Source organism: Equus asinus, chromosome 12 (genome assembly GCF_041296235.1).
Source record: "Equus asinus isolate D_3611 breed Donkey chromosome 12, EquAss-T2T_v2, whole genome shotgun sequence".
NCBI classification, from domain to species: Eukaryota; Metazoa; Chordata; class Mammalia; order Perissodactyla; family Equidae; genus Equus; species Equus asinus.
Genome location: NC_091801.1, coordinates 84,157,164 through 84,218,111, shown reverse-complemented (window position 1 = coordinate 84,218,111; position 60,948 = coordinate 84,157,164). Strand labels below are relative to the sequence as shown.

Here is a 60,948-nt window from a genome sequence, read left to right as displayed (position 1 = left end):
CTTTTTTTTTTTAGGAAGATTAGCCCTGAGCTAACTGCTGCCAATTCTCCTCTTTTTTGCTGAGGAAGACTGGCCCTGAGCTAACATCCGTGCCCATCTTCCTCCACTTTATACATGGGACGCCCACCACAGCATGGCATGCCAAGCAGTGCCATGTCCACACCAAAGATCCGTACCGGCAAACCGCCGGCCACTGAAGTGGAACGTGTACCACCGGGCCAGCCCCTCTCCCTCAATTTTGAAAGGCAGTTTTGCCAGATATAGGATCCTCAGCTGACAATTTTTTTGTCTTTTAGCACTTTGCATATATTGGCCCACCGTGTTCTGGCCTCCAAAGTTTCTGATGAGAAATCTCAGTATCTTCTTGTGAATCCCTTGTATGGAGTGATTCAGTACTCCCTTGCTGCATTTAAGGTTCTCTCTATCTTTGGCTTTTGAAAGTTTCATCTTAAAGTGTCTCAGTGGGGTTTCTTTGAGTTAATCTTCCTCGGAGTTCATTGAGCTCCTTGGGTGTGTATATTCATGTCTCTCATCAAATTTAGGAAGTTCTCAGCCATTATTTCTTTAAATTTCTCTGTGCCTGTCTTCTCTCTCTTTTCCCGGACTCCAATGATGGGTGTGTTGGCCCACTGGGTGGTGTCCCACAGGTCCCTAAGCTCTGTTCACCTTTATTCCATCTTTTTCTTTCTGTTCCTCAGCCTCAATAATTTCCATTGACCCATCTTCAAGTTCACTGATTCTTTTTTCTGCCTCCTCATATTTGTATTTGAATCCCCTTAGTGAATTTTTCATTTCAGTTGTTGTACTTTTCAGCTCCAGAATTTCTATTTGGCTTTTTATTATGCTTATATCTCTTTATTGACATTTCCATTTTCTTCACATCTTCTTGACTTTCACTACATCTTCCTTTAGTTCTTTGAGCATCTTAACACCCTTGATTTAAAGTGTTTGTCTAGTAGATCTGCCAGTAGGTTTTTTTCAGGGGCAGTTTGTCTTGATTTATTTCTTTCCTTTGAATGAGCCATACTTTCCAATGGCTTTGCAGGTCTCATGATTTTTTGGGGTTTTTTGTTTTGTTTTGTTTTTATTGAGTTAATGATAGGTTACAATCTTGTGAGATTTCAGTTGCACATTAATGTTTGTCATTCGTGTTGTAGGTGCACCATTTCACCCTTTGTGCCCACCCCCACCCCCCCTTTCCCCTGGTAGCCATTAATCTGTTCTCTTTGTCCACATTTTTAAATTCCTCATATCAGTGGAGTCATACAGAGATTGCCCTTCTCTATCTGGCTTATTTCACTTAACATAATTTCCTCAAGGTCCATCCATGTTGTTGCAAATGGGATGATTTTGTTCTGTTTTGCAGCTGAGTAGTATTCCATTGTATATATGTACCACATCTTCTTTATCCATTCATCTGTTGATGGGCACTTAGGTTGCTTTCATGTCTTGGCTATTGTAAATAATGCTGCAATGAACATTGGGGTGCGAAGGACTTTTGGAACTGCTGACTTCAAGCTCTTTGCATAGATACCCAGTAGTGGAATGGCTGGATCGTATGGTATTTCTATTTTTAATTTTTTGAGGAATCTCCATACTGTTTTCCATAGTGGCTGCACTAGTTTGCATTCCCACCAGCAGTATATGAGGGTTCCATTCTCTCCACAACGTCTCCAACATTTGTTACTATTAGATTTAGATATTTTTGTCATTCTAATGGGTGTAAGGTGATATCTTAGTGTAGTTTTGATTTGCATTTCCCTGATGATCAGTGATGATGAGCATCTTTTCATGTGCCTATTGGCCATCCGTATATCTTCTTTGGAGAAATGTCTGTTCATGTCTCCTGCCCATTTTTTGATCGGGTTGTTTGATTTTTTGTTGTTGAGTTGTGAGAGTTCTTTACATATTATGGATATTAAGCCTTTGTCAGATATATGACTTGCAAATATTTTTTTCCCAGTTAGTGGGTTGTTTTTTTGTTTCAATCCTGTTTTCATTTGCCTTGAAGAAGCTCTTTAGTCTGATGAAGTCCCATTTGTTTATTCTTTCTATTGTTTCCCTTCTCTGAGAAGACATGGTGTCCGAAAAGGTCCTTTTAATACTGATGTCAAAGAGTGTACTGCCTACGTTTTCTTGCAGAAGGCTTATGGTTTCAGGTCTCACCTTTAGATATTTGATCCATTTTGAGTTTATTTTGGTGAATGGTGAAAAAGAATAGTCAATTTTCATTCTTTTACATGTGGCTTTCCAGTTTTCCCAGCACCATTTGTTGAAAAGACTTTCTTTTCTCCATTGTATGCCCTCAGCTCCTTTGTCAAAGATAAGCTGTCCATAGATGTGTGGTTTTATTTCTGGGCTTTCAATTCTGTTCCATTGATCTGTGCACCTGTTTTTGTACCAGTACCATGCTGTTTTGATTACTGTAGCTTTGTAGTATGTTTTGAAGTCAGGGATTGTGATGCCTCCAGCTGTGTTCTTTTCTCTCAGGATTGCTTTAGCAATTCGGGGTCTTTTGTTGCCCCATGTAAATTTTAGGATTCTTTGTTCTAATACTGTGAAGAATGTCATTGGGATTCTGATTGGGATAGCGTTGAATCTGTAGATCGCTTTAGGTAGAACGGACATTTTAACTATGTTTATTCTTCCAATCCATGTACACGGAATGTCTTTCCATCTCTTTATGTCGTCATCCAATTCTCTCAGAAAGGCCTTGTAATTTTCATTATATAGGTCCTTCACTTCCTTAGTTAAATTTACCCTGAGGTATTTTATTCTTTTTGTTGCGATTGTGAATGGTATTGTGTTCTTGAGTTCTTTTTCTGTTAGTTCATTATTAGAATATAGAAATGCTACTGATTTATGTAAATTGATTTTATACCCTGCAACTTTGCTGTAGTTGTTGATTACTTCTAAGAGTTTTCCAATGGATTCTTTGGGGTTTTCTATATATAAGATCATGTCGTCTGCAAACAGCGAGAGTTTCACTTCTTCCCTCCCTATTTGGATTCCTGTTATTCCTTTTTCTTGCCTGATTGCTCTGGTCAGGACCTCCAGTACTATGTCAAATAAGAGTGGTGATAGAGGGCATCCTTGTTTCATTCCTGTTTTCAGGGGGATGGCACTCAGTTTTTGCCCATTGAGCATGATGTTGGCTGTGGGTTTGTCATATATGGCCTTTATTATGTTGAGGTAGTTCCCTTCTATGCCCATTTTGTTCAGAGTTTTTATCATAAATGGCTGTTGGATCTTGTCGAATGCTTTCTCTGCATTTATTGAGATGATCATGTGGTTTTTATTCCTCAGTTTGTTGATGTGGTGTATCACGTTGATTGATTTGTGGATGTTGAACCATCCCTGTGTCCCTGGTATGAATCCCACTTGATCATGATGTATGATCCTTTTGATGAATTGCTGAATTCTGGTGGCCAAAATTTTGTTTAGAATTTTTGCATCTATGTTCATCAGCGATAATGGCCTGTAGTTCTCTTTTTTCGCGGTGTCCTTGTCAGGCTTTGGTATCAGCATGATGTTGGCCTCATAGAATGTGTTAGGAAGTGTTCCATCCTCCCTAATTTTTTGGAATAGCTTGAAAATGATAGGTATTAAATCCTCTCTGAAAGTTTGGTAGAATTCCCCAGGGAAACCATCTGGTCCTGGGGTTTTATTCTTTGGGATGCTTTTGATTGCTGTTTCAATCTCTTCCCTTGTAATTGGTCTGTTCAAATTGTCTGCTTCTTCTTGAGTGAGCTTTGGGAGATTGTAGGATTCCAAGAATTTATCCATTTCCTCTAGGTTATCCATTCTGTTAGCATAGAGTTTTTCGTAGTATTCTCTTATAATCCGTTGTATTTCTGCAGAGTCTGTGGTTATTTCTCCTCTTTCATTTCTGATTTTGTTTATTTGAGCTTTCTCCCTTTTTTTCTTTGTAAGTCTGGCTAGGGGTTTGTCAACTTTATTTATCTTCTCAAAGAACCAGCTCTTTGTTTCATTGATCCTTTCTACCACCTTTTTCGTTTCAATAGTATTTATTTCTGCTCTGGTTTTTATTATTTCTCTCCTTCTGCTGACTTTGGGCTTTATTTGTTCTTCTTTCTCTATTTCAGTTAGGTATAGTTTAAGATTGCTTATTTGGGATTTTTCTTGTTTGTTAGGATGTGCCTGTATTGCGATGAATTTTCCTCTTAATACAGCTTTTGCTGTATCCCATATGAGTTGGTATGGCATGTTATCATTTTCATTAGTTTCCAGGTATTTTTTTATTTCTTCAGTGATCCATTGCTTGTTCAGTACTGTGTTGTTTAGTCTCCACATCTTTGTGCCTTTCTCAGCTTTTTTCTTGTAATTAATTTCTAGCCTTATAGCATTATGATTGGAGAAGATGCTTGTTATTATTTCAATTTTTTTTAAATTTGTAGAGGCTTGCCTTGTTTCCCAACATGTGGTCTATCCTTCAGAATGTTCCATGTGCACTTGAGAAGAATGTGTATTCAGCTGTTTTAGGATGAAGTGATCTATATGTGTCTATTAAGTCCAATTGTTTTAGTTTTTCATTTAGCTCCACTATTTCCTTGTTGATTTTCTGTCTGGATGATCTGTCCATTGATGTGAGTGGGGTGTTGAGGTCCCCAACTATTATTGTGTTGTTTTTAACATCTTCCTTTAGGTCTGTTAATAGTTGCTTTATGAACCGTGGTGCTCCTATGTTGGGTGCATAGATACTTATAAGCGTTATTTCTTCTTGATGAAGTGTCCCTTTGATCATTATATATTGTCCCTGTGTGTCTCTCTTTACCTGTCTTATTTTGAAATCCATTTTGTCTGATATAAGAATTGCAACACCTGCTTTTTTTTCCTTACTATTAGCTTGAAGTATTGTCCTCCACCCCTTCACTCTGAGCCTGTGTTTGTCCTTGGGGCTGAGGTGTGTTTCCTGGAGGCAACAAATTGTTGGATCTTGTTCTTTAATCCATTTTGCCACTCTGTGTCTTTTTATTGGAGAGGTCAATCCGTTTACACTGAGAGTGATTATTGATGCATGTGGACTTAAAGCTGTCAATCTGTTGCTCATTATCTGGATTTCCTGCTTTTCTCCTCCTGTGTGCTTTATCCTATCCATTTGATACTGCAATTTCTTATGCTGTGTTTCTTAGATTTTTGCTTATTTATGTTTTGTGTCTCTGTTCTGTTTTTTAGTTTAGTGTCTACCCTGAAGTTTGTATTTAGAATCTCGTGTATAATACAGTCTGTTCTCTGGTGGTCTCTTACTTACTTGGCCTAGACTAATTTAGTCCCTTTGCTCTTCCCCTCCTAAATTATTATTTTCACTTCTTGTTCCAACTTGTGCTATGAGTTTGTAGTTAGAGTGATATGATCGTCTTTGCTTTGGTAGTTTCCTTACCTCTATCCTAATGCTATAGTTGAATATTTGCTATGCTATTCTGGTTCTATCTATCTGTCTCCCTACTCTGTGGTTTGTGACCCCTTTCTCTCTTTTTTCTTTTTTCAGGTATGAGAGCCTTCTTGAGGATTTCTTGTAGTGGAGGACTTTTGGTTACAAATTCCCTTAACTTTTGTTTGTCTGGAAAAGATTTAATTTCTCCCTCATATCTGAAGGATATTCTTGCTGGATAGAGTATTCTTGGCTGAAGATTTTTATCTTTTAAAGCTTTGAATATGTCACTCCATTCTCTCCTAGCTTGTAAGGTTTCTGCCGAGAAATCTGCTGAAAGTCTGATAGGAGCTCCTTTGTAGGTTATTCTCTTTTGTCTTGTAGCCCTGAGTATTCTTTCTTTGTCATTCATTTTTGCCATTTGTACTGCTATGTGCCTTGCAGTAGGTCTTTTTACATTGACAAATCTAGGAGATCTGAAAGCTTCCTCTACACGCATTTCTCCCTCAATCCCTAGATTTGGGAAGTTCTCTTCTATAATTTCATTAAGCACACTTTCTGCTCCATTTTCCTTTTCCACGTTCTCGGGAATTCCTATGATCCTTAAATTCTTTCTCCTCGTTGACTCTGCTATCTCTCTAATACTTTCCTCATTCCATTTGATCCTTAGTTCTCTTTCTTCCTCTGTCTGGAGCCATTCAGACTGTCTATCTTCGACTATGCTAATTTGCTCCTCTATGGAGTCTACCCGGGCAGTCAGGGAATCCGTATTCTGTTTTATCTGGTCCATTGTGTTTTTCATCTCTGGTAATTCTGTTTGATTCTTCTTTATAATTTCAATCTCTTTTGCGAAGTAACTCCAGAACTCGGCTTGTTTCTCTATCTTTCTCTGTACCTCATTGAGTTTTTTTATTATAGCTGCTCTGAACTCATTTTCATTTAGTTTACCTAATTCCAAGTCCTCAGGACTTAATTCTATGTTTTTATTGTTTTCCTTCTGGTCTGGAGCTTTTATAAGTGGCTGGATGGTAGAGGAGCGGTTTTTTCGCACGATGGTAGAATTCGGTTGCAGTTACAGCCTGTCGCCACTAGATGGGGGTCGAGAGCCACGTGTTCTGAGCTCTCTGCCTTCGGGCAAGATGGCGGCGCCCAGTGTGCTTTGCCGGGGGTGGGGGGCTGGGGGGGGGGTTTCTCTCGCACACCGATCTGGATTCGATCAGTTCTATTCTCTGCTCTCCCGGGGCCCTGCGTTTATGGGGTCCCCACGCACGGAAGCTTTCCCCTTCAGCCGGTTTCCACTGTACTGGTGGCAGGAGTCCTAGACGATCCCCTGGTCGTGCGCTGCCTCCCCCGCTCCTTCCCAGACCCGCAGGGCGATCCCGGTTTCTAGGGGATGGAGCGATGTTCTCTCTTACCCCATTCCAGCTCCTCCAAGGCAGGCAGCAGGGCTCCTTCCTCTGTCTTTTGATACTGTAGGTCTCTTAGTTCTGGAATTAGGTTCATTAGCTGAAATTCAGGGTTTTTTTCAGTCCTTTGTTGTACTTCGGAGGGGAGAGAGTCCCAGGTCAGCTCACCCAGCCATTTTGCTCCACCCTCAAATCTTCTTCTGGTTCTTCTATCATGATTTTTTGTTGAACCTAATAATGTGGTAACTCTGGAAATGGGATTCTCCTCCCTCTTCAGGGTTTGCTGCCTTTTGTTATTGTTTCTGATTTTTTTTTTTTTATTGTAGGTTGTCTCTGTGCAGAGGATCAGCCTGAAGCATAGCATTAATGTCTTCTCAGGTGGACTTTTTGAACTTTCTCTGAGCATGCATGATCACTTTCTGGTTTTCCCTATATATGCAATTGTTTTTGAATGTCCTAGTCTTTAATGTCTGTCTCCTGAAAGGATGAAAAGCAACAAAAAAAAATGAAGGAGTGGGTAGGACACCAACCATTTAAATCCCCTGGAAGTCACTTCAGCTCCATGGGGAGGGACTTCTAACAATGGGGAAGGTGCAAAAACAGCTGCCTGTTCTTTTTTGTCTGCATTTGTGTGATCCAAAGCAGCAAGCAGCAATCAGAGCACAGACCCCTAGAATTTGGAGGACAGAGTCCTTTTCTCTACCCCAGCTCCTGCAAGCTTTGTGTAAGCTTCTCTCCAGGGACATGTGCACAGCTGCCTGCCATGTGGCTGGGGTAGGGAATGGGTAGCTGCTACTGAGCTAAGAGCTCAAATTGACCTAAATTTACTGCAGCTTGCTATCCAAGTCTTTGCCTGGAAGTGGCCAACATTAAACAGATTCCAGATTTCCAAAAGAGTTGCATCAAACAGATTCCACCAGTGTAATTGTTGTCCAGGTAGGGAGACAGATTCCTGGTCCTTCCTACATCACCATCTTCCCCAAACTCTCTTCCAGCTATCCATTTTTAAATTCAATTTTCTTCTCTCCCACTTCAGAAGATATATACTCCATTTCTATCATTTTAGTCATTATCTTAAACATTTTTAAATGAATTTTGTAACTTAAGGTATAAAATTATTCAACCTTTTATCCACATACACAAAAATACAGAAACTTTAGAGGTCTTTTTCATTACAGTTATTTTGTTTCTCTAACACCATACAGTAGATGTGGTTAATGTTTGTTTCCATTTACTCACGTCTACTATTTTCTGTGCTCACCATTCTTTTCTATATTAAAAACTCTCACAGGAGATAAATTCTATCCTTCCTGGAGATCATTCTTTAAAGTTTCTATGGATGAGGCTCTGTTGGTAGAGATTGCTTTCAGAATTGTTGGTCTGAAAATGTGTTGATTTGGACTTTTATCTTCAGGGATCACTGTGCGGAATGTTTGTCTCCAGTTAGGCACTGCTTTTCTTTTGGCCTCTTGAAGATGTTAGGTGCGGCAGATGGTGTTAGCAGTCCACCAATCACATGTCCTCTGCTTCCTAGATACATATATAGGCTACCCTGCCCAGCATCCCTTGCAGTTTGTATAGTCGTGTGTTTGAGGTGTCTTTTTTTTTTTTAAGATTGGCACCTGAGCTAACATCTGTTGCCAATCTTTTTTTCTTCTTCTTCTCCTTCTCCTCCCCAAAGCCCCCAGTACATAGTTGCATGTTCTAGTTATGAGTGCTTCTGGTTGTGCTATGTGGGACGCTGCCTCAGCATGGCTTGATGAACAGTGCCATGTCCACAGCCAAGATCCTAACCAGCAAACCCTGGGCCGCTGAAGCAGAGTGCACCAACGTAACCACTCGGCCACGGGGCTGGCCCCGTGTGTTTGAGTTTGAGCCAATGGAATCAGGGCAAACATCATCTGTGTGTCTTCTGGTCCTAGTCCATGGAAAGGTCCCATGTATGGCCCTCCATGTTATTTCCCTTTCCACCAGCTGTCCCTGGAGAACTTGGGCACCATACATTGAATTTACTGGTGGGAGAACTATTAGCTTATTAGAAATTGTGATTTTAGACTTTATGTCAGAAATAGTTTCTTTCACGTTGGAGCCACACACATCTTTGGATGTTGCGTCGTATCAGTAAGCATGAACTACCACATGACTCCACTGTCACCTGGCTTGCGTTGTTGATGCTGAAAGGTTGTCTATGAGGCGAATTGCCATCCCCTACATGTGATCCCAATTTAATCTCTGGGTGCTTTTAGGAACTCTTGGTTTTCCATGTTCTTTAGCGTTATTATATGAAGACTACGTATGAGTCCCTTTTTATTTGCACTGCTGATAATTATGTCTCTCCTCCCCCTTCTCTTTCCCTCTCTCATCCCACCCCCGTCCAGTCCTCTCTCACTACGTGTGTTTAGATCCCTGTTGGTTCTGTTTCTCTGGAGAGCCCTGCCTCAGAGACCCAGCATAGACAAGTCCACAGAGACCGCAAGCAGAGCGGCGGCGGCCAAGGCCTGTGAGAGGATGAATGGGAGCAGCTGCCTCTGTGACCTGGGGTTGCTCTTTGGGCACAAAATGTTCTGGAATCAGACAGTGGTGATGGTTGCACACATTGCGAATATGCTAAAAACCACTGATTGATACCCTGTTAAAAGGGTGAATCTTTATGTCAGTGAACTTTGTGTCAGTCATTGAAACTCAGGTATTGGTTTAAAGGAGGAGGAGGGGGAGGAAGAGAGCAGAGAGGGTCTTGATTTTCTGTTCCCTCCACACCATTTTCCAATACCGACCCCGGGCGCCATGAGAGTGATGGCAGCAGCCGGGAGCTCCCCCTGCCATTTCAAGGCAGTCACCAGCCGGCTTGAGGCCCCCTCACCCTTCTCAGATGTCAGCATCTGGGGCAACGTCCCAGCGCGTGTGTGAAGCCAGGAGCCATTTGGAGAGAGGACTCCAGGTCCTGCAGAACTCGTGTGACTGACCCACACAAGGCGCCGGACAGTCTCGAATGTCAGGCCCTACTGACCACGGCTGCCTCGTCACCAAGCACCCTCCCCGCTTCTGTCGTCCCGACCCGAGAACTGGAAGGATGGAGTCTCCGGTGGCCTCAGGCACCGGTGGTCTGAGCATAGTGGGACCTCTCTTTCAGCTGACAAGTAGACCGTGCCCTGTAACCGCTTTGCTTCTGACTGAAATACTCAGCCTCTGTATGCTAAAGTGGCAGGATGTTCTTGCTCGACTCCTGAGGTGATGTCTAAAGAGGGAAAAACAGATCAAATACTGAAACCACAAAGAAATCTCTGAGTACACAGTCCCCAACCAATAACGTTCTTTACTTCTCTCTTGAAATAAGCTGAAATGGGTAACTGGCCAACGGGGGACCTGTGGATCAGTGTCTCTGGTTCACAAGAGAGCAAAGGAGGGCGAACTTGCTCTGAGAAATGGAGGGAGATGATGAAACCCTCCAAGGAGGGCTTCTCACGTCAGTGAATTGCTGATTAGGATGGAAGCAAAGCTCAGGAAAAACGTGGACTCCCCCAAGCGCACCGTTCCTTCTAACACCTCCTCAATTGGCTCCGGGGGTACAATGTCCCTCTCAACATTAGTAGGTCCTGCGTGATTGCAAGTGTTATGATTACAACACTGAACATAATAGAAACTATTCGTTTTAAATTTTCTTGGGGCTTCAGGAGGCATTTGGGGTTTATATATAAACGTGCAGTTGTTTGTACAGTTCTTGTAAATGAGTAGTTCGCGCAAGTTCAAACCTAAAAGAGAAGTAGAGATGAAAATCACTGATTTCACATTTTCTGCTTGCCAATATCACAGCACATTCCCTGTCCCTGCTTCATGCCCACATTCGACAGCCCGCGTGTTACTACGTTGCCAGAATTCTGGACTGAGAAAGAACATCCGGGTCTGCTAGAGGGTCTGCTTACTCCACGAACAACTTCTCCTGGCCATGGTTTTCTATCTGCACTGCCCCCTCACCTCTGCCTCTGCCCTCCCTAAATAGCATTATGGTACCTCATCATGTCGCTCTACAAGTGAAATGTCCTACTCACTCTTTGTCATAGGAATTCCAGGGCTCTAGAAAGAAAATGGAGACCAGGAAACACGTATTGCTCGTGTCCCAAAGATCACACGGACCCTCAAGCGGAGTGGCCCTGTTAGTGTGGCCTCCAGCTGATCTTCTGCAGTTGGCATGGCCCCTTTAGTTGGCATGGCTCCTGCCTGGGCCGCACAGCCTGGCATTCCCAGCTCCTGGCCCAACATATAAACACTGATACGCCCTTGATGCCAACCTGCGCCCCAGCGCTGACTCGATGCACCATCCGAAGGAGGGTCCCACAGCTCCTGGGATCACCGTCGCTGGTGGGCTCGCCCAATGGCCTGGGCCAACCAGTGCTACCTGACCAAGGCTCCATCTGAGGCCTCCTTCAAGAATGCCTGGCTTAAATTCCTCAGCCCTCATTCGCCGGTTCTGTTCCCCTTGTAGCCTCACAGTGTTTACACAAATACTTGCTCCTGGAACTTGCCACGATCCGTTTATCCCTTCATGCCTCTGGGGTGGCCTCCTCACTAACACCAGGAGGCACAAATGGCTAAACTCCAGTCACCTGGTTTTATTTTCTATGTAAAGAGTTTATGGAACTCCAACATGCTGCAGAAAACTGCATGATCTTAAGTCGACAGCTTAACGGATTTTCACAGAGTACACACGACTATGGAACCAGCGTCCGGCTCAAGCAACAGAGCTGGATGAGAGCCCCGGAAGTCCTCACTCTGCTCCTCTGTTCAGGCATATGAGCAGCCACGGCCAAAGCTACAAAGTGTGGGGATTTCTAAGCCTATCCTTTGGTTTTGCCTGTTTTTGAAATTTACGAAAAGGGAATCCTACCCTGCCTGTTGTTGTGTCTGGCTTCTTTTGCCCACGTTGTGTTGGTGGCCTTCGTCCCTGCTGGGCGCCTCGTCACAGAACGTTCACTCTCTTAGCTGTGTGCTGTTCCATTGACGACTAGGCCGCAGTGTCTTGCGATGGACGCTGAGGTGCTTTCCGAGTGTTATCTGCCCCGAGTGGCGCTGCAGGGCCTAATCTCGACCTCGTCTGGAGGGGAGCCCGTGGAGGCTTTGTTAGGTGTGCACCTGGGGGTGGGAATGCTGAGGCTTTGAGATGCATACGCACGACTGTAGCAGACACCAAGAGTTTGCCAGAGTGCTTGGACCTATTTATACTCCAAAGGATCGTGTGCTCCTCACAGTCTTGCCAACACATAGCAGGTGGTGTTTGAATGCTCAGTCATTCCTTTTGGGTTTATTGTATGGTGGTTTCCGCTGTATTTCCACCAAGAAGAATGATGTTGAGCAACTTTTCTTAGATTAACTACCCCTTGAGATATCACTTTCTGGTACATTGCTTTCAAGCTTTCTGCTCAAATTTCTATTGGAGGAACTGCATTTTCAATTATTCATTAGTAGGAAGTAGCTCATTCTATCTTCTGAATATGAGTCCTTTAGCACATGTGTCTTGAAGGCTTTCCCGACCTCAGTGGCTTGTATTTTTACTGTCTTATCACTGTCTTCTGAGGGGCAGTCGTCTGATAGTCAAGACACGGCGAATTTTTGTGTAATCCCATTTAACACCTTTTTCTTATGTGAGTACCACAATTGTGCTCTGTTTTTCAAAATTCTTAATTATCCACAGGACATAAAGGTATTCCTCTAGATTTCCCTTTAAAAGCAACTTTATTCTTTTGGTATTTACATTGAGATCTACAAACCACCTGAAACTGTTTCTTTCGGACACTGTAAATATTGTCTGTAACATCTCATCTGTCCACCCCTCGTGACTGCAGCACAGCATCCTTTCCCACCAGGCTGCGGGTCAGCTTTGTCAGGAGGACGCACCTGGATAGATGTGGCTTCTGCGTTCTCTTCTCTCCTCTTTTGGTCTATGTTTCAATCCTGACACCAATACCACGCTGTTTAATTAATGAAATGATGTATATAATCTTGACGGTGAAGAGTGCAAGTCCTCCAGCTTCTTTCTTCCACACGATGGCCTTCGCTGGGGGCCAGCCCCGTGGCCCAGTGCTTAAGTTCGCGTGCTCTGCTTTGGTGGCCTGGGGTTTCGCGGGTTCGGATCCTGGGCATGGACAAGGCACCGCTCATCAGGCCACGCTGAGGCAGTGTCCCACATGGCACAACCAGAGGCGCCCACAACGAGAATACACAGCCAAGTACTGGGGCGCGGGGGGGAGGGGTGGTTAGGGGAGAAGAAAAAAAAACATCAAAAAACAAGACTGGCAACAGTTTTTAGCTCTGATGCCGATCCTTAAAAGAAAAGGTTTCCTTGGCTGTTCCTGGCCCTTTTTAGCTCCAGAAACATTTGAACATTTGGCACCTACTGGTCCCAGAGACACACACACACACACACGCACACACGCACGCAGAAGAACCTGCTGGGACTCCGACTGGAATTTCACAGAGTTTGTGGATGCATTGTGGAGAGCAGCCATCTTGGCTCTATTGGGTCTCACGACCCATAATCTCGGGGCATCCTTCTAGCGGCTTCGGTCTTTAACTTCAACAGTGGTGATGCAGTTTCAGGGTGGCGATCTTGCACAAATCGAATTGGGTTTCTTCCTAGGCATCGATACTGTGGTGCTTTTTAAAGTGGCATGGTTTTTCGTATACCTCATGTTCAATTTGTTGTTGGTGTATAAAAAGACAATTGATCTTTTAAGTTGAGCTGTGAGTCCGGACCTCGTATGCAGGGCCCTTGCTAAGATCACTCGTTGTTTCGAAAGTTCGTTGTCTTGGTGAACAGCGGCCATTCACTTCCCGTCTCTCCACCCCCATGTATTCTGTCTCCGCCTGTGGCCTAGCTGAGCCAACCGAGGACTCTGATGCACGGGGAGCGGGAGGGGCGAGAGCGGCCCTCCTGCCCCACTTTCTCCTCAAGGGAAAGTCTCCCTAACGTTCTCATCGAATTCTCACAGTTTCCTGGAGATAAAATTTCCTTTCTGCTTCCATTTCTTCAGTTTTCTTCTTAACTGGGAAAGAGTGCTGGATTTTTTATCAAAAAGTTTTCAGCATCTACGATCGTGATTATGTGACGCTTCCCACTTTCTTTGTTAAGACGGTGAATTGAACTAGGGAGCCTCAAGCTGTACCCACAGCGCAATTCTGTGACTAACCCCATGAGGTAGGGGTTATGATGTGTGTGAGTGAGCGAACTTCTTCGTTTAAAATAGTCTCAGGTTTGCAGAAACGTTGCAAAGATAGTACAAAGAGCTCCTACGTACCTCACGCCCAGTCCCCTCGTCTCTCACTCCTTACACCACTATGGCGCATTCGTCCCAAATAACGAAGGAATATGGATACAATCTTCTTCACTCAGCTCCACACTTTATTCAGATTCCATTCATTTTCCTTAATGTTCTTTCCTGTCCCAGGATCCCATCCAGGAGACCGCGTTGCCTTGGGTGTGGGCTGGCTTACATGTACGAGGACTTGCTCGGTTAAGATTTGGTTGGCATTTTTGCATCTCTAGCCATAAGGGAGGCTCGTCGGTGATTTCCCATTCTTCCAGTGTCTGTGCTGGGCTTTGGTGTTAGGGTTAAGCTGTCGTCGTGGAGGGGCTGGGCAGCGACTCCTTCTTGTTTATTATCTGGAAGAGTTTGCATAGGGTTGGGGTGATTTCTCCCCTAAAACTAGTGAGCCGTTGGCCGGGGGCAGCCTCTGGGTGGGTAGGTTTTTCAGAAAGGATTCGGGACACTTCAGCTTTACAATCTCATTGTGGGTCAGATAGGGTTAAGTTGTGTTTTCAAGCTTTTGTTCACTTCCTCGGGAATGTCAGGTTTCTCATGGGAACGCTGTTCATAACAGCCTCGTCTTTTCTTTATAGGGTCTGACTGATGCCTCTCTTTTCGCTTCTGATATCAGAAACGTGACTTTTATTTCTCTGTCTTTCATTTCTCTTACTGTTTTCCCAATACTACGAATCCTTCCAAAGAACCGCCTATTGGCTTTGTGGATTTTACCTGTGTGGGGTTTTTTCCCATTGTGAATGTTTCTACTCTCCTCCTCATAGTCCCTTCCTCGTGTCTTTGCGTGGATTCTGTGTGTGTTTTCTATCTTCTTGAACAGAAGCTTAGCTCTTTTTCACCCTTTCTTCTCTCCTACTAGATGCCAGTAATGCTATAGATTTTGCTCTAAGCACTCCTTTAGCTGCTTCCCACTCAGTTTTGACATGTCACATCTCCATAATCATTCAGACCTTAATAGTTCCTAATTTCTGTTGTGGCGTCTCTTTTGTGTAATTGGTTATTGACAGATGCATAATTACTAAGCTGTTGGGGGTTCTCTAGTTCACTGCTGAGTAACAGTTTCTAGCTTCACTGCACTGCATTAGAGAAGGAACTCTAAATAAATTGCATCATCTGACATTTGTTGATGCTTGCGTTACACCATGGCATGAACTCAATTTCATAAGTATCATACGCCACCTTGTAAACAGAGTGTGCATTTAATCCTCTCTGGCTGTGCTGTCATATGTGGTGATCACTCCTTGTTTATAACGGCGGTGTTCACATCTCCTATAGCAGAGGTTGGCAAACAAGAGCCCACGGGACAAATCCAGTCCACCAACCGTACTTACAAGTACAGCTTTGTTGGAACATAGCAACGATCACGTGTTACTTCTCCTCGATGACGGCTTCACCCCCACAAAGGCAGTGTCGAGTCGTTGTGACAGTAACTAGATGACCCGCCAAACTGAAAACCTTCACCATCCGGTCCTTTACAGAAGAAGTTCCTCGACCCCTGGTCTACGGCTGTAATAAGTCTCGCCTCCCTGCTCTAGCCTCCAGAAGCTACGGAGAGATGTGTTAATGACAACTACACTCTTGTGCATTTGCCTGCAGTTCCTCAGTTCTATCAAAGTTTTTCTGCATGTATTTTCTTTTTCTTTTTTTTTTTTTTTGAGGATGATTAGCCCTGAGCTAACATCTGCTGCCAATCCTCCTTTTTGCTGAGGAAGCCCGGCCCTGAGCTCACAGCCATGCCCGTCTTCCTCTACTTTATGTGTGGGACGCCGACCACAGCATGGTGTGCCAAGCGGTGACATGTCCGCACCCAAGATCCAAACAGGCGAGCCCCGGGCCGCCGAGAAGCGGAATGTGTGCACGTAACCGCTGCGCCACCGGGCCGGCCCCTCTGTGTGTTCCTTCATCCCGTGTTATTGGGCGCGTCCGAATTTAGACCTCGCTCACTTCCTGGTAGACTTATCCCGTCATCGCCATAAAACGTGGCTCTTCACACAGTCATGCTCTTGTCTTAATGTTTACTCTGCCTCAGTGTGTGTAAGAGCCTCCTTGAGGCAGTAGTTAAATTGTGTAGCATTTTCTCTATTTATATTCAAACTTCTTGTGTTCTTCTTTTAAAGCATGTCTCTAACAAACAGAACATACGACTCTTCGCTCACTCTGAACGTCTTAGGCTCCTAACTATAACCATTTTGTAGGCACGTAATTGATGGCATGCTACTTTTTAAATTTCTTCTCCGTCAAACATTTCACTTTCAGATGACTGTATATTCAAATGCAGTTGCAGGAAGTGCAGAAAGGTCCCGTGTGTCCCTTACTCAGTTGCTTCCAGAGGTAACATCCTGCCCAGCTGCAGCCCAATGTCACAATTAGCTAGGGTACTGGCATTCAAAAGAACGAGGGCAGAGAACGGTTTCATCGCCCCCATTGTCCCTTCCACGGGACCCACTAACCTCTTGTCCGCACAAAGCCCCAAACCTTGACCCCCACAAAACTAACTTGCTGTCCATCCTTCTGAGTTTGTCATTCCTAGAACGCCACAGAAATGGGGCTACATGCCATGGAACCTATGCAGATTGTCTTTTCGGCTCAGCATAATTCCCTGGCTCGTCATTCAAGCTGGTTCGCCTATCCACACCTGGCTCTCTCTCCCTGCTGAGTAACGTCGCACGCTGAGGAGGGCCCGTGGTTTGTTTACCCTTTACTAAGTGAGGGACATCCTGGCTGCTTGCAGGTTCGGAGTATCACAAACGAAGCTTCTGTCAACACCCACGTGAGTGTTTCTGTGTGGACGTAAGTTGGCACTTCTCTGGGGAAGGCACCCAGAAGTGCAATTTGGGGAACGTGCGGTCGTTGTAGGCTTACCTTTGAAGGAAACTGCCACTCTCTTCTTCACGGTGCCTGCACCATTCTCACCGTCACTGTCAAAGCAGGAACAACCTGGCTGCTTTACATCCTGGCCAGCATTTGGTTCGGGCACCATTGATTATTTTGGCCACTCTGATGAGTGATCTCTAACCGTGTTTTTAACTTGCCTTTTCCCTAGTGGGTAAAGATGTTGAAGTCTATTCGTGTGCTTAATTACTCTGTGTGAAGCCACTCGGTGGTAGGTCTCTTCATGTCTTTGTCCATTTTATGATGAGATGGGCTGCGTTTTTACTGTTGGGTTTTGAAAGTTCTGTGTGCGCTCAAGATACGACTCCCTTGTGGGACATGTGGTCTGCACGAACTGTCTCCCACGCTGCAGCTCATCTCTTCATCCTCTGAACAGGGGCTTTCACACAGAAACGTATTCTAACTGCTGGAGGTCCAGCGTGACCAACTTACTTTTCATTGGTCGTGCTTTGGCATCAAGGCCGACAACTCTTTGCTTGCCTTAAATGCCAAAGACTTTCTCCCATGCGTTCTCCTTTTGTAAAAGCTTGAGTTTTACCTTTTACATTTAAGCCCATGATCCATTTCAGCTGACCTGTGTCGAAGGCTTGAGGTTTCGGTCAAGGTTCACTTTTGCCTGTGGATGTTGAAGAGGCTACCCCCTCTCATTGATTGCTTTGGCATCTCTGTCAAAACTCATTTGGCCATATTTGTGTGGGGTTATTTCTCGGTTCTGTATTCTGTCCCACAGACTATGTGTCTGTCCGTCCGCCAATACGTCAATGATTCCTGGTGTCACTGGAAGCTGTCCCCGACATTCCAAATGTCTCCATGGAGGTTTTCTGTTTACCACCCTGCACAGCCCCAGAAAGCAGCAAATACCCTGAAGGGGAAATTATCTGATCACGCCAGCACTCCCAAATCTCTGCCAAGTGCTCTCCTAAATGCTCTGTCCCAGAATCCATCAGGGTCATTCAGGAAAACCGAACCTCTGAGCTCTATGGGGGTAAGTTATTCAATGCAGGTGTTCTGACTTCCCTGCGTGTGGGAGGGGCTGAGAAAGGGAAGTGTATGGTGTGGGGGCTGACGGTCACAGACAGCCCAGCCAGGGCCACCTGAAGCCAAGGCAGGGCAGAAGAACGCCGCAGAAAGATATCGAAAGCCGTGCGCCTCTGTCCTCTGTTCTGGCCTCCGCGGGAAGCCTTACACAGATGTTTGCAGTGCTGCGGCAGAGCAGCTGTCGCTTATGCAGGCAGCGCCAAAGCACCCGCGGGAGCCTTAGGAACTGCCTTCGGACGAAAGGCCCAGCAGTGGGGATGATGGGATGGACATGAAGCAGGGTAAGAGCGAGGACAGGCTGGGGTCCCCTGGCGTCCACCACTGGGTACCTTCCAGAGTACCCATCTCTGCTTCACCTCTGCCTTGTAAATCTCACACAAGTTCTCCCTGGGCCTCGTATAACCCAAGCCATACAGGGCTGAAGCTTTTGGGAACAGCTCCCAGGACCCCTCCGGAGCCGTAATCCCAGCATGATGACACACGACTCACCCTCGGGTCTCAGACATGCTGCTGTGCAGCCCTGACAGCTGGCTTTTCTGTTTGAATGCAAGTGCCTGGCTTTGTGTCAGCTTTGCAAGTGTCAGCTTTGATTGTGGAGGTCCCCACTTCAAAGGGGCATCCACGGCAGAGGCAGCTATCCCCAAGAAGAAGGTGAAAGCCACAGGACTCCGTAAGAGCCAGCCCCCACCCCAGGCTCCTCTGTATCACACATCCTGGTTGGTTTCTAGAACTGACTTTCGGGGCCTCTTCTGTTTTCTCTTCCTGAGCTTTAAATGCCCACTCCTATGTTTTAGATTCACCAACAAAGAGAGGACCTGCAAAACCCTTGGCCCCACCCTCAACCCCAACAAAAGCAGCACCCCAGACCCTCGCTTGCTCACTCTCTCTCCCCACGACGTCGCTGTGTGGCCCCAGGCGGGCTGTGTACTTTCCAGGTGCTGTAGGTAATAAACCTTTATTTCCTCAAAGTTTCCCAGTGGCTACTGCTGAAGGGCATCTCGCAGTCATGAGAAGAACCACAGGGGCTGGGCCAGCCAACACACTGGATACTGGTGGGCGGAGAGCCCCACCAGACAGGTGCCCACTGCAGGAGCAAAGCACAGATTCTCAGCTCCCGCCTGTGTCCTAAGTCGGCAGATGCCCGCAGGGTGACGGCAGCTGTTCCGATGAAGAGGTGGAATCAGGGGGCTGGTTTGTGGGGTGCTTTGGACACAAAATTGAGTGTGAAGACGCAACGAGAGTCACCGTCCCTGGGAGAACAGGAGGCAGTGGGCCTGCGCAGGGCCCCAGACAAGCCTCCAGAGCCCTGCCAGGCCATGCCCAGGCTGCGGCCTCCCAGCTTAATCAAACGGGTCCCGGCCTGGCCGTACGGGTTCCAGAGGCCAGGACCCTCGGGAGAGGGACGACCTTCTCAGAGAACGAGAGCATCTTGGAAGACCAGGCTCTGCCCTGACCCCACACTTGGCCTTGGCATCAGTGTGGAGTAGGCATTGCTCCAAGGAGTGCAGGGTGCCTCCACTTGTTGGGCCTGCTTAGCTGGAAGCCCTCCCCAGAGGGCCAGAATCAAACGTGCAACGAGGAATAGCCCAGGCAGCACTGGGCATCTACACACGTGACCAGGGACCACGAGGGCTGGAGGCCTGGGGGCGGCAATCCTCCCAGCCCCTGGAGGCCTCGCAGGAGATGTGGCTCTCCCGGACGGGGCACGCAGCCCTTTCCTGGGGCCGAGCCTAGCACCTGGGAACATGTCTCAGGATGGGAAAAAGAGCGGGCCAGGGGCCAAGGGCTGGTGCCGAGAAAAAACAGATTGGCCCTGCCCCCTGAAACTGCTCAGGTGGGGTCACTAATTCACCAGGTGTGAGACAGAGAAACAGGTACTTACGAATAGAGACCGTCAGACAGCGCCTGACGTGATAGGGACATATTCTCACGTTTGCACAAACGAAGGTGTTGATGGCCCAACAGTCATGGCATCTCAGACTATAGGTCCCTGCGTGCAAGGAGAGCAGCATCAACATCCTGCTGCAACTTGCCTTTTCCTTCCTGTTCGGGGCCCACCGCCCCCTCCACCAGCAGCTGGCCCTTCCTGCGGCTTCACAGCACTTCCAGAGGCCTGCACAGCCCAGCCGCCTCGGTGGGCTCTGAGTCTGGGCAGGACTGGCTCCCTGGGTGGAAGCCGGGTACACCCAGGACCTTTACCTGTCCCCAGAGACACACCGTAGGGAACGCCCCCGGACGGCCAGATGAGGGGAGCCCACGCTCTGTACAGCGGGTCCACGAGCCTTAGGAAGGCCTGACCATCGTGAGAGGCCAGCGCCGTCCCAGATTTCCCTGGACTCGGCCACATCTGCCTGTCCCAGATGCGCAAGGGACGCAGCTAGAGACCCCTCCTCAGGTCTGCGGGTCACTGCTGTTTGGGGAAAGCCCTGATCCCTCTGACCTGCTCACGGACCTGACCTCGCTCATGGACGCTCTCCAAATCCACCCTGGGCCTACCAACCCCACTGACAAAGGAGACCTCAGCTGGACCAGGTGATGAAATTTCCACTCACGCACTTCCAGCGACCCAGATGACCCCGGGAATTCTCAGCCCCTCCAGGCCGTCAGAGGGCCTCATACTTACAACCGCTTCCAGTTGCATTCATATCAACCACTGGCAACACCACGGCCAGGAGCAAGGCATAGGCGAGCATCATTTCCTGCAGGAGCTGACCCTGCAGGTGAGGAGACCCAGGGTGCACATCAGCAAGGGCATGGCTCCCAGCATCCACCAGCAGTGACTCTGGCTCCAGGAACTGGGGGGCTAGGCCTTTCCCGCACACGAAGCTTTTGCCATGCTCGCGCCTTCATCGTAGACAGAGCCATCCTCCCTGCTCTCCAGAAGGCAGAGCGCAGCCGAATCAGCCACGTCCTGGGCCCACCTCCACGTGGAGCACACGAGGTCCCCGCGCCCCCAAGTGCTTCTCCTTATCGACTGGGTGACTCCTGACCTCAGGGACAACTTGTGAAAAGTGCTTGAACACACTGTCCGTTGAGGTATTTCCTGCTCGAACAAGCACCTTGACAAGTGTGTGGGGGGGTGTGACTCAAATAGGGGAGCTAATGCAGAAGATGCCAGAAGCCTGACTTGCAAGCGGTCCCCAGTGTGACTAGGAAAGTATGCCCCCGTGGAATGCTGTCTTCCCCAGCCTGGGTATCATGCAGCCCTGAATTAATGGCAGGGGAGAGTGTGTGGCACGTCAACCCTGAGTCCAGGTGTCAGCAGCACTGTGCGCAAGGGAATACCCCCTCCCCCCCTCTCCCCAGCACGAGGCAGTCTCTGCACCGGACACATCTTCTTGCAGGGACCCATCTGCACCCTCACTGCTGCAGAAGCCTGTGGTCCTTCCGGAAACTGCCTGCCCTGGCCCCAAGCTGCCCGGTTCCCTGGGCACCCCATCTCCCTGTTTGGGAGTAGGATCACCCCTCAGTGCCAAGCCTCTCTGAGGGGAGGGGCCTCCCCTGCTGGCTGCCCGTCACCCCGAGGAGACCCACCCAGGTGGTGGCAGCCCCTGACTCTCACCCTCAGCGGATGGGCTGAGGGGCTCAACTATGCGGGCACCTGAAGCCACGGGACCTGCGCAGAAGGGCGCGGTGGGGGGGTGGGGTCCTGTGTGGGGGCGGGAGGGCCTGGGACGGTGAAGGGGCGCCGCCCGGGGCCGGGAGGGCGCGGGACGGGCAGGGGACTATGTCGTCCGCCTGTACCCACGTCAGGACGTCGGGGCGGCACCACTCGACCGCACCCTCCCCAGGCACCCGGGATGGTCGCCGCCATGACCCGCCGCCACCGACCTGGACTGAGCTTCGACCCTCAGCGCGGCCCACGCCCGCCCGTGAGGCGCCCCGACCTTGTGGAACCTTCCGTGCCGCCCGCGCGTCTGACGGAAGCGCCCAGAACCCTCTGGAACCTTCTGAGTGCCTGACACACACCCCGCCCCGCTTCGGGAAGTGTCCAGAACCGTCTGGAACCTTCTGTACCACCCAGCGCCCTTAGAGAAGCACCCACAACCTTCCCGAACCTTCTCGCCCAGGCCTCTGACGGAAGCGCCTTTGGGGAGACGCAGCCCATCCGCAGGCCAAACGAACCTTCTAGAAGCAGCGCGAAGGCCCACGGGAGACCGCTGAGGACCCGCTCCTGCTGCGGGAACTGCGCTCAGGCCCTGAGCGTCCTCCTGGCGCTCACCCCCGCCTGAGCCCCACCCGCCCGCCCATGCGCGCCCGCGACGTTCAGCGCCGAAGGTTCTAGAAGGTTGGGGGGGGGGGGGCGATCACGGGCAGGCTCCGGAAGGTCTGGGCGCGGGGATGGCGGGCGGGCGCGGGCAGCTTGGACTTTGGTCCAGGTCAGCGTCCGCGGGTCCGGGGGGCGGCCCTCACACGGGTGCCGGGCAGGGTCAGCCCAGCCGCCCTCGAGCAGGGGTCCTGGGTCCCGTTGGTGCCAGCCAGCCATCCAGACGTCCGTGCGGCCGCGCCGCACTCCGCACTCCGCGCCCTCCCGCGCCCGCGCTGCCCGCCCCCGGGCTCCCAGCACCCCCTCCCGCTCCCGCCTCTGCCGTCTGCCAGGCCTCCGGGCGGGCCCTTCGTTGGCCTGGAATCCGCTCTCGGGTCGTGACGGTGGCGGTGCGCGCGGTCTCGGCCCTCCTGCGTCCCGCGTCCACTTGCAGAGCCTGCTTTTCCTGCCGCGTCGCTCGAGGCTCCTTCCGTCCCGGCTTGATCCTTACACTGCCCCAGATGTGTCGTTTTTCCCCTGGGAATGAGGAGGGGCATCTGTGATTTGGAAGGGTGCTCTTACTCTGCAAACGCCGAGATTTTCTGGGTTTCGCTCCGGGCCCATTTCTTGCCAGACGCCGCCGTGGCGGGAGGAGGCCCGCGGAGGGCGTCTGCGAAGGCGCTCGCGGCCCCGGCTCGCCCTCGCGCGGCGTCTCCGCGCGGCTCTGGCCCGGCCGTCCGCGCCCTCCCGCGGGCCCAGCTGCTCGCCCCGGGCCGTCTCGGCTCCTCGGCTTCGGCTCCGCTTGTCCTCACCTTGATTTCCAGGGCTGTGACAGGGCCGGAGCTCCCGCGTGGGGGCGGCCAGCCCCGAGCCGGCCCCCGGGGTCGCGGCAGACCCTCTTCGCTGGCCCTTGGCCGGGGACGTGTGTGCCCTTCGGCGGCGTCGGAGTCTGGGGGACGGTGTCGTGCTCGCGGCTGTTGTGTCGCCCAGTGTGTGTGCAGAGTGCAGCCGTCTCGGGATCGCTGCGGCCCGAAGGACCCGCCGTTCTTCCCTCTGCCGCTGGGCGGATGCTCGCGCGTTCACACCGGCTGCACGGTGGCGCCTCGCGAGCGTCTCCCTGGGCGCCTTCTGCTTCGGACCCGCTGCGCTGAACTGTGCGGGGTGAGCGCTGCTCCCCGCGGCGGCGGGGCAAGTCCGCCGTCTGCTGGGATCTCTGCAAGGACTGCGCTGTCCGTTGCCGGGTCCTCTCCTTCTGGGGCTCCAGGGACACAGCTGCTCCATAGTCCGCTCTGCTCCTCAGTCCCCTCTCTGTTCTGTTCGTTCTCCTCGTTCTCTTCCTCTGACTGCCGGTTTGGATGTTTTCTACAGACCCGTCTTCACGTTTCCTGTCGTTCCTTTTTGCTGAGCCTAGTTGGTGGTGAATTTCATCCAACGAGGGGTGTTTTTGGTTTTCTTTTTAGTGAGGAAAATTCCCCTGATTTAACATCCATTCCCAGTCCTTCTCTGTTTTGTTTTGTTTTGTTTCTTGCTTGAGGAAGATTAGCCCTGAGTTAACATCCGTGCCAGTCTTCCCCCACTTCGCGTGTGGGACGCCTCCACAGCATGGCTGCTCAGTGGAGTCGGTCTGCACCCGGGATCCGAACCCAAGAGCCCAGGCTGCCGAAGCAGGGCAAGCAGAACTTTAACCACGGGTTCTCGGGCCTGGCCCCCCAATGAGTTTTTTACTTCCGGAGATCTTGTTTTTCTGTTCTTGAATGCCTCTTCGATGCTCTTGCTGGATGTTGTTTTCCTGTTGAACGTTTTCATCTTCTGAAAAACCAATTATATCATCTCGTTCTCTTCAGTGTTCTGTTTAGAAGGATGCACGGCACTTGCGTGCTGACGTCAACCTTTGGTGACTGGGGGTGGACTTCCCTTGTTTTATCAGCGTGCAGTCCCCTTGTCCTGCCTCAGAAGGGGCGGCCCCGAGGGTGTGTGGGGGGCGAGGCTGGCGGGCCACAGGAGCACAGAGCTGGGCTCAGCATCTCAGAGGGGCAGTGGCACTGAGGTGGGTCTGATGCCGGCCTCAGGCGGGCCAGGCGCTGCAGGGACACCCATGTCGTCCTGTGCACAGGGGTCAGAAAGCACCAGGAGGGATGACCTGGCCAACAGAGGGAGAGGGAGGGGAAGGTGAAGGGGGAAAGGGTGGACGGGGGCTCCTGAGAGAGCAGGAGGCCCAGCAGTGGTTGGGGGACCGCTGGCGCAGCCTCAGGGAGAGGCAGCAGCAAAGGCTGCTGGAGAAGGTGTGCTGGGGAGGGGGAGTGAGTGAATGCACAGAGCTCTAGGGGATGGTGAGGTCCCTGGGGGCCGGGGGCCAGGGGGGCGTGATAGTGGTGACAGGCCACCCACACCAACAGGCCACACCTGGCTCCGGCCCACGGGTGAGGAGCAGAGCAGATGGGCCGCCCCCCCGCATCCGGTGGGAAAGGGCTCTGAATGCTGGTGGGTGCACAGGCGCCGGGTGTAACCCTGCAGCCACACAGCTGAACGAGTGGCTCTGCTCCTCGTGTCCAGGGCCAGGCACCACTGGAAATGACCCTCCTCCTTGCTTTGCTCCTGGCCATGGGCCTGCCACAGGTGGAGACAAACGTCACCGGGTCTGGAAAACAAGGTAAGTCTGGGCCCCTCAGCCTCCGGGGCTGGGGGAAGGAGGCAGGCTGGAATGGCTGTGCGGACACGGGGCAGTGACCCAAGTCGGGACCTGGCAGTGAGCCCAGGTGGGTGTGGGCACAGGAATCAGGGAGCAGGAGTGCATCAGGAGGGCGACCCGCTGACCTGGACACCTAGTGGGGGAGCTTCGTGATGTGGGGCTCGCGCACCCTGGGTGGCAGGGGTGGCCAGAACCCTGGTTTATTCTCTAGCACCCTGCTCTCGCCTCAGTGGCCCTGCCTCCTTGGGAGACGTCAGGCTGGAAGGCAAGCCTGGCCTGGCCCTGGTTGGGGCTTCCAGGGCTGTCTCTGAGCAGGGGAAAAGCTGCTAGAGGGTGAGCAGTTCCTCCCCCGGAGTGAGTCCTGCCCCAGCACAGACCCAACAGTGGGCTACCACGCAGGGGTCAGGACACAGGGCCTGGGGGGCAGAGGAGGGTGGAGCCGGTGCTGGAGGAGGCTCGGTGGGCCAGGAAGGTGGGTGGGAAAGCGAGTGTGCGCACATCTGTGTGGGGGTGTCATATGTGGGTGTGTCTGTGTGAAGGTGTGGGCGTGCACGTCAGGGTGAGAGTGTCTGGCTGTAGTGGTGGGTGCCTGTGCGTGTCCGTGTCCATGTCCATGTCCACGCCGCAATGCGTGTCTGGGCGTGGGAGCGTGACTGAGACACACGTGTCTTCCGTGGTGCAAATCAGTTTCCGTTTACTAAGTTATCAAGTCCCTGTGAGGCTAGAGAGGCGTAAGCCTCAACACAGCGCCCCACGCGTTTCCTGGAACGTGGAAGGCCCCGGAATGGTCCTGAACTGAAGCAGAACTCTCGGAACTCTCGAGGGCTGACAACGGCCCTGGGGTAAGGCTGGGCCTTCCACCCACTGTGGGACGGAGCTCATCGTGGGGCCGGAAGTTCTCGGGTGAATTACGGGTGGCAGAGCGCGGTCTCCACCACCCTTCTAAAGGACGCACACTCCTTTCAGAGCACATTGAAGCCCACACCCCGAAGTGTGGACAGCTCTTGGAAAAGCTATTCTCGGTGGGACGTTTGAAGTCACTGAAGCTTGGTTTTTCATTTAAAAATGAAGCTAAGTCTCGACTCATCTCTTCCACCCCCAGTATTTCGTCTTGACCAACTGCGATGCCTGCTGCCCTGGACCTGCACCATTCCTGCCTGAGCTGGTCACCTCTGTCGCCTGCTTGCACTCCTGGCTTCTCAGGACTTTGCTCTTCAAAGTTAAACAACAGATCACTTTGATATTACTTATCCTCTATTGAGGAAAACAGACCCTAATTCCTGAAAATAGCGTAGTGGTCTGCCTGTGGGACCCCGGAACGCTCCGAGATACTTACTCACAACAGCAAAAGAACAATACGTCTCTCTGTCGCTACAGTTCGTAGGACCAGCGCAGTTGAAATTATTCTCTCTCTCGCAAACGTGACATCTCAGTACGTCTGAAATGAGGAATGAAAAAGAAAGCGGGATGTTTGTGAAGTTCTCCAGTTCTAGCAGACACCCTCTCGCGCCTCCTCGGGAGCGCAAACCAGTGGGTGCCATCTTCCCCACGCACACGCCCACTGCGTCCCCTGAGTTCTTTCTCTTCTCTCCTGGGCCTCCCTCACCCACGCACAGGGTATGTCTCAGTCACGCTCCCACGCCCAGACACGCATTGCGGCGTGGACATGGACATGGACCCGGACACGCACAGGCACCCACCACTACAGCCAGACACTCTCACCCTGACGTGCACGCCCACACCTTCACACAGACACACCCACATATGACACCCCCACACAGATGTGCGCACACTCGCTTTCCCACCCACCTTCCTGGCCCACCGAGCCTCCTCCAGCACCGGCTCCACCCTCCTCTGCCCCCCAGGCCCTGTGTCCTGACCCCTGCGTGGTAGCCCACTGTTGGGTCTGTGCTGGGGCAGGACTCACTCCGGGGGAGGAACTGCTCACCCTCTAGCAGCTTTTCCCCTGCTCAGAGACAGCCCTGGAAGCCCCAACCAGGGCCAGGCCAGGCTTGCCTTCCAGCCTGACGTCTCCCAAGGAGGCAGGGCCACTGAGGCGAGAGCAGGGTGCTAGAGAATAAACCAGGGTTCTGGCCACCCCTGCCACCCAGGGTGCGCGAGCCCCACATCACGAAGCTCCCCCACTAGGTGTCCAGGTCAGCGGGTCGCCCTCCTGATGCACTCCTGCTCCCTGATTCCTGTGCCCACACCCACCTGGGCTCACTGCCAGGTCCCGACTTGGGTCACTGCCCCGTGTCCGCACAGCCATTCCAGCCTGCCTCCTTCCCCCAGCCCCGGAGGCTGAGGGGCCCAGACTTACCTTGTTTTCCAGACCCGGTGACGTTTGTCTCCACCTGTGGCAGGCCCATGGCCAGGAGCAAAGCAAGGAGGAGGGTCATTTCCAGTGGTGCCTGGCCCTGGACACGAGGAGCAGAGCCACTCGTTCAGCTGTGTGGCTGCAGGGTTACACCCGGCGCCTGTGCACCCACCAGCATTCAGAGCCCTTTCCCACCGGATGCGGGGGGGCGGCCCATCTGCTCTGCTCCTCACCCGTGGGCCGGAGCCAGGTGTGGCCTGTTGGTGTGGGTGGCCTGTCACCACTACCACGCCCCCCTGGCCCCCGGCCCCCAGGGACCTCACCATCCCCTAGAGCTCTGTGCATTCACTCACTCCCCCTCCCCAGCACACCTTCTCCAGCAGCCTTTGCTGCTGCCTCTCCCTGAGGCTGCGCCAGCGGTCCCCCAACCACTGCTGGGCCTCCTGCTCTCTCAGGAGCCCCCGTCCACCCTTTCCCCCTTCACCTTCCCCTCCCTCTCCCTCTGTTGGCCAGGTCATCCCTCCTGGTGCTTTCTGACCCCTGTGCACAGGACGACATGGGTGTCCCTGCAGCGCCTGGCCCGCCTGAGGCCGGCATCAGACCCACCTCAGTGCCACTGCCCCTCTGAGATGCTGAGCCCAGCTCTGTGCTCCTGTGGCCCGCCAGCCTCGCCCCCCACACACCCTCGGCGCCGCCCCTTCTGAGGCAGGACAAGGGGACTGCACGCTGATAAAACAAGGGAAGTCCACCCCCAGTCACCAAAGGTTGACGTCAGCACGCAAGTGCCGTGCATCCTTCTAAACAGAACACTAAAGAGAACGAGATGATATAATTGGTTTTTCAGAAGATGAAAACGTTCAACAGGAAAACAACATCCAGCAAGAGCATCGAAGAGGCATTCAAGAACAGAAAAACAAGATCTCCGGAAGTAAAAAACTCATTGGGGGGCCAGGCCCGAGAACCCGTGGTTAAAGTTCTGCTTGCCCTGCTTCGGCAGCCTGGGCTCTTGGGTTCGGATCCCGGGTGCAGACCGACTCCACTGAGCAGCCATGCTGTGGAGGCGTCCCACACGCGAAGTGGGGGAAGACTGGCACGGATGTTAACTCAGGGCTAATCTTCCTCAAGCAAGAAACAAAACAAAACAAAACAGAGAAGGACTGGGAATGGATGTTAAATCAGGGGAATTTTCCTCACTAAAAAGAAAACCAAAAACACCCCTCGTTGGATGAAATTCACCACCAACTAGGCTCAGCAAAAAGGAACGACAGGAAACGTGAAGACGGGTCTGTAGAAAACATCCAAACCGGCAGTCAGAGGAAGAGAACGAGGAGAACGAACAGAACAGAGAGGGGACTGAGGAGCAGAGCGGACTATGGAGCAGCTGTGTCCCTGGAGCCCCAGAAGGAGAGGACCCGGCAACGGACAGCGCAGTCCTTGCAGAGATCCCAGCAGACGGCGGACTTGCCCCGCCGCCGCGGGGAGCAGCGCTCACCCCGCACAGTTCAGCGCAGCGGGTCCGAAGCAGAAGGCGCCCAGGGAGACGCTCGCGAGGCGCCACCGTGCAGCCGGTGTGAACGCGCGAGCATCCGCCCAGCGGCAGAGGGAAGAACGGCGGGTCCTTCGGGCCGCAGCGATCCCGAGACGGCTGCACTCTGCACACACACTGGGCGACACAACAGCCGCGAGCACGACACCGTCCCCCAGACTCCGACGCCGCCGAAGGGCACACACGTCCCCGGCCAAGGGCCAGCGAAGAGGGTCTGCCGCGACCCCGGGGGCCGGCTCGGGGCTGGCCGCCCCCACGCGGGAGCTCCGGCCCTGTCACAGCCCTGGAAATCAAGGTGAGGACAAGCGGAGCCGAAGCCGAGGAGCCGAGACGGCCCGGGGCGAGCAGCTGGGCCCGCGGGAGGGCGCGGACGGCCGGGCCAGAGCCGCGCGGAGACGCCGCGCGAGGGCGAGCCGGGGCCGCGAGCGCCTTCGCAGACGCCCTCCGCGGGCCTCCTCCCGCCACGGCGGCGTCTGGCAAGAAATGGGCCCGGAGCGAAACCCAGAAAATCTCGGCGTTTGCAGAGTAAGAGCACCCTTCCAAATCACAGATGCCCCTCCTCATTCCCAGGGGAAAAACGACACATCTGGGGCAGTGTAAGGATCAAGCCGGGACGGAAGGAGCCTCGAGCGACGCGGCAGGAAAAGCAGGCTCTGCAAGTGGACGCGGGACGCAGGAGGGCCGAGACCGCGCGCACCGCCACCGTCACGACCCGAGAGCGGATTCCAGGCCAACGAAGGGCCCGCCCGGAGGCCTGGCAGACGGCAGAGGCGGGAGCGGGAGGGGGTGCTGGGAGCCCGGGGGCGGGCAGCGCGGGCGCGGGAGGGCGCGGAGTGCGGAGTGCGGCGCGGCCGCACGGACGTCTGGATGGCTGGCTGGCACCAACGGGACCCAGGACCCCTGCTCGAGGGCGGCTGGGCTGACCCTGCCCGGCACCCGTGTGAGGGCCGCCCCCCGGACCCGCGGACGCTGACCTGGACCAAAGTCCAAGCTGCCCGCGCCCGCCCGCCATCCCCGCGCCCAGACCTTCCGGAGCCTGCCCGTGATCGCCCCCCCCCCCCAACCTTCTAGAACCTTCGGCGCTGAACGTCGCGGGCGCGCATGGGCGGGCGGGTGGGGCTCAGGCGGGGGTGAGCGCCAGGAGGACGCTCAGGGCCTGAGCGCAGTTCCCGCAGCAGGAGCGGGTCCTCAGCGGTCTCCCGTGGGCCTTCGCGCTGCTTCTAGAAGGTTCGTTTGGCCTGCGGATGGGCTGCGTCTCCCCAAAGGCGCTTCCGTCAGAGGCCTGGGCGAGAAGGTTCGGGAAGGTTGTGGGTGCTTCTCTAAGGGCGCTGGGTGGTACAGAAGGTTCCAGACGGTTCTGGACACTTCCCGAAGCGGGGCGGGGTGTGTGTCAGGCACTCAGAAGGTTCCAGAGGGTTCTGGGCGCTTCCGTCAGACGCGCGGGCGGCACGGAAGGTTCCACAAGGTCGGGGCGCCTCACGGGCGGGCGTGGGCCGCGCTGAGGGTCGAAGCTCAGTCCAGGTCGGTGGCGGCGGGTCATGGCGGCGACCATCCCGGGTGCCTGGGGAGGGTGCGGTCGAGTGGTGCCGCCCCGACGTCCTGACGTGGGTACAGGCGGACGACATAGTCCCCTGCCCGTCCCGCGCCCTCCCGGCCCCGGGCGGCGCCCCTTCACCGTCCCAGGCCCTCCCGCCCCCACACAGGACCCCACCCCCCCACCGCGCCCTTCTGCGCAGGTCCCGTGGCTTCAGGTGCCCGCATAGTTGAGCCCCTCAGCCCATCCGCTGAGGGTGAGAGTCAGGGGCTGCCACCACCTGGGTGGGTCTCCTCGGGGTGACGGGCAGCCAGCAGGGGAGGCCCCTCCCCTCAGAGAGGCTTGGCACTGAGGGGTGATCCTACTCCCAAACAGGGAGATGGGGTGCCCAGGGAACCGGGCAGCTTGGGGCCAGGGCAGGCAGTTTCCGGAAGGACCACAGGCTTCTGCAGCAGTGAGGGTGCAGATGGGTCCCTGCAAGAAGATGTGTCCGGTGCAGAGACTGCCTCGTGCTGGGGAGAGGGGGGGAGGGGGTATTCCCTTGCGCACAGTGCTGCTGACACCTGGACTCAGGGTTGACGTGCCACACACTCTCCCCTGCCATTAATTCAGGGCTGCATGATACCCAGGCTGGGGAAGACAGCATTCCACGGGGGCATACTTTCCTAGTCACACTGGGGACCGCTTGCAAGTCAGGCTTCTGGCATCTTCTGCATTAGCTCCCCTATTTGAGTCACACCCCCCCACACACTTGTCAAGGTGCTTGTTCGAGCAGGAAATACCTCAACGGACAGTGTGTTCAAGCACTTTTCACAAGTTGTCCCTGAGGTCAGGAGTCACCCAGTCGATAAGGAGAAGCACTTGGGGGCGCGGGGACCTCGTGTGCTCCACGTGGAGGTGGGCCCAGGACGTGGCTGATTCGGCTGCGCTCTGCCTTCTGGAGAGCAGGGAGGATGGCTCTGTCTACGATGAAGGCGCGAGCATGGCAAAAGCTTCGTGTGCGGGAAAGGCCTAGCCCCCCAGTTCCTGGAGCCAGAGTCACTGCTGGTGGATGCTGGGAGCCATGCCCTTGCTGATGTGCACCCTGGGTCTCCTCACCTGCAGGGTCAGCTCCTGCAGGAAATGATGCTCGCCTATGCCTTGCTCCTGGCCGTGGTGTTGCCAGTGGTTGATATGAATGCAACTGGAAGCGGTTGTAAGTATGAGGCCCTCTGACGGCCTGGAGGGGCTGAGAATTCCCGGGGTCATCTGGGTCGCTGGAAGTGCGTGAGTGGAAATTTCATCACCTGGTCCAGCTGAGGTCTCCTTTGTCAGTGGGGTTGGTAGGCCCAGGGTGGATTTGGAGAGCGTCCATGAGCGAGGTCAGGTCCGTGAGCAGGTCAGAGGGATCAGGGCTTTCCCCAAACAGCAGTGACCCGCAGACCTGAGGAGGGGTCTCTAGCTGCGTCCCTTGCGCATCTGGGACAGGCAGATGTGGCCGAGTCCAGGGAAATCTGGGACGGCGCTGGCCTCTCACGATGGTCAGGCCTTCCTAAGGCTCGTGGACCCGCTGTACAGAGCGTGGGCTCCCCTCATCTGGCCGTCCGGGGGCGTTCCCTACGGTGTGTCTCTGGGGACAGGTAAAGGTCCTGGGTGTACCCGGCTTCCACCCAGGGAGCCAGTCCTGCCCAGACTCAGAGCCCACCGAGGCGGCTGGGCTGTGCAGGCCTCTGGAAGTGCTGTGAAGCCGCAGGAAGGGCCAGCTGCTGGTGGAGGGGGCGGTGGGCCCCGAACAGGAAGGAAAAGGCAAGTTGCAGCAGGATGTTGATGCTGCTCTCCTTGCACGCAGGGACCTATAGTCTGAGATGCCATGACTGTTGGGCCATCAACACCTTCGTTTGTGCAAACGTGAGAATATGTCCCTATCACGTCAGGCGCTGTCTGACGGTCTCTATTCGTAAGTACCTGTTTCTCTGTCTCACACCTGGTGAATTAGTGACCCCACCTGAGCAGTTTCAGGGGGCAGGGCCAATCTGTTTTTTCTCGGCACCAGCCCTTGGCCCCTGGCCCGCTCTTTTTCCCATCCTGAGACATGTTCCCAGGTGCTAGGCTCGGCCCCAGGAAAGGGCTGCGTGCCCCGTCCGGGAGAGCCACATCTCCTGCGAGGCCTCCAGGGGCTGGGAGGATTGCCGCCCCCAGGCCTCCAGCCCTCGTGGTCCCTGGTCACGTGTGTAGATGCCCAGTGCTGCCTGGGCTATTCCTCGTTGCACGTTTGATTCTGGCCCTCTGGGGAGGGCTTCCAGCTAAGCAGGCCCAACAAGTGGAGGCACCCTGCACTCCTTGGAGCAATGCCTACTCCACACTGATGCCAAGGCCAAGTGTGGGGTCAGGGCAGAGCCTGGTCTTCCAAGATGCTCTCGTTCTCTGAGAAGGTCGTCCCTCTCCCGAGGGTCCTGGCCTCTGGAACCCGTACGGCCAGGCCGGGACCCGTTTGATTAAGCTGGGAGGCCGCAGCCTGGGCATGGCCTGGCAGGGCTCTGGAGGCTTGTCTGGGGCCCTGCGCAGGCCCACTGCCTCCTGTTCTCCCAGGGACGGTGACTCTCGTTGCGTCTTCACACTCAATTTTGTGTCCAAAGCACCCCACAAACCAGCCCCCTGATTCCACCTCTTCATCGGAACAGCTGCCGTCACCCTGCGGGCATCTGCCGACTTAGGACACAGGCGGGAGCTGAGAATCTGTGCTTTGCTCCTGCAGTGGGCACCTGTCTGGTGGGGCTCTCCGCCCACCAGTATCCAGTGTGTTGGCTGGCCCAGCCCCTGTGGTTCTTCTCATGACTGCGAGATGCCCTTCAGCAGTAGCCACTGGGAAACTTTGAGGAAATAAAGGTTTATTACCTACAGCACCTGGAAAGTACACAGCCCGCCTGGGGCCACACAGCGACGTCGTGGGGAGAGAGAGTGAGCAAGCGAGGGTCTGGGGTGCTGCTTTTGTTGGGGTTGAGGGTGGGGCCAAGGGTTTTGCAGGTCCTCTCTTTGTTGGTGAATCTAAAACATAGGAGTGGGCATTTAAAGCTCAGGAAGAGAAAACAGAAGAGGCCCCGAAAGTCAGTTCTAGAAACCAACCAGGATGTGTGATACAGAGGAGCCTGGGGTGGGGGCTGGCTCTTACGGAGTCCTGTGGCTTTCACCTTCTTCTTGGGGATAGCTGCCTCTGCCGTGGATGCCCCTTTGAAGTGGGGACCTCCACAATCAAAGCTGACACTTGCAAAGCTGACACAAAGCCAGGCACTTGCATTCAAACAGAAAAGCCAGCTGTCAGGGCTGCACAGCAGCATGTCTGAGACCCGAGGGTGAGTCGTGTGTCATCATGCTGGGATTACGGCTCCGGAGGGGTCCTGGGAGCTGTTCCCAAAAGCTTCAGCCCTGTATGGCTTGGGTTATACGAGGCCCAGGGAGAACTTGTGTGAGATTTACAAGGCAGAGGTGAAGCAGAGATGGGTACTCTGGAAGGTACCCAGTGGTGGACGCCAGGGGACCCCAGCCTGTCCTCGCTCTTACCCTGCTTCATGTCCATCCCATCATCCCCACTGCTGGGCCTTTCGTCCGAAGGCAGTTCCTAAGGCTCCCGCGGGTGCTTTGGCGCTGCCTGCATAAGCGACAGCTGCTCTGCCGCAGCACTGCAAACATCTGTGTAAGGCTTCCCGCGGAGGCCAGAACAGAGGACAGAGGCGCACGGCTTTCGATATCTTTCTGCGGCGTTCTTCTGCCCTGCCTTGGCTTCAGGTGGCCCTGGCTGGGCTGTCTGTGACCGTCAGCCCCCACACCATACACTTCCCTTTCTCAGCCCCTCCCACACGCAGGGAAGTCAGAACACCTGCATTGAATAACTTACCCCCATAGAGCTCAGAGGTTCGGTTTTCCTGAATGACCCTGATGGATTCTGGGACAGAGCATTTAGGAGAGCACTTGGCAGAGATTTGGGAGTGCTGGCGTGATCAGATAATTTCCCCTTCAGGGTATTTGCTGCTTTCTGGGGCTGTGCAGGGTGGTAAACAGAAAACCTCCATGGAGACATTTGGAATGTCGGGGACAGCTTCCAGTGACACCAGGAATCATTGACGTATTGGCGGACGGACAGACACATAGTCTGTGGGACAGAATACAGAACCGAGAAATAACCCCACACAAATATGGCCAAATGAGTTTTGACAGAGATGCCAAAGCAATCAATGAGAAGGGGTAGCCTCTTCAACATCCACAGGCAAAAGTGAACCTTGACCGAAACCTCAAGCCTTCGACACAGGTCAGCTGAAATGGATCATGGGCTTAAATGTAAAAGGTAAAACTCAAGCTTTTACAAAAGGAGAACGCATGGGAGAAAGTCTTTGGCATTTAAGGCAAGCAAAGAGTTGTCGGCCTTGATGCCAAAGCACGACCAATGAAAAGTAAGTTGGTCACGCTGGACCTCCAGCAGTTAGAATACGTTTCTGTGTGAAAGCCCCTGTTCAGAGGATGAAGAGATGAGCTGCAGCGTGGGAGACAGTTCGTGCAGACCACATGTCCCACAAGGGAGTCGTATCTTGAGCGCACACAGAACTTTCAAAACCCAACAGTAAAAACGCAGCCCATCTCATCATAAAATGGACAAAGACATGAAGAGACCTACCACCGAGTGGCTTCACACAGAGTAATTAAGCACACGAATAGACTTCAACATCTTTACCCACTAGGGAAAAGGCAAGTTAAAAACACAGTTAGAGATCACTCATCAGAGTGGCCAAAATAATCAATGGTGCCCGAACCAAATGCTGGCCAGGATGTAAAGCAGCCAGGTTGTTCCTGCTTTGACAGTGACGGTGAGAATGGTGCAGGCACCGTGAAGAAGAGAGTGGCAGTTTCCTTCAAAGGTAAGCCTACAACGACCGCACGTTCCCCAAATTGCACTTCTGGGTGCCTTCCCCAGAGAAGTGCCAACTTACGTCCACACAGAAACACTCACGTGGGTGTTGACAGAAGCTTCGTTTGTGATACTCCGAACCTGCAAGCAGCCAGGATGTCCCTCACTTAGTAAAGGGTAAACAAACCACGGGCCCTCCTCAGCGTGCGACGTTACTCAGCAGGGAGAGAGAGCCAGGTGTGGATAGGCGAACCAGCTTGAATGACGAGCCAGGGAATTATGCTGAGCCGAAAAGACAATCTGCATAGGTTCCATGGCATGTAGCCCCATTTCTGTGGCGTTCTAGGAATGACAAACTCAGAAGGATGGACAGCAAGTTAGTTTTGTGGGGGTCAAGGTTTGGGGCTTTGTGCGGACAAGAGGTTAGTGGGTCCCGTGGAAGGGACAATGGGGGCGATGAAACCGTTCTCTGCCCTCGTTCTTTTGAATGCCAGTACCCTAGCTAATTGTGACATTGGGCTGCAGCTGGGCAGGATGTTACCTCTGGAAGCAACTGAGTAAGGGACACACGGGACCTTTCTGCACTTCCTGCAACTGCATTTGAATATACAGTCATCTGAAAGTGAAATGTTTGACGGAGAAGAAATTTAAAAAGTAGCATGCCATCAATTACGTGCCTACAAAATGGTTATAGTTAGGAGCCTAAGACGTTCAGAGTGAGCGAAGAGTCGTATGTTCTGTTTGTTAGAGACATGCTTTAAAAGAAGAACACAAGAAGTTTGAATATAAATAGAGAAAATGCTACACAATTTAACTACTGCCTCAAGGAGGCTCTTACACACACTGAGGCAGAGTAAACATTAAGACAAGAGCATGACTGTGTGAAGAGCCACGTTTTATGGCGATGACGGGATAAGTCTACCAGGAAGTGAGCGAGGTCTAAATTCGGACGCGCCCAATAACACGGGATGAAGGAACACACAGAGGGGCCGGCCCGGTGGCGCAGCGGTTACGTGCACACATTCCGCTTCTCGGCGGCCCGGGGCTCGCCTGTTTGGATCTTGGGTGCGGACATGTCACCGCTTGGCACACCATGCTGTGGTCGGCGTCCCACACATAAAGTAGAGGAAGACGGGCATGGCTGTGAGCTCAGGGCCGGGCTTCCTCAGCAAAAAGGAGGATTGGCAGCAGATGTTAGCTCAGGGCTAATCATCCTCAAAAAAAAAAAAAAAGAAAAAGAAAATACATGCAGAAAAACTTTGATAGAACTGAGGAACTGCAGGCAAATGCACAAGAGTGTAGTTGTCATTAACACATCTCTCCGTAGCTTCTGGAGGCTAGAGCAGGGAGGCGAGACTTATTACAGCCGTAGACCAGGGGTCGAGGAACTTCTTCTGTAAAGGACCGGATGGTGAAGGTTTTCAGTTTGGCGGGTCATCTAGTTACTGTCACAACGACTCGACACTGCCTTTGTGGGGGTGAAGCCGTCATCGAGGAGAAGTAACACGTGATCGTTGCTATGTTCCAACAAAGCTGTACTTGTAAGTACGGTTGGTGGACTGGATTTGTCCCGTGGGCTCTTGTTTGCCAACCTCTGCTATAGGAGATGTGAACACCGCCGTTATAAACAAGGAGTGATCACCACATATGACAGCACAGCCAGAGAGGATTAAATGCACACTCTGTTTACAAGGTGGCGTATGATACTTATGAAATTGAGTTCATGCCATGGTGTAACGCAAGCATCAACAAATGTCAGATGATGCAATTTATTTAGAGTTCCTTCTCTAATGCAGTGCAGTGAAGCTAGAAACTGTTACTCAGCAGTGAACTAGAGAACCCCCAACAGCTTAGTAATTATGCATCTGTCAATAACCAATTACACAAAAGAGACGCCACAACAGAAATTAGGAACTATTAAGGTCTGAATGATTATGGAGATGTGACATGTCAAAACTGAGTGGGAAGCAGCTAAAGGAGTGCTTAGAGCAAAATCTATAGCATTACTGGCATCTAGTAGGAGAGAAGAAAGGGTGAAAAAGAGCTAAGCTTCTGTTCAAGAAGATAGAAAACACACACAGAATCCACGCAAAGACACGAGGAAGGGACTATGAGGAGGAGAGTAGAAACATTCACAATGGGAAAAAACCCCACACAGGTAAAATCCACAAAGCCAATAGGCGGTTCTTTGGAAGGATTCGTAGTATTGGGAAAACAGTAAGAGAAATGAAAGACAGAGAAATAAAAGTCACGTTTCTGATATCAGAAGCGAAAAGAGAGGCATCAGTCAGACCCTATAAAGAAAAGACGAGGCTGTTATGAACAGCGTTCCCATGAGAAACCTGACATTCCCGAGGAAGTGAACAAAAGCTTGAAAACACAACTTAACCCTATCTGACCCACAATGAGATTGTAAAGCTGAAGTGTCCCGAATCCTTTCTGAAAAACCTACCCACCCAGAGGCTGCCCCCGGCCAACGGCTCACTAGTTTTAGGGGAGAAATCACCCCAACCCTATGCAAACTCTTCCAGATAATAAACAAGAAGGAGTCGCTGCCCAGCCCCTCCACGACGACAGCTTAACCCTAACACCAAAGCCCAGCACAGACACTGGAAGAATGGGAAATCACCGACGAGCCTCCCTTATGGCTAGAGATGCAAAAATGCCAACCAAATCTTAACCGAGCAAGTCCTCGTACATGTAAGCCAGCCCACACCCAAGGCAACGCGGTCTCCTGGATGGGATCCTGGGACAGGAAAGAACATTAAGGAAAATGAATGGAATCTGAATAAAGTGTGGAGCTGAGTGAAGAAGATTGTATCCATATTCCTTCGTTATTTGGGACGAATGCGCCATAGTGGTGTAAGGAGTGAGAGACGAGGGGACTGGGCGTGAGGTACGTAGGAGCTCTTTGTACTATCTTTGCAACGTTTCTGCAAACCTGAGACTATTTTAAACGAAGAAGTTCGCTCACTCACACACATCATAACCCCTACCTCATGGGGTTAGTCACAGAATTGCGCTGTGGGTACAGCTTGAGGCTCCCTAGTTCAATTCACCGTCTTAACAAAGAAAGTGGGAAGCGTCACATAATCACGATCGTAGATGCTGAAAACTTTTTGATAAAAAATCCAGCACTCTTTCCCAGTTAAGAAGAAAACTGAAGAAATGGAAGCAGAAAGGAAATTTTATCTCCAGGAAACTGTGAGAATTCGATGAGAACGTTAGGGAGACTTTCCCTTGAGGAGAAAGTGGGGCAGGAGGGCTGCTCTCGCCCCTCCCGCTCCCCGTGCATCAGAGTCCTCGGTTGGCTCAGCTAGGCCACAGGCGGAGACAGAATACATGGGGGTGGAGAGACGGGAAGTGAATGGCCGCTGTTCACCAAGACAACGAACTTTCGAAACAACGAGTGATCTTAGCAAGGGCCCTGCATACGAGGTCCGGACTCACAGCTCAACTTAAAAGATCAATTGTCTTTTTATACACCAACAACAAATTGAACATGAGGTATACGAAAAACCATGCCACTTTAAAAAGCACCACAGTATCGATGCCTAGGAAGAAACCCAATTCGATTTGTGCAAGATCGCCACCCTGAAACTGCGTCACCACTGTTGAAGTTAAAGACCGAAGCCGCTAGAAGGATGCCCCGAGATTATGGGTCGTGAGACCCAATAGAGCCAAGATGGCTGCTCTCCACAATGCATCCACAAACTCTGTGAAATTCCAGTCGGAGTCCCAGCAGGTTCCTCTGCGTGCGTGTGTGCGTGTGTGTGTGTGTGTCTCTGGGACCAGTAGGTGCCAAATGTTCAAATGTTTCTGGAGCTAGAAAGGGCCAGGAACAGCCAAGGAAACCTTTTCTTTTAAGGATCGGCATCAGAGCTAAAAACTGTTGCCAGTCTTGTTTTTTGATGTTTTTTTTTCTTCTCCCCTAACCACCCCTCCCCCCCGCGCCCCAGTACTTGGCTGTGTATTCTCGTTGTGGGCGCCTCTGGTTGTGCCATGTGGGACACTGCCTCAGCGTGGCCTGATGAGCGGTGCCTTGTCCATGCCCAGGATCCGAACCCGCGAAACCCCAGGCCACCAAAGCAGAGCACGCGAACTTAAGCACTGGGCCACGGGGCTGGCCCCCAGCGAAGGCCATCGTGTGGAAGAAAGAAGCTGGAGGACTTGCACTCTTCACCGTCAAGATTATATACATCATTTCATTAATTAAACAGCGTGGTATTGGTGTCAGGATTGAAACATAGACCAAAAGAGGAGAGAAGAGAACGCAGAAGCCACATCTATCCAGGTGCGTCCTCCTGACAAAGCTGACCCGCAGCCTGGTGGGAAAGGATGCTGTGCTGCAGTCACGAGGGGTGGACAGATGAGATGTTACAGACAATATTTACAGTGTCCGAAAGAAACAGTTTCAGGTGGTTTGTAGATCTCAATGTAAATACCAAAAGAATAAAGTTGCTTTTAAAGGGAAATCTAGAGGAATACCTTTATGTCCTGTGGATAATTAAGAATTTTGAAAAACAGAGCACAATTGTGGTACTCACATAAGAAAAAGGTGTTAAATGGGATTACACAAAAATTCGCCGTGTCTTGACTATCAGACGACTGCCCCTCAGAAGACAGTGATAAGACAGTAAAAATACAAGCCACTGAGGTCGGGAAAGCCTTCAAGACACATGTGCTAAAGGACTCATATTCAGAAGATAGAATGAGCTACTTCCTACTAATGAATAATTGAAAATGCAGTTCCTCCAATAGAAATTTGAGCAGAAAGCTTGAAAGCAATGTACCAGAAAGTGATATCTCAAGGGGTAGTTAATCTAAGAAAAGTTGCTCAACATCATTCTTCTTGGTGGAAATACAGCGGAAACCACCATACAATAAACCCAAAAGGAATGACTGAGCATTCAAACACCACCTGCTATGTGTTGGCAAGACTGTGAGGAGCACACGATCCTTTGGAGTATAAATAGGTCCAAGCACTCTGGCAAACTCTTGGTGTCTGCTACAGTCGTGCGTATGCATCTCAAAGCCTCAGCATTCCCACCCCCAGGTGCACACCTAACAAAGCCTCCACGGGCTCCCCTCCAGACGAGGTCGAGATTAGGCCCTGCAGCGCCACTCGGGGCAGATAACACTCGGAAAGCACCTCAGCGTCCATCGCAAGACACTGCGGCCTAGTCGTCAATGGAACAGCACACAGCTAAGAGAGTGAACGTTCTGTGACGAGGCGCCCAGCAGGGACGAAGGCCACCAACACAACGTGGGCAAAAGAAGCCAGACACAACAACAGGCAGGGTAGGATTTCCTTTTCGTAAATTTCAAAAACAGGCAAAACCAAAGGATAGGCTTAGAAATCCCCACACTTTGTAGCTTTGGCCGTGGCTGCTCATATGCCTGAACAGAGGAGCAGAGTGAGGACTTCCGGGGCTCTCATCCAGCTCTGTTGCTTGAGCCGGACGCTGGTTCCATAGTCGTGTGTACTCTGTGAAAATCCGTTAAGCTGTCGACTTAAGATCATGCAGTTTTCTGCAGCATGTTGGAGTTCCATAAACTCTTTACATAGAAAATAAAACCAGGTGACTGGAGTTTAGCCATTTGTGCCTCCTGGTGTTAGTGAGGAGGCCACCCCAGAGGCATGAAGGGATAAACGGATCGTGGCAAGTTCCAGGAGCAAGTATTTGTGTAAACACTGTGAGGCTACAAGGGGAACAGAACCGGCGAATGAGGGCTGAGGAATTTAAGCCAGGCATTCTTGAAGGAGGCCTCAGATGGAGCCTTGGTCAGGTAGCACTGGTTGGCCCAGGCCATTGGGCGAGCCCACCAGCGACGGTGATCCCAGGAGCTGTGGGACCCTCCTTCGGATGGTGCATCGAGTCAGCGCTGGGGCGCAGGTTGGCATCAAGGGCGTATCAGTGTTTATATGTTGGGCCAGGAGCTGGGAATGCCAGGCTGTGCGGCCCAGGCAGGAGCCATGCCAACTAAAGGGGCCATGCCAACTGCAGAAGATCAGCTGGAGGCCACACTAACAGGGCCACTCCGCTTGAGGGTCCGTGTGATCTTTGGGACACGAGCAATACGTGTTTCCTGGTCTCCATTTTCTTTCTAGAGCCCTGGAATTCCTATGACAAAGAGTGAGTAGGACATTTCACTTGTAGAGCGACATGATGAGGTACCATAATGCTATTTAGGGAGGGCAGAGGCAGAGGTGAGGGGGCAGTGCAGATAGAAAACCATGGCCAGGAGAAGTTGTTCGTGGAGTAAGCAGACCCTCTAGCAGACCCGGATGTTCTTTCTCAGTCCAGAATTCTGGCAACGTAGTAACACGCGGGCTGTCGAATGTGGGCATGAAGCAGGGACAGGGAATGTGCTGTGATATTGGCAAGCAGAAAATGTGAAATCAGTGATTTTCATCTCTACTTCTCTTTTAGGTTTGAACTTGCGCGAACTACTCATTTACAAGAACTGTACAAACAACTGCACGTTTATATATAAACCCCAAATGCCTCCTGAAGCCCCAAGAAAATTTAAAACGAATAGTTTCTATTATGTTCAGTGTTGTAATCATAACACTTGCAATCACGCAGGACCTACTAATGTTGAGAGGGACATTGTACCCCCGGAGCCAATTGAGGAGGTGTTAGAAGGAACGGTGCGCTTGGGGGAGTCCACGTTTTTCCTGAGCTTTGCTTCCATCCTAATCAGCAATTCACTGACGTGAGAAGCCCTCCTTGGAGGGTTTCATCATCTCCCTCCATTTCTCAGAGCAAGTTCGCCCTCCTTTGCTCTCTTGTGAACCAGAGACACTGATCCACAGGTCCCCCGTTGGCCAGTTACCCATTTCAGCTTATTTCAAGAGAGAAGTAAAGAACGTTATTGGTTGGGGACTGTGTACTCAGAGATTTCTTTGTGGTTTCAGTATTTGATCTGTTTTTCCCTCTTTAGACATCACCTCAGGAGTCGAGCAAGAACATCCTGCCACTTTAGCATACAGAGGCTGAGTATTTCAGTCAGAAGCAAAGCGGTTACAGGGCACGGTCTACTTGTCAGCTGAAAGAGAGGTCCCACTATGCTCAGACCACCGGTGCCTGAGGCCACCGGAGACTCCATCCTTCCAGTTCTCGGGTCGGGACGACAGAAGCGGGGAGGGTGCTTGGTGACGAGGCAGCCGTGGTCAGTAGGGCCTGACATTCGAGACTGTCCGGCGCCTTGTGTGGGTCAGTCACACGAGTTCTGCAGGACCTGGAGTCCTCTCTCCAAATGGCTCCTGGCTTCACACACGCGCTGGGACGTTGCCCCAGATGCTGACATCTGAGAAGGGTGAGGGGGCCTCAAGCCGGCTGGTGACTGCCTTGAAATGGCAGGGGGAGCTCCCGGCTGCTGCCATCACTCTCATGGCGCCCGGGGTCGGTATTGGAAAATGGTGTGGAGGGAACAGAAAATCAAGACCCTCTCTGCTCTCTTCCTCCCCCTCCTCCTCCTTTAAACCAATACCTGAGTTTCAATGACTGACACAAAGTTCACTGACATAAAGATTCACCCTTTTAACAGGGTATCAATCAGTGGTTTTTAGCATATTCGCAATGTGTGCAACCATCACCACTGTCTGATTCCAGAACATTTTGTGCCCAAAGAGCAACCCCAGGTCACAGAGGCAGCTGCTCCCATTCATCCTCTCACAGGCCTTGGCCGCCGCCGCTCTGCTTGCGGTCTCTGTGGACTTGTCTATGCTGGGTCTCTGAGGCAGGGCTCTCCAGAGAAACAGAACCAACAGGGATCTAAACACACGTAGTGAGAGAGGACTGGACGGGGGTGGGATGAGAGAGGGAAAGAGAAGGGGGAGGAGAGACATAATTATCAGCAGTGCAAATAAAAAGGGACTCATACGTAGTCTTCATATAATAACGCTAAAGAACATGGAAAACCAAGAGTTCCTAAAAGCACCCAGAGATTAAATTGGGATCACATGTAGGGGATGGCAATTCGCCTCATAGACAACCTTTCAGCATCAACAACGCAAGCCAGGTGACAGTGGAGTCATGTGGTAGTTCATGCTTACTGATACGACGCAACATCCAAAGATGTGTGTGGCTCCAACGTGAAAGAAACTATTTCTGACATAAAGTCTAAAATCACAATTTCTAATAAGCTAATAGTTCTCCCACCAGTAAATTCAATGTATGGTGCCCAAGTTCTCCAGGGACAGCTGGTGGAAAGGGAAATAACATGGAGGGCCATACATGGGACCTTTCCATGGACTAGGACCAGAAGACACACAGATGATGTTTGCCCTGATTCCATTGGCTCAAACTCAAACACACGGGGCCAGCCCCGTGGCCGAGTGGTTACGTTGGTGCACTCTGCTTCAGCGGCCCAGGGTTTGCTGGTTAGGATCTTGGCTGTGGACATGGCACTGTTCATCAAGCCATGCTGAGGCAGCGTCCCACATAGCACAACCAGAAGCACTCATAACTAGAACATGCAACTATGTACTGGGGGCTTTGGGGAGGAGAAGGAGAAGAAGAAGAAAAAAAGATTGGCAACAGATGTTAGCTCAGGTGCCAATCTTAAAAAAAAAAAAGACACCTCAAACACACGACTATACAAACTGCAAGGGATGCTGGGCAGGGTAGCCTATATATGTATCTAGGAAGCAGAGGACATGTGATTGGTGGACTGCTAACACCATCTGCCGCACCTAACATCTTCAAGAGGCCAAAAGAAAAGCAGTGCCTAACTGGAGACAAACATTCCGCACAGTGATCCCTGAAGATAAAAGTCCAAATCAACACATTTTCAGACCAACAATTCTGAAAGCAATCTCTACCAACAGAGCCTCATCCATAGAAACTTTAAAGAATGATCTCCAGGAAGGATAGAATTTATCTCCTGTGAGAGTTTTTAATATAGAAAAGAATGGTGAGCACAGAAAATAGTAGACGTGAGTAAATGGAAACAAACATTAACCACATCTACTGTATGGTGTTAGAGAAACAAAATAACTGTAATGAAAAAGACCTCTAAAGTTTCTGTATTTTTGTGTATGTGGATAAAAGGTTGAATAATTTTATACCTTAAGTTACAAAATTCATTTAAAAATGTTTAAGATAATGACTAAAATGATAGAAATGGAGTATATATCTTCTGAAGTGGGAGAGAAGAAAATTGAATTTAAAAATGGATAGCTGGAAGAGAGTTTGGGGAAGATGGTGATGTAGGAAGGACCAGGAATCTGTCTCCCTACCTGGACAACAATTACACTGGTGGAATCTGTTTGATGCAACTCTTTTGGAAATCTGGAATCTGTTTAATGTTGGCCACTTCCAGGCAAAGACTTGGATAGCAAGCTGCAGTAAATTTAGGTCAATTTGAGCTCTTAGCTCAGTAGCAGCTACCCATTCCCTACCCCAGCCACATGGCAGGCAGCTGTGCACATGTCCCTGGAGAGAAGCTTACACAAAGCTTGCAGGAGCTGGGGTAGAGAAAAGGACTCTGTCCTCCAAATTCTAGGGGTCTGTGCTCTGATTGCTGCTTGCTGCTTTGGATCACACAAATGCAGACAAAAAAGAACAGGCAGCTGTTTTTGCACCTTCCCCATTGTTAGAAGTCCCTCCCCATGGAGCTGAAGTGACTTCCAGGGGATTTAAATGGTTGGTGTCCTACCCACTCCTTCATTTTTTTTTGTTGCTTTTCATCCTTTCAGGAGACAGACATTAAAGACTAGGACATTCAAAAACAATTGCATATATAGGGAAAACCAGAAAGTGATCATGCATGCTCAGAGAAAGTTCAAAAAGTCCACCTGAGAAGACATTAATGCTATGCTTCAGGCTGATCCTCTGCACAGAGACAACCTACAATAAAAAAAAAAAAAATCAGAAACAATAACAAAAGGCAGCAAACCCTGAAGAGGGAGGAGAATCCCATTTCCAGAGTTACCACATTATTAGGTTCAACAAAAAATCATGATAGAAGAACCAGAAGAAGATTTGAGGGTGGAGCAAAATGGCTGGGTGAGCTGACCTGGGACTCTCTCCCCTCCGAAGTACAACAAAGGACTGAAAAAAACCCTGAATTTCAGCTAATGAACCTAATTCCAGAACTAAGAGACCTACAGTATCAAAAGACAGAGGAAGGAGCCCTGCTGCCTGCCTTGGAGGAGCTGGAATGGGGTAAGAGAGAACATCGCTCCATCCCCTAGAAACTGGGATCGCCCTGCGGGTCTGGGAAGGAGCGGGGGAGGCAGTGCACGACCAGGGGATCGTCTAGGACTCCTGCCACCAGTACAGTGGAAACCGGCTGAAGGGGAAAGCTTCCGTGCGTGGGGACCCCATAAACGCAGGGCCCCGGGAGAGCAGAGAATAGAACTGATCGAATCCAGATCGGTGTGCGAGAGAAACCCCCCCCCAGCCCCCCACCCCCGGCAAAGCACACTGGGCACCGCCATCTTGCCCGAAGGCAGAGAGCTCAGAACACGTGGCTCTCGACCCCCATCTAGTGGCGACAGGCTGTAACTGCAACCGAATTCTACCATCGTGCGAAAAAACCGCTCCTCTACCATCCAGCCACTTATAAAAGCTCCAGACCAGAAGGAAAACAATAAAAACATAGAATTAAGTCCTGAGGACTTGGAATTAGGTAAACTAAATGAAAATGAGTTCAGAGCAGCTATAATAAAAAAACTCAATGAGGTAGAGAGAAAGATAGAGAAACAAGCCGAGTTCTGGAGTTACTTCGCAAAAGAGATTGAAATTATAAAGAAGAATCAAACAGAATTACCAGAGATGAAAAACACAATGGACCAGATAAAACAGAATACGGATTCCCTGACTGCCCGGGTAGACTCCATAGAGGAGCAAATTAGCATAGTCGAAGATAGACAGTCTGAATGGCTCCAGACAGAGGAAGAAAGAGAACTAAGGATCAAATGGAATGAGGAAAGTATTAGAGAGATAGCAGAGTCAACGAGGAGAAAGAATTTAAGGATCATAGGAATTCCCGAGAACGTGGAAAAGGAAAATGGAGCAGAAAGTGTGCTTAATGAAATTATAGAAGAGAACTTCCCAAATCTAGGGATTGAGGGAGAAATGCGTGTAGAGGAAGCTTTCAGATCTCCTAGATTTGTCAATGTAAAAAGACCTACTGCAAGGCACATAGCAGTACAAATGGCAAAAATGAATGACAAAGAAAGAATACTCAGGGCTACAAGACAAAAGAGAATAACCTACAAAGGAGCTCCTATCAGACTTTCAGCAGATTTCTCGGCAGAAACCTTACAAGCTAGGAGAGAATGGAGTGACATATTCAAAGCTTTAAAAGATAAAAATCTTCAGCCAAGAATACTCTATCCAGCAAGAATATCCTTCAGATATGAGGGAGAAATTAAATCTTTTCCAGACAAACAAAAGTTAAGGGAATTTGTAACCAAAAGTCCTCCACTACAAGAAATCCTCAAGAAGGCTCTCATACCTGAAAAAAGAAAAAAGAGAGAAAGGGGTCACAAACCACAGAGTAGGGAGACAGATAGATAGAACCAGAATAGCATAGCAAATATTCAACTATAGCATTAGGATAGAGGTAAGGAAACTACCAAAGCAAAGACGATCATATCACTCTAACTACAAACTCATAGCACAAGTTGGAACAAGAAGTGAAAATAATAATTTAGGAGGGGAAGAGCAAAGGGACTAAATTAGTCTAGGCCAAGTAAGTAAGAGACCACCAGAGAACAGACTGTATTATACACGAGATTCTAAATACAAACTTCAGGGTAGACACTAAACTAAAAAACAGAACAGAGACACAAAACATAAATAAGCAAAAATCTAAGAAACACAGCATAAGAAATTGCAGTATCAAATGGATAGGATAAAGCACACAGGAGGAGAAAAGCAGGAAATCCAGATAATGAGCAACAGATTGACAGCTTTAAGTCCACATGCATCAATAATCACTCTCAGTGTAAACGGATTGACCTCTCCAATAAAAAGACACAGAGTGGCAAAATGGATTAAAGAACAAGATCCAACAATTTGTTGCCTCCAGGAAACACACCTCAGCCCCAAGGACAAACACAGGCTCAGAGTGAAGGGGTGGAGGACAATACTTCAAGCTAATAGTAAGGAAAAAAAAGCAGGTGTTGCAATTCTTATATCAGACAAAATGGATTTCAAAATAAGACAGGTAAAGAGAGACACACAGGGACAATATATAATGATCAAAGGGACACTTCATCAAGAAGAAATAACGCTTATAAGTATCTATGCACCCAACATAGGAGCACCACGGTTCATAAAGCAACTATTAACAGACCTAAAGGAAGATGTTAAAAACAACACAATAATAGTTGGGGACCTCAACACCCCACTCACATCAATGGACAGATCATCCAGACAGAAAATCAACAAGGAAATAGTGGAGCTAAATGAAAAACTAAAACAATTGGACTTAATAGACACATATAGATCACTTCATCCTAAAACAGCTGAATACACATTCTTCTCAAGTGCACATGGAACATTCTGAAGGATAGACCACATGTTGGGAAACAAGGCAAGCCTCTACAAATTTAAAAAAAATTGAAATAATAACAAGCATCTTCTCCAATCATAATGCTATAAGGCTAGAAATTAATTACAAGAAAAAAGCTGAGAAAGGCACAAAGATGTGGAGACTAAACAACACAGTACTGAACAAGCAATGGATCACTGAAGAAATAAAAAAATACCTGGAAACTAATGAAAATGATAACATGCCATACCAACTCATATGGGATACAGCAAAAGCTGTATTAAGAGGAAAATTCATCGCAATACAGGCACATCCTAACAAACAAGAAAAATCCCAAATAAGCAATCTTAAACTATACCTAACTGAAATAGAGAAAGAAGAACAAATAAAGCCCAAAGTCAGCAGAAGGAGAGAAATAATAAAAACCAGAGCAGAAATAAATACTATTGAAACGAAAAAGGTGGTAGAAAGGATCAATGAAACAAAGAGCTGGTTCTTTGAGAAGATAAATAAAGTTGACAAACCCCTAGCCAGACTTACAAAGAAAAAAAGGGAGAAAGCTCAAATAAACAAAATCAGAAATGAAAGAGGAGAAATAACCACAGACTCTGCAGAAATACAACGGATTATAAGAGAATACTACGAAAAACTCTATGCTAACAGAATGGATAACCTAGAGGAAATGGATAAATTCTTGGAATCCTACAATCTCCCAAAGCTCACTCAAGAAGAAGCAGACAATTTGAACAGACCAATTACAAGGAAAGAGATTGAAACAGCAATCAAAAGCATCCCAAAGAATAAAACCCCAGGACCAGATGGTTTCCCTGGGGAATTCTACCAAACTTTCAGAGAGGATTTAATACCTATCATTTTCAAGCTATTCCAAAAAATTAGGGAGGATGGAACACTTCCTAACACATTCTATGAGGCCAACATCATGCTGATACCAAAGCCTGACAAGGACACCGCGAAAAAAGAGAACTACAGGCCATTATCGCTGATGAACATAGATGCAAAAATTCTAAACAAAATTTTGGCCACCAGAATTCAGCAATTCATCAAAAGGATCATACATCATGATCAAGTGGGATTCATACCAGGGACACAGGGATGGTTCAACATCCACAAATCAATCAACGTGATACACCACATCAACAAACTGAGGAATAAAAACCACATGATCATCTCAATAAATGCAGAGAAAGCATTCGACAAGATCCAACAGCCATTTATGATAAAAACTCTGAACAAAATGGGCATAGAAGGGAACTACCTCAACATAATAAAGGCCATATATGACAAACCCACAGCCAACATCATGCTCAATGGGCAAAAACTGAGTGCCATCCCCCTGAAAACAGGAATGAAACAAGGATGCCCTCTATCACCACTCTTATTTGACATAGTACTGGAGGTCCTGACCAGAGCAATCAGGCAAGAAAAAGGAATAACAGGAATCCAAATAGGGAGGGAAGAAGTGAAACTCTCGCTGTTTGCAGACGACATGATCTTATATATAGAAAACCCCAAAGAATCCATTGGAAAACTCTTAGAAGTAATCAACAACTACAGCAAAGTTGCAGGGTATAAAATCAATTTACATAAATCAGTAGCATTTCTATATTCTAATAATGAACTAACAGAAAAAGAACTCAAGAACACAATACCATTCACAATCGCAACAAAAAGAATAAAATACCTCAGGGTAAATTTAACTAAGGAAGTGAAGAACCTATATAATGAAAATTACAAGGCCTTTCTGAGAGAATTGGATGACGACATAAAGAGATGGAAAGACATTCCGTGTACATGGATTGGAAGAATAAACATAGTTAAAATGTCCGTTCTACCTAAAGCGATCTACAGATTCAACGCTATCCCAATCAGAATCCCAATGACATTCTTCACAGTATTAGAACAAAGAATCCTAAAATTTACATGGGGCAACAAAAGACCCCGAATTGCTAAAGCAATCCTGAGAGAAAAGAACACAGCTGGAGGCATCACAATCCCTGACTTCAAAACATACTACAAAGCTACAGTAATCAAAACAGCATGGTACTGGTACAAAAACAGGTGCACAGATCAATGGAACAGAATTGAAAGCCCAGAAATAAAACCACACATCTATGGACAGCTTATCTTTGACAAAGGAGCTGAGGGCATACAATGGAGAAAAGAAAGTCTTTTCAACAAATGGTGCTGGGAAAACTGGAAAGCCACATGTAAAAGAATGAAAATTGACTATTCTTTTTCACCATTCACCAAAATAAACTCAAAATGGATCAAATATCTAAAGGTGAGACCTGAAACCATAAGCCTTCTGCAAGAAAACGTAGGCAGTACACTCTTTGACATCAGTATTAAAAGGACCTTTTCGGACACCATGTCTTCTCAGAGAAGGGAAACAATAGAAAGAATAAACAAATGGGACTTCATCAGACTAAAGAGCTTCTTCAAGGCAAATGAAAACAGGATTGAAACAAAAAAACAACCCACTAACTGGGAAAAAAATATTTGCAAGTCATATATCTGACAAAGGCTTAATATCCATAATATGTAAAGAACTCTCACAACTCAACAACAAAAAATCAAACAACCCGATCAAAAAATGGGCAGGAGACATGAACAGACATTTCTCCAAAGAAGATATACGGATGGCCAATAGGCACATGAAAAGATGCTCATCATCACTGATCATCAGGGAAATGCAAATCAAAACTACACTAAGATATCACCTTACACCCATTAGAATGACAAAAATATCTAAATCTAATAGTAACAAATGTTGGAGACGTTGTGGAGAGAATGGAACCCTCATATACTGCTGGTGGGAATGCAAACTAGTGCAGCCACTATGGAAAACAGTATGGAGATTCCTCAAAAAATTAAAAATAGAAATACCATACGATCCAGCCATTCCACTACTGGGTATCTATGCAAAGAGCTTGAAGTCAGCAGTTCCAAAAGTCCTTCGCACCCCAATGTTCATTGCAGCATTATTTACAATAGCCAAGACATGAAAGCAACCTAAGTGCCCATCAACAGATGAATGGATAAAGAAGATGTGGTACATATATACAATGGAATACTACTCAGCTGCAAAACAGAACAAAATCATCCCATTTGCAACAACATGGATGGACCTTGAGGAAATTATGTTAAGTGAAATAAGCCAGATAGAGAAGGGCAATCTCTGTATGACTCCACTGATATGAGGAATTTAAAAATGTGGACAAAGAGAACAGATTAATGGCTACCAGGGGAAAGGGGGGGTGGGGGTGGGCACAAAGGGTGAAATGGTGCACCTACAACACGAATGACAAACATTAATGTGCAACTGAAATCTCACAAGATTGTAACCTATCATTAACTCAATAAAAACAAAACAAAACAAAAAACCCCAAAAAATCATGAGACCTGCAAAGCCATTGGAAAGTATGGCTCATTCAAAGGAAAGAAATAAATCAAGACAAACTGCCCCTGAAAAAAACCTACTGGCAGATCTACTAGACAAACACTTTAAATCAAGGGTGTTAAGATGCTCAAAGAACTAAAGGAAGATGTAGTGAAAGTCAAGAAGATGTGAAGAAAATGGAAATGTCAATAAAGAGATATAAGCATAATAAAAAGCCAAATAGAAATTCTGGAGCTGAAAAGTACAACAACTGAAATGAAAAATTCACTAAGGGGATTCAAATACAAATATGAGGAGGCAGAAAAAAGAATCAGTGAACTTGAAGATGGGTCAATGGAAATTATTGAGGCTGAGGAACAGAAAGAAAAAGATGGAATAAAGGTGAACAGAGCTTAGGGACCTGTGGGACACCACCCAGTGGGCCAACACACCCATCATTGGAGTCCGGGAAAAGAGAGAGAAGACAGGCACAGAGAAATTTAAAGAAATAATGGCTGAGAACTTCCTAAATTTGATGAGAGACATGAATATACACACCCAAGGAGCTCAATGAACTCCGAGGAAGATTAACTCAAAGAAACCCCACTGAGACACTTTAAGATGAAACTTTCAAAAGCCAAAGATAGAGAGAACCTTAAATGCAGCAAGGGAGTACTGAATCACTCCATACAAGGGATTCACAAGAAGATACTGAGATTTCTCATCAGAAACTTTGGAGGCCAGAACACGGTGGGCCAATATATGCAAAGTGCTAAAAGACAAAAAAATTGTCAGCTGAGGATCCTATATCTGGCAAAACTGCCTTTCAAAATTGAGGGAGAGGGGCTGGCCCGGTGGTACACGTTCCACTTCAGTGGCCGGCGGTTTGCCGGTACGGATCTTTGGTGTGGACATGGCACTGCTTGGCATGCCATGCTGTGGTGGGCATCCCATGTATAAAGTGGAGGAAGATGGGCACGGATGTTAGCTCAGGGCCAGTCTTCCTCAGCAAAAAAGAGGAGAATTGGCAGCAGTTAGCTCAGGGCTAATCTTCCTAAAAAAAAAAGAGAGAAAAATTGGGGGAGAAATTAAGACATTCCCTGATAACCAAAAGTTGAGTGAGTTCGTGCACCCTAGACCTTCTCTGCAAGAAATGCTCAAGGGAGTCCTGCAGGGTGTGATGAAAGGACACTAGACAGTCACTCAAAGCAGTGTGGAGAAATAAAGGTCTCAGTATAGGTAAATACACAGGAATTTATAAAAACAGGAATTACTGTAACAACGCTTTGTGACAGTACTTTTAACTTTAAACTGTACCTTAATTTTGTTTTCTACATGATTTAAGAGACTAATACATTAAAAGCTAATGCTACCGTAACTTTGGTTTTTAACTCCAAATCTTGTTTTCTATATAATTTAGGAAACTAATGCATTTGAAAGAATTATTAGTTTATGTTTGGGGGCACACAGTTTATAAAGATGTAAATTTTTTATATCAACAGCCAAAAGGGATGGGGATGGAGCTACAAAGGAGCATAGTTTTGTGTGTCACTGAGGTTAAGATGGTAGACATTTAAATTCGAGTGTCACAACTTTAGGATGTTAAAGATAATCCCTACAGTTACCACAAAGAAAATAGCTATAGAATAGACACAAAAGGAAGTGAGAAAGAAATGTAAACAGTTCACTACAAAAAATCACCTAAACACAAAAGAAGTCAGGGATGCAGGAAAGGATGGACAAATAGTACAAGGACAGCAGTAAGTCTCTCCTTATCAGTAATTACTTCAAATGTAAATGGATTAAACTCTCCAATTGAAAGACAGATTCGCAGAATGGAGAAAATACATGACACAGCTCCATGCTGTCTACAAGAGACTCACTTGGGATCCAAAGACATAAATAGGTTGAAAGTGAAAGGATGGAAAATGATATTCCATGCAAATAGTAACCACAAGAGAGCAGGGGTGGCTATACTAACACCACAAAAAATAGACTTTAAGTCAAAAAAAGTTTACAAGAGACAAAGAAAAACATTATATATTAACAAAAATTTCCAATACAGCAGAAAGATATAACAATTATAAACATTTATGCACATAATGACAGACCATCAAAATATATGAAGCAAAAACAGGCAGTATTGAAGAAAGAGATAGACAGTTCTAGAATAATAGTTGGAGACTCCAATACTCCTTGCACAATGAAGAACAGAAAAATCAGACAGAAGTAAGAAAATAGGTGACAACAAACCAACAAGATCTAATAGACATATCCCAAACGCTCCACCCAACGACAGGCTACACAATATTCTCTAGTGCACATGGGACATTTTCCAGGGTCTACCATATGGTAGGCCATTAATTAAGACTCAATAGACTTTAAAAAATAAGTAACACAGGGGCTGGCCTCGTGGCCAAGTGGTTGAGTTCGTGCACTCCACTTCGGCGGCCCGGGGTTTTGCCAGTTTGGATCCTGTGCGCGGACACGGCACCTCTCATCAGGCCATGCTGAGGTGGCATCCCACACAGAACAACCAGAAGGACCTACAACAAGAATATACAACTATGTGCTGGGGGACTTTGGGGAGAAGATGAGGAAAATAAAAATAAATAAATAAATAAATAAATAGAGATTGGTGACAGATCATAGCCCAGGTGCCAATCTTTTAAAAAAAAATAACAAACATAGATATCAGATGAAGTATCTTCTCTGACCAGAACAGGAGGAAGTTAGAAATCCAGAACAGAAGTAAAACTGGAAAATCCACAAAACTGTGGAAATTAAACGCAGCACTTTTAAACAACCAATGGATCAAATAAGAAATCACAAGGGATATTAGAAAATGTTAGGAAATTAATGAAAATAAGAACACAATATACCAAAACTTATGGGACTCAGTGAGAACAATGCTAGGGGGAAATTCATAGCTATAAATGCTTACAATAAAGCAAGGAAGATCTCACACCAACTACCTAACGCTATTACACAAGGAACTCAAAACAAAGAACACGTGAAACCCAAAGCTAGCAGAAGGAAGGATGAGAGTAGATCACAGCAAACAGAGATGAGAAAACAAATAGAGACGCTCAATGAAAGCAAAAATTGGTTCTTCGAAAAGATCAATAAAATTGACAAAAAGACAAAACTTGAGCTAGATCAACTAAGAAAAAAAGAGAAGTCTCAAACTGCTAAAATCAGAAATGAAAGTGAGGACATTGCACTGATTCTACAGAAATAAAAATGATTATCAGCGAGCACTATGAAAACAGTACACCAAAAAATTGGGTAACCTAGTTGAAATGGACAAATTCCTAGGAAAAAGGAAGTCATGAAGAGATAGAAAATATGAATACATCTATAACTAGTAAGGGGATTGAATTAGTAATCAAAAATTTCCCAACAAAGGAAAGTCCCGGACCCAGCAGCTTCGCTGGTTATTCTACCGAACATTTAAAGAACAACTAGCACCACTCCTTCTCAAACTTTTCCAGAATACAGAATAGGAAGGAACACTTCCTACCTCATTCTACGGGGCCAGCAAAACCCCGGTAACAAAGCCAGACAGGCAGTACAAGAAAACTACAGACTAATATCCCAGACGAAAATTGATACAAAAATATTCCACAAAATACTAGCAAACAGAATTCAGCAGCATAGTAAAAGGATAACACACCATAACCAAGTGGGATTTACTCCTGGGATGCAAAGAAGGATCAAAATATGAAAACTGATCAATGTAATATGCCACATCAACAAAATGAAGAATAAAAACCACACGATCATATCAATTGATGCAGAACGTCATTTGATAAAACACCCTTTCATGGTAAAAACACTCAACAAAATAAGTGGAGAAGGAAAATGCCTCAACATAATAAAGGCCATATATGAAAAACCCACAGCAAGCGTTACATTCAATGGTAAAAGACTGGAAGCTTTTCCTCTAAGATCAGGAACAGGGCGATGATGCCTACTGTCACCACTTCGACTCAATGTACTCCTGGAAGTTCTGGCCCGAGCAATTAGGCAAGAAAGAGAATAAAAGCCAGTAAATTGGAAAGGAAGAAGTAAAATGATCTCTCTCTGCAGATGATATGACCTCATATGTAGAAAACCCTAAAGATTCCGCAAAAAAGATGTTAAGACAAGTGAATTCCACAAATAAGCAGGATACAAAGTCAATACACAAAAATCAGTTGCCTTCTATACACAAACAAAGAACAATCTGAAAAGGAAATAACAAAAACGTTTCCATTTACAATAGCATCAAAGAATAAAATACTTAGGAGTTAGCTTAGCCAAGGACGTAAGAGACTTGTACGCTGAAAATTACAAGTCACTGCTGAAAGGAACTTAAAGAGACACCTAAATGGAGACACATTCAGTGTTCATGGCTGAAAGATCTAATATTGTTAAAATGTCAGTATTACCCAAAGTGACCTACAGAGCCAACAAAATCACTATCAAAATCCTAATGAGGTTTTTTGCAGAAATAGAAAACCCATCCGAAAACCCATATGGAATCTCAAGGGACCCCAAATGGCCAAAACAATCTTGAAAAAGAAGAAGGAAGCTAGAAGACTCATACTTCCTCATTTCAAAACCTACTACAAAGCTACAGTAATCAAAACAGTGTGGTACTGACATAGAGACACACGTATAGAGCCATGGATAGAATAGAGACCCTTGCATATATGCTCAAATGATTTTTGACAAGGGTGCCAAGACCATTCCATGGGGAAAGGACAGTCTTTTCAATAAATGATGCTGGGAAGATTGGATATCTACATGAAAAAGAATGAAGTTGGACCCCTAACTCACACAATGTACAAAAATTAACTCAAAATGGACCAAAGACCTAAATGTAAGCCCTAAAACAATAAAACTCTTTGAAGAAACATGGGAAGGTTTCACGACATTGGACTTGGCAATGCTTTCTTGGATATGACACCGAAGGTGCAGGGAACAAAAGAAAAAATAGACAAATTGGATTTCACAAAAACTTTAAAATTTTGTGTATCAAAAGACACCATCCACTGAATAAAAAGGCAACCCACAGAGTGAGTAAAAATATTTTCAAGTCATACATCTGAAAGGTATTAATATCCAGACTATGTAGAATACTCTTAAAACTCAACAACAACAAAAAACAAATAACCTAATTAAAAAATGAGCCAACGGTGCCGGCCCCGTAGCCGAGTGGCTAAGTTCGCGTGCTCTGCTTCGATGGCCCAGGGTTTCCCAGTTCGGATCCTGGGTGTGGACCTAGCACTGCTCATCAAGCCATGCTGAGGTAGCATCCCACATGTCACAACTAGAAGGACCCACAACTAAAAATGTACAACTATGTACCAGGGGGTGTTCGGGAGGAGGGGGAAAAATAAAATCTTAAAAAAAAAGAGAGAGAGAGAACATTTAAAATAAAAGAAAAATTGAGCAAAGGATTGGAATAGACATTTTTGCCAAAGAAGATATACAAATGGCTAATACGCACATGAAAAGATGCTCAACATCACTGATCATTAGGGAAATGCAAATCCAAAATAAAACAAGATGCCACCCCACATCAGTTAGTACGGCTACCATCAGAAAAACAGAAAACAACAAGCTTTAGTGATGACTTGGCAAAATTGGACATGTGTGTACTGTTGGCGGGAATGTAAAACGGTATAGCCACTGTGGAAAAAGTATGGTGATTCCTCAGAAAAGTTAAAAACAGAATTACCATATGACCCAGCAATTCCACTTCTGAGTGTATACACACAAAAGAATTGAAAGCAGAATCTCAAAGAGACATTGGTACACCCATGTTCACAGCAGCGTTATTCACAGTAGCCAAAATGTGGAAACAATGCCAAGTGTCCATCAGTGGACGAATGGACAAGCACAATGTGGAATATACATACAATGGAATATTATCCAGCTTTAAAAAGGAAGGAAATTCTGCAATATGCTATAACATGGATGAACCTTGAGGACACTAGACTAATTAAAATAAGACAATCACAAGAAACCAAATACTGTATGAGTCCACATATATGCCTTAGAGTAGTCAAAATCATTGATACAGAAAGCGGAATGGAGGTTGCCAGGGACTGAGGGCAAGGGAGAGTGGGGAGTTATTGTTGAATGGGGACAGAATTTCAGTCTATGATGAAAACAGATGCGGGGTTGGGTGGTTGGGATGGATCCACAACAAGCTGGCTGTGTGATGCCATTGAACTGTATCCTTAGAAGTGGTCAAGATGGTAAATTTTATCTTGTGTATTTTACTACAACAAAAAACAAGAAAAAATGGGTAACGAGGTAAACTGAAAATAGAAGATAAAGTATAAATAATCATTATACATGAGCTATCACAATATACGTAAACAGAATGAACGTGACAGTTAAAAGACAAAGACTGCGAGACTGCATAAAACAACAAGATAGGGCAATATGGTGTTTAAGGGAGTAACATCTGAAATACAAGTTACGGAAAGGTTGAAAGTCACAGGATTGAAAAGTCGATCTCAGCAAGTATTACCCAAAAGGACACAGACGCATCCATGGTGGGAGATGCACTAGTGTCTTCAGCGGACCAGATGAGGGCCCCCCAGGACAGAGAGCCAGCATGGGTCGACCTGCTCAGTAGGCTCCCTAGAGGGATGGAGGGACCAGAGCAGCTGTAGGTGGAGAGGGACACTCCGCATGAGTCTCCAGGCTTCCAGAAGCTTCTCAATTGACCACTTGGGCTAGAGATGCATGAGGGGAGGTCAGGGCACTGCAAGAGAGATCTCCACTCTAGAAGCACCCACCAGAGGAAGTGTCCGGCCTAACCACCTGCCTGGTATAGAGAGCTGAGTTCAGTCTAGGATGGCAAGATTCAGCAACCTCTCCTACCCTCTTACACTCCATCCATCTCAAACTGGCTAGCAAGCTGGATGGCATAAGGAGAAAAATAAGAGGTGGCAAGACACACACACACACACACAGCCCTCCTGCCCACTGCTGGCTGCAGCCTGATGGAGACCCAATTGCAGTGAGCTTTGCAGTTTTAAATGTGGAGGACAACAGCTAGAACGTGAGCAGAATCACTGAAACACAGAGCCACACGGGCAGGAGGTGATCCTGGAGATGAAACGGGGAGTGCAAAGGCACAGAGGTGTAGGGATGCTCATGGTTCCTAGGAAGGCACCTGTGCTCTCCAGGGCATCAAAGAAGCCAGTGAGGAGGGGGCGCAGGGCCTGCGTGGCAGTTGGTCTCTGCACACGAGGGCTGTTTGTGGTCAGGGTGAAATGCACGCATTTGTTCATCCAAGAAACACTGACTGAGTCTTCACCCGAGTCAGCCGTGGGACCCATGAGGCCAGGCCAAGTGCTTGGTCCAGCGGGCAAGACAACGGTAGAAGGCTAGCATGCTGCACTTGGGACCCCCTTTCTTCCCTGAGAGAAAGTTTGCCCGCAGGAACTGCACAGGAGGTCTGACTCGATGCAAAAGCTGCAGAATAGCTTCTGGTGCGCTCTCTGGTTTACAGTGTGCTGGCTTGTTTCCTGAGGTTTATTACAACGCAGCACGAGCTCTATGAGGGCAAAGACTGTCAGCCTGTTCTTCTGCTGGAGCCCGGCTGCAGCTCCCCGGCTGGAAGAGCTGTAGGGACCTTCCTTGTCTTCACAGCGCTAGACCAGGTGGCCAGGGTCCCGCCCTCTGCGGGGCTACAGCTCACAGGTGGGGAGAGGCCACTGTACACGTGGCCTGTCAGCAGACTGGTGGGTCCTGGCTGCCGGAGCAGGCCCGCTGCGAAGGCACCTGTGCACCACCGGCTCAGGGCTTCAGGCCTGGAATTCCAGGGCCTTTTCCCAGACCTGATCTTTGACGTGGAATGAACACTGCACCCAACCTCCCCCCCCCGCCCCCGCGCCCTCTGCCTTTCTCAAGCCTGTGACCCTCAAGTTGACCAGTTTATTTAGTGCAGAGACTTAGTCCTCAGCTGTGCTGGAAACTCTACACAAAGTGTGTCAAGATACCGTGAACTTTGAGCGTTGTCCTTTTTCATTCAAGGTTCTCCTGCTAACGAGTCCTTCTGTTGTTGGTGATCCCTCTCGTCGTGTGTCCTGTAATAATCCCTTCCAGAGCTGTCAGAGGTGCCATGGTGCGCATGCCATAGAGCGCAGTGCCTTCCCTCATGCACGTTACACGGCTGTTCATTCTTATTACGATAAGTATGTGACTGAAAGGGGAACACTCGTCTCCATCACTCTTAAAATTCGCTTGCCCGAGGGGCTGGCCCCGTGGCCGAGTGGTTAAGTCTGTGCGCTCCGCTGCAGGCGGCCCAGTGTTTCGTTGGTTCATATCCTGGGCACGGACATGGCACTGCTCATCAAACCACGCTGAGGCAGCATCCCACATGCTACAACTAGAAGAACCCACAACGAAGAATATACAACTATGTACTGGGGGGCTTTGGGGAGAAAAAGGAAAAAATAAAATCTTAAAAAAAAAAAAAAATCGCTTGCGGGAATGTACCACGTTCTAAAACCCTTCTTCCCAACAGGGCATTTCGGTGGCCTTTTCCCCATTTTTCTTTGTCTATTTCTCTTGCACACAGACTGTTATTAACAGCATGGACCTGGCAGTGGAAATTGCTGGATCCTATGGTATCCAGTACTCCAAGAAGAGGGGCCACCTGTTTCTTCAAGTCCCCACCCCTTGAGGGTCCTGGGGGCTGGGCTCAAGAGGCGCAGCTGCAGTTGACCTAACTGCCTCCAGGGGGCGACGAAGAGCTCAGACTTCTGGGCCAGAGGCTCCTGGAGCCCTGCCACGGGCCAGCGGTGGGTGCTGGTCTGGGCTGGGTTTGGGGTGGCGTCCCACAGCCCTAGCCTAGGGGAAGGAGTCTGAGGACCTTCTTGGGGGTTCAGGCTCAGTCCCTGGAGTTGGGGACAGGGAAGGACCAGGGATGAAGGGTGGAGAAGCTGGGACCCAGCTCCCAGGGGAGGAAGAAGGTCCTGCTCTGGGCAGGAAGGGGGGCTGAGCTGGATGTGCTCCAGTGGCCCACACATCTCAGCGTTTTGGCAGAGAAGGGGGAGGGGGCACAGTGTGCCCCTAGGCTGATGGCCCCTCTTCCTGACAGTGGACCTTAGGAATGTCCACCATATTCATGGATGCCTTGCCCTGTGATGCCTGTGACCTGTGTACTTCTCTATAGGACACTGGCACACCCTCAGCAGGACAAGAGGGTGTCAGGGCTGGGCATTTCCCTCTCAGGCCCTCTCTGTGCTCTCGGGATGGGTGAGCCCTGGCCCCCAGCTCCACGTTAGAGGAGACATCCCAGCTCGGCCTCGGCACAGGATCTCCTCCGCAGGAGGAAGATTCCAGGGAGGGCCTGCCAGACCGCTGGGGCAGACAGGGCAGTGCAGGGCTGACACGGGGAGCAGGCGCTCTCAGAAACCTCATGTCCTCGTCGATGGTGACGCTTTGCAGGAGGCTCTTCCCGGACCTGCTCCTTGGGTTCAGGGCTTGGGGTCTGGGAGGCACCAGGAGTTCAGTGCAAGTACAGGGGCATTTGGTGCCGGCACCTCGTGTTGCAGCCGTCTCTGCAGTTCCTCTGGGCAGGAGAGGCTGGCATTGGGCTGACCCATGTCCCCAGCTTCCTTGTGGCAGGCCATGTGGGGACATGGGAAGCTGGCACATGGCAACAGCCCCGAAAGCCCGAGAACAGACCAGGGGAGGCCGAGAGGGTGTGGGGCGGAGGCACACAGGCAGGGACGGGCAATAGGAGGAGTGTCCAGCATGGCCGTGGCTGAT

At 49.2% G+C, this 60,948-nt stretch overlaps 2 protein-coding genes across 2 annotated transcripts; one reads left to right on the top strand and one right to left on the bottom strand.

Moving 5' to 3' along the window:
• Nucleotides 1-10,153: 10,153 nt before the first annotated feature.
• Nucleotides 10,154-20,935, bottom strand: LOC123290292 (glycosyl-phosphatidylinositol-anchored molecule-like protein). Its single transcript, XM_044781089.2, has 3 exons — nt 20,665-20,935; nt 19,924-20,031; nt 10,154-10,547 (listed from the first exon to the last, which is right to left on the bottom strand). The coding sequence occupies exons 1-3, from the start codon at nt 20,735-20,737 to the stop codon at nt 10,258-10,260; spliced, it is 471 nt and encodes a 156-aa protein (XP_044637024.1). The 5' UTR covers nt 20,738-20,935; the 3' UTR covers nt 10,154-10,257.
• Nucleotides 20,936-31,297: 10,362 nt separating this feature from the next.
• Nucleotides 31,298-42,077, top strand: LOC139039663 (glycosyl-phosphatidylinositol-anchored molecule-like protein). Its single transcript, XM_070480949.1, has 3 exons — nt 31,298-31,568; nt 32,202-32,309; nt 41,684-42,077. The coding sequence occupies exons 1-3, from the start codon at nt 31,496-31,498 to the stop codon at nt 41,971-41,973; spliced, it is 471 nt and encodes a 156-aa protein (XP_070337050.1). The 5' UTR covers nt 31,298-31,495; the 3' UTR covers nt 41,974-42,077.
• The last annotated feature ends 18,871 nt before the right edge of the window (nt 42,078-60,948 follow it).

Bases quoted from the DNA above. Each gene is read 5' to 3' on its own strand.
- LOC123290292 (XM_044781089.2), bottom strand. From the start codon at position 20,737: ATGATGCTCGCCTATGCCTTGCTCCTGGCCGTGGTGTTGCCAGTGGTT. The intron at 20,032-20,664 runs GTAAGTATGAGG...CCTTGCACGCAG, and splicing joins GAATGCAACTGGAAGCGGTT to GGACCTATAGTCTGAGATGC. The intron at 10,548-19,923 runs GTAAGTACCTGT...CTTCTCTTTTAG, and splicing joins CTGTCTGACGGTCTCTATTC to GTTTGAACTTGCGCGAACTA.
- LOC139039663 (XM_070480949.1), top strand. From the start codon at position 31,496: ATGATGCTCGCCTATGCCTTGCTCCTGGCCGTGGTGTTGCCAGTGGTT. The intron at 31,569-32,201 runs GTAAGTATGAGG...CCTTGCACGCAG, and splicing joins GAATGCAACTGGAAGCGGTT to GGACCTATAGTCTGAGATGC. The intron at 32,310-41,683 runs GTAAGTACCTGT...CTTCTCTTTTAG, and splicing joins CTGTCTGACGGTCTCTATTC to GTTTGAACTTGCGCGAACTA.